This window comes from Microcebus murinus, chromosome X (assembly GCF_040939455.1).
Source record: "Microcebus murinus isolate Inina chromosome X, M.murinus_Inina_mat1.0, whole genome shotgun sequence".
In the NCBI taxonomy this organism is placed as follows: domain Eukaryota; kingdom Metazoa; phylum Chordata; class Mammalia; order Primates; family Cheirogaleidae; genus Microcebus; species Microcebus murinus.
The window spans coordinates 120,177,499-120,249,587 of NC_134136.1; the positions used below are offsets into that span (position 1 = coordinate 120,177,499).

The 72,089-nt window shown below is 38.8% G+C and overlaps 1 protein-coding gene and 1 pseudogene across 1 annotated transcript in view; both read right to left on the reverse strand.

The window, feature by feature from the left end:
• Positions 1-35,190: 35,190 nt before the first annotated feature.
• LOC105866348 (COMM domain-containing protein 8 pseudogene) lies at positions 35,191-35,887 on the reverse strand (annotated as a pseudogene).
• Positions 35,888-71,647: 35,760 nt separating this feature from the next.
• The window catches only part of LOC105866345 (protein phosphatase 1 regulatory subunit 26-like), a 3,718-nt gene continuing 3,276 nt past the window's right edge, over positions 71,648-72,089 (reverse strand). The window contains 2 exon segments of the mRNA XM_012755583.3: positions 71,648-72,079; positions 72,081-72,089. The exon segment at positions 72,081-72,089 is cut by the window's right edge and continues 2,214 nt beyond it. Coding sequence (XP_012611037.3) covers positions 71,648-72,079; positions 72,081-72,089 — 441 coding nt within the window.

The window sequence follows — 72,089 nt, forward strand, 5'->3', positions numbered from 1 at the left end:
GAACTATTTTCTAATACTTGGAAAAAGACTCACAATGTGCTAGACACTCAATAACTTCCAAAGCAGCATTTTAATGAATTACAATAAGTGCAAATTGATCAGGAACATATGGATTTAATTTATCCTTAAGGACATGCATTTAAACATTTAAGGGGGGAAAATGTGTCTTTTGAAATATATTCTGGATTTAGTCCAGTGTAGAACATTTAAAACAAATTTTCAAATTATATATGAATCCAGATCTCTGGTATGCTCACTCAGTCTTATCGAGAGATGCAGATGGAAGGTTATTTTTATCTTAAAACTGGAATTCTCAGAAGGAGCTAGGAACTGGAGGGCCAGCACCCAAGCCTCAGCCTGGCCATTTACTATATGACCTTGGCAAAGCTGCTTACCCCTGTGAGACTGTTTTCCACTTGTGAAAACAAGATAATGCCTTGCACACTTCACTTGGTTTCTGTGAGAATCAGATGAGGTGATTTACATCATAAAATTCCTTGGCTGGGAAAATGCTATACAAATTAAATAATTTTTTGGTGCCATGCACATTACAAAATAAATTACTTACTTTTTCTTTGTGTTTACCCTTTTATAACCACACATTCAGTTTAAAGTTTACTTGACTCTTGCCTGTTTGGCTGAACTGCACATGGATGCTTGTTGCTGTTTTTTGACATTAGTTTTCCACAGACTCCCCGATTGGAGTGCTAATCAATCTTTATTCAATTAATACAAAGAACTTCCACCTTCATCCTTCTAGCATAATTTATTAAAATATATTCTACTAATTATTTGCTAAACAGCTGTGGCCTGGGGCAGGATAAACTGTGCATGTACCTGTCCCAAACTGCACCAACCTGTTCAAGGGCATTTACATGGTACAATGTTGATTTATCCTTGCTGTTCTAGTAGCAAAGTCCTTTCACTTAAAGTAACCTCAGGTGTGGAAGGCAGCCATTCAAGAATTCCAGAAGCTGTTCTCTCTGGCATTCTTTATTCTTTCTCTCCCCAAACCCAAAGACAAAATTTTTGTTTTGTGGTTATTTGTTCTCACTTGTATCTCTGCCACATCTTGACTCTTATGGAGATGTATTTTTTAACTTTTTATTTTAACTTTAGTTATAGAGAAATAATTTTAGATATAGAGAAATGTTGCAAAAATAGTAAAAAGAATTCCCATATGCTCTTCGCCCACCTTCCACTAGCGTTAACATCTTACATAATAATAGTACAATTATCAAAACCAAGAAGTTGAGATTGGTATAACAATTTAACATTTAACACACTTTATTTTCATTTCACCAAGTTTTCCACTAATGTACATTTTTTATTCCAGGATCAAAATGAGTGTCCCGAATTTCACTTAGTCATCATGTCTCCTTAGTCTCCTCTAGTCTGTGACATATCCTCACTATTTCCTTGTCTTTCATAACCTAATACTTTTGAAAAGTACTGCTCAGTTATTTTGCATAATGTCCCCCAATTTGGGTTTCTCTGATGTAGTATTGTGATTATATTGAGGTTTTGCATTTTTGGCAAGAAGATCACAGAAGTGATGCCCTTCTCCATGCATTATATCAGGGGATACATGATGTTGATATGCCTTATTGCTGGTGATGTTAAGCTTGATCACTTGATTAAGATGATGTCTTCTGAGTTTCTCTATATAAAATTACTATTTTTCTCTTTGTGGTTAATAAATATCCTATGAGAAATACTTTAGGCTATGAAAATATCCTGTTTCTCCCCAAATTGTCATGGACTAATTTTAGCATCCTTTGGTGGATATCTTGTCTACAATTATTACTGTCATGTTCTAATGGTGACTTTGTGTTTCACTAACTCCTTCTACATTTATTAATGGAAATTCTTCTGTGAGGAAGAGTTTTCTCTTCTATCCTTTTATTTATCTATTTCATCATTTATTTACATCAATGTTGACTCACTGATTTTGTCGTGTGGTTTGTGATTCAACATTATTGTTATTCATTCTGTTGCTCAAATTGCTCCTGCTTTGGCCATTGGCAGCTTTTTCAGGTTAGTCCCTGTGATCTTTTGACAAGTCCCATACTTTTTAAAAGAATTTCCTTATTTTTTGGCATCACAAGATTCTCCAAGCTCTTCTTGTGTTTTCCTTTTCCCAGCCCTGGAATCAACCACCTCTCCAAGGAGTCCTGGTTCTTTGTATTGCAGAATAATGTTTTAAATACCAAGGTCTAGGTGCTAAGGTATGTCACTGTTTCTAGACACTCTCAGTGGACAGAACTACGAAATATTTGTGTGTGTGTGTGTGTGTGTGTGTGTGTGTGTATCAACCCATGCAAACATACAGATCTCTATTTCTGTTCCATTTTTCTAGATATTTAAAGTCCATGACTTCCCACTAATAGCTATGACTCCAATCCAACACCAAAAGGTTCACCCTAGCTTTCCTCCTTTCCTTATATGTATCTTATATCTTTAACAGTGAAACCTGGCTCTCATAGTCTACAGAATATTTACTTATTTGTTCAATCCTAAAATTCAGTAAAAGTAATTTCAAAATTGCTAACCCATTTCCTGTGAGAGCCAGATTTACTAACTAGTGAACAGTATTTGTATATAGTCCTTTTTGTCCCTGGCCTTACAGTGTCTTGTCAAAACACTGTTTTCCAAAGTTACTTAGGTTAATTATTTTCTTCCCCATGCTCTTTAGTACAGTAATGTTATTCACTTCCAATACAGTTAGGTTCATCTGTTTTTATTTGTATTCCATTTTAAGTTCCTACCTCAATTTGGTTGACTGATTTAAAAAAAAGAAAGTAAAGTTCACTCTGTGTACTGTTCAGTTCTATGGGTTTTGAAAAGTACATAGAGTCATACAGTCAACACCACATTCATAATACAGAACAATTTCTTGCAACAAAAATTCCTACATGCCACCCCTTTGTAATCCAACCTCCCTCACGCCTAAACCCTGGAAACCACTAACCTATTTTCCTTCCCTATATTTTTTCCTTTGCCAGATTGTCATACAATATATAATCTTTTTGTTCTGCTTCTTTCACTTAGTAAAATGTATTTAAGATGCATCTGTGTCATTGTGTGATCATTAGTTTGTTCCTTTTTATTGCTGAAGAGTAATCCACTGTATCGATATGCCATGGGTTGTTTATCCATCTGTCAGGTTGTTTGCAGTTTGGGACAATTATGAACAGAGTTGCAATAATCATTATGCACACATTTTAGTGAGAACATGAGTTTTCACTTCACTAGGGTAAATACTCAGGAATGGGATTGCTGAGTCATATGGCAAATGTGTGTTCAATGATATGAGAAACTACCAAACCATTTTTCAGAGTGATGTTCCCATTTTGCATTCCCACCAGCAACGTATGTGACTTCCAATTGCTCTGAATGCTTACCAGCACTTGGTATTAGAAGTAGTTTTATTCATCCATACTAATAGGTATGTAGAAGTGTCTCATTGTTGTCCTACTTTGCATTTTCCCAATGACTAATAATATTGAGCATATTTTCATATGTGTATTTGCTATTCATATATATTTGTTGAAGCTGTTTTGACCACATTTTTGGGAGGGTTGCTTGCTTTATTATTATTGAATTTTGAGAGATTTTTATGTATTTTGGGTGGAAGTCCTTTGTCAGAAATGTGATTTGCAAATATTTTCTCTCAGTATGTATATTGCCTTTTTATTCTCTTATAGCATTTCTCACAAAGCGAAGATTTTTTAATTTGGGTACAGACCAATTTATTAATTTTAGCTTTCATGGATCATGGTTTGGGTATAATATCTAAAATTTGTTTTTCTAACCCAAGGTCATAAAGATTTTTTCCTGTTTATTTTCTTGAAATGTCATGGTTTTGTGTTTTACACTTTTGTCTATGATCCTCTCAGTTATTGTGGACATTCCATTTTTTTACCCCATCTGTTGACTAGACTAGAATTATTCCACTGAATGGCCTTTACAACTTTGTTGAACAATCAGTTGATTAAGATATATGCATCTAACAACAAAGCCCCAAAATATGTGAAGCAAAAATTGAGAGACTTGAAGGAAGGAACGGAAAACTCAACAATAATATTAATAGTTGGAGACATCAATACTACACTTCTAATAAGTAGACAGAACAACTAGGCAGAATAACAAGTAAACACTAAAAACCAACTAGACTTAATAGATGTCTATAGAACACTTTACCCAACAACAGAATACACATTTTTCTCAAGTGTATATGAAAGATTCTCCAGAACAGACCACATACTAAGACATATAAATTTCAATAGGTTTAAAAGGATTCAATTCATGCAAAATATGTTCTCTGACCATAATGGAATGGAATTAGAATTCAATAACAAAAAAGAAATTTGAAGAATTTACAAATTTGTGTCTGTATATCACATTTTGATAATTCACACAACATTTTAAACTTTATTATTACATTTTTATAAACTATATTATTATATATGTTATTGTATTATCTGTTATCAGTGATCTTTGATGTTACTCTTACTGTTTTGAAGGACCACAAACAACACTTCATGTAAGATAGCAAACTTAATCTATAAATGTTGTGTGTGTTCTGACTACTCCACTGACTACCCTCCCCTCTGGCCTTCCTATTTCCTGAGACACAACAATATTGAAATTAGGCCAATTAATAACCGCACGATGGCCTCTCAGTTCAATTGAAAGGAAGAGTAACTTGTCTCTCACTTTAAATCAAAAGCTAAAAATGGTTAAACATAGTAATCAAGAAATGCCAGACACCAAGATAGGCTGAAAGCTAGGCCTCTTGTGCTGAACAGTTAGCCAAGTTGTGAATACAAAGGAAAAGCTCTTGAAGGGGTTTAAAAGCGCTACTCTGGTGAACACACAGATGATAAGAAAGTGAAACAGCCATATTTCTGATATGGAGAAAGTTTTAGTGGTCTCAATAGAAGATCAAACCAGCCACAACATTCCTGTGACCCAGAGCCTAATCCAGAGCAAGGCCCTAACTCTCTTCAATTCTACGAAAGCTGAGAGAAGAGCGAAAGCTAAAGAATAAAAGTTCAAAGCTAGCAGAGGTTGGTTCATGAGGTTTAAAAAAAAAAGCCATCTCCACAACATAAAAGTGCATGCAAGGTGAAGCAGCAAGTGTGGATATAGAAGCATCAGCAAGTTATCTAGAACTGCAGTCCCCAACCCCCAGGCTATGGATCAGTACTGGTCCATAGGCTACTAGGAACTGGGACTCACAGCAGGGGGTCAGCGGCTGGTGAGCTAGCTAAACTTCATCTGTATTTACAGCCACTCCCCATCATTTGCATCACTGCCTGAGCTCCATCTTCTGTCAGATCAGCAATAGCATTAGATTCTGCATTATGGTGAGTTGTATAATTATTTCATTATATATTACAATGTAATAACAATAGAAATAAAAGTGCATAATAAATGCATAATAAAAGCTAGCAGAGGTTGGTTCATGAGGTTTAAAGAAAAAAGCCATCTCCACAACATGTGGAGAATGTGCTTGAATCATCCTGAAACCATCACCCCACCGAGGCTCTATGGAAAAATTATCTTCCATGAAACTGGTCTCTAGTGCCAAAAATGTTGGAGATCACTAATCTAGAAGATACAGCTAAGATCATCGATGAAGATGGCCACACTAAACAACAGATTTTCAGTGTAGACCAAACAGCCTCTATTGGAAGATGCCATCTAGGACTTTCATAGCTAGAGAGAAATAGTCAAAGCCTGGCTTCAAAGCTTCAAAGGACAGGCTGACTCTCTTGTTATAGACTAATGTACCTGGTGACTTTAAATAGAAGCCAAAGTTCATTTACCATTCTGAAAATCCTAGAGCCTTTAAGAATTATGCAAAATCTACTCTGCCTGTGTTCTATAAATGGAACAACAAAGCCTGGATGACAGCACATCTGTTTATAGCATGGTTTACTGAATATGTTAAGCCTAGTGTTGAGACCTACTGCTCAGGAAAGATTTCTTTCAAAATATTACTACTCGTTAACAATGCATGTGGTCATCCAAGAGCTCTGATGGAGATGTACAAAGAGATTAATATTGTTTTCATGCCTGTTAACATAACATTTATTCTGTGGCCCATGGATTAAAGAGTAATTTTGACTTTCACATCTTATTATTTAAGAACTATATTTTGTAAAGCTATAGCTGCCATAGATAATGATTCCTCTGATGGATCTGGGAAAAGTACATTGAAAATCTTCTGGAAAGGGTTCACCATTCTAGATGCCATTAAGAATATTTGTGATTCATGGGAGGAGGTAAAAATATCAACATTAACAGGAGTTTGGAAGAAGTTGGCTCCAACCCCCATGAATGAATTTGAAAAGTTCAAGACTTCAGTGGAGGAAGTAATTGCAGAGGTAGTGGAAATAGCAAGAGAACTAGAATTAGAAGTAGAGCCTAAAGATGTGACTATATTGCTCTGATCTCATGATAAAACTTGAATGAATGAGGAGTTGCTTCTTATCGATGAACAAAGAAAGTGGTTGCTTGAGATAGAAACTACTCCTAGTGAAGATGGTGTGAACATTGTTGAAATGACAACAAAGGATTTAGAGTATTCCATAAATTTAGTTGATGAAATAGTGGCTGGTTTGAGAGGATTAACCCCAATTTCAAGACATTCTACTGTAGGTAAAAAATGCTATCAAACAGGATTGAATGCTACAGAGAGATCTTTCATAAAAGGAAGAGTCAACCAATGTACCAACTTTCATTGCTGTCTTATTTTGAGAAATCGCCACAGCCACCCCAACCTTCAGCAACCACCACCCTGATCAATCAGCAGCCATAAACATTGAAGGAAGACCCTCTATCAGCAAAAAGATTATAACCTGCTGAAGGCTCAGATTATCTCTGGCATTTTTAACAACAATTTTAAATTAAGTTATGTGCATTGTTTTTTCATACATAATGCTACTGCACACTTAATAGACAACAGTATAGTATAAAACAAACTTTTATATGCACAGACAAACAAAACATTTCTGTGACTCCTTCTATTTGGATAGTAGCTTTATTGCAATAGTCTGGAACCAAACCCACAATATCTCCAAGATATACTTATATACCAAAGCAAAACTTGTGAGATGCAGCTAAAGCAACACTTAGAGGGAAATTAACATCTACATTACAAAGGGAGAAATACCTTACATCAATAACCTAACCTTTACTTTCAGACTCAGAAAAATAACAGAGCAAACTAAGCCCAAAGCAAGGACAAGGAAGTAAATAATAAAGAGTTGAAATTAATGAGAGAGAGGCTAGGAAATCAATAGAGGAAATCAACAAAACTGAAAGTTGGTTGTTTGAGAAGATCAGCAAAATTAGCTAGACTGATGAAAAAAGAGAAGATTCAAATTACTGGAGTCAGGATCAAAAGAGGAGATGTTACTACCCACCTTACAGGAATATAAATATAAACATAAATATAAATAATTATGCCAACAAATTAGATAACTTAGATGAATGGACAAATTCTTTGAAGGATAAAAACTATCTACATTGACCCAAAAAGTAACAGAAAATCTAAATAGATCTATCTGTAACAAGTAAACAAATTGGATTTAAAAAAAAAAAAAACTTACCTTAAAGCGATACAAGTGAATCTACCATTTGATCCAGCAATCCCATTGCTGGGCATCTACCCAAATGATCCAATGACACTCTACAAAAAAGACACCTGCACTCGAATGTTTATAGCAGCACAATTCATAATTGCAAGGCTGTGGAAACAGCCCAAGTGCCCATCAATCCAAGAATGGATTAATAAAATGTGGTATATGTATACCATGGAGTACTATTCAGCTCTAAGAAACAATGGTGACATAGCACATCTTATATTTTCCTGGTTAGAGCTGGAACCCATACTATTAAGTGAAGTTTCCCAAGAATGGAAAAACATGCACCACATATACTCACCAGCAAATTGGTATTAACTGAACAGCACCTAAGTAGTCACATAGGTACTACAGTAATAGGGTATTGGGCAGGGGGGAGGGGGGCGGGTATATACATATATAATGAGTGAGATGTGCACCATCTGAGGGATGGTCATGATGGAGACTCAGACTTGTGGGGGGAGGGGGGAAATGGGCATTTATTGAAACCTTAAAATCTGTACCCCCACAATATGCCGGAAAAAAAAAAAAAAAAAAAAACCTACCCACAAAGAAAAGCCTAGGCCCAGATGCCTTCACTGGTGAACTCTAACAAACATTTGAAGAAGAATTAATATGAATTACTCAAAACTCTTTTAAAAGACAGAAGAGAAGGGGATACTTCTTAACTCATTCTATGAAACCAGTATTATCCTGACACTGAAACCTGATAAAGATATCACAAAAAAATAAAACCATACACCAATATCTCTTAGGGATGTAGACACACAAATTTTCAACAAATACTAACCAAATCCAGCAACATGTTAAAAAGACCAGTCTTTTTTTACATCATGACCAAGTGGGATTTATTCCAGCAATTCAAAATTGATTTAACATGAAAATGAATTAATGTAATACAACATATCAATAGAAAAAAATGACAAAAACCACATGATCATTTCATTAGATATAAAAAAAAGCATTTGAGAAAATCTAACAACCTTTGATGATTAAAAAAACACTCAACAAATGAGGAATAAGAGGAAACTTCCTCAAAGTGATAAAAGACATTTATGACAAACTCATAACTTACATCATACTTAATGGTGAAAGATTGAATGTTTTCTACCTAAGATCAGGAAAAAGACAAGGATATCTGCTCTCACTACTTCTAGACAACATTGTAATGGAGGCAAGAAAATGAAATAAAAGGCATCCAGATTGTCCAGATTGGAAAGAAAGAAAGAAAAAATAAAAGTTTCTTGATTCTCAGATAACATGATCTTGTATATAGAAAATCCTAGGGATCCACTGGGGGAAAAAGACTATTAAAACTAATAAGTTCAGCAAGGTTGCAAGATAGAAGATCAATAAAGAAAAATCAATTTTATTTTTATCCATTTGAAATTAATAATTCAAAAATGAAATTAAGGAAACAATTCCATTTTAAATAGCTTCAAAACCTTATTGAAAGAAATTAAAGAAGACATAAATAAATGAAATAACATCCCACATTTATGAATCAGAAGACTATTATTAAGATGTCAATACTCACCAAATTTATCTATAGGTTCAGCACAGTTTCCATCAAAATTCCAATTGGCTTCTATCCATGAATTGACAAGCTGATCCTAAAATTCATATGAGAATTCAAAAAACCCAGAGTAGCTAAAACAATCTTGAAAAAGAAGAACATCATTGGAGGATTCACACTTCCTGATTTCAAAACTCACTGGAAAACTGCAAAAATTAAGACAGTGTGTTACTGACATAAGTATTGACAAATAGGTCAGTGAAATAAAATTGAGAGTCTGGAAATAAATCCTCATGTTTATGGTTACTTAATTTTTAATGAAAAATCAATGGGGAAAGAATAGTCTTTTCAACAAATAGATGATTGGATATCTACATAAAAAAGAATGAAGTTAGATTGGTACATCATACTGTATATACAATTCACTCTGGATGTATCAAAGACCTGAATGTGAGAACTAAAGCTAAAAACTCTTAGAAGAAAACATAGGTGTAAATTTTCATTACCTTGGAGTAGGTAAAGGATTCTTAGCTAGGACAACAAAAACACAAACAACCAAAGAAAAAATAGGTAAATTGAACTTCATCAAAATGAAAAACTTTTATGGTACAAAGATTATCATCAAGAAAGTGAAAATATAACTGACAAAATAGGAGAAAATATTTTCAAATCATATATTTGATAAGGAATTATATCTAGAATATATAAAGAACTCTTCAGCCTGAGCAACATAGCAAGACCCATCTCTACAAAAAATAGAAAAGTTTAGCCAGGCATGGTAGCATGTGCTTGTAGTTCCAGCTACTTGGAAGGCTGAGGAAGGAGGATGGATGGCTTGAGCCCAGAAGTTTGAGGTTAAAGTGAGCTATGCTGATGTCACTGCCCTCTAGCCTGGGCAACAGAGTGAGACCATGTCTCAAAAAAAAAAAAAAAAAAAAAAAAAAAGAACTCTATAATTCAATTATAAAAATTTTCCTTAATTTGTTCCATTTCAAGTGCTCTTCATCTCTTCGTGTTGATCTAAGTTTTTATCTGGTATCACATTCCTTCTGCCTAAAGAACTCCTTTAATTTTTCTTGTAGAGTAGTTCTCATTTTTTGTTTGCTTAAGAAAGTGATTGTTTTCCCTTCATTTTTGAAAGGTATTTTGCTGGCTTTAAAAATTCTGGGTTGAAAGTTTTTCTTGCAGCATTTAAAATTGTCACTCACTGTCCTCTGCATGAATTCTGATAAGTTCACTGTAATTCTTATATTTTCTTTTGTATGTAATGTGTCTCTTTTTTTTCTGGATGTCTCAATATTTTCTCTTTGTATTTTGTTTTCAGGAGTTTGATGATTTTATTTCTAGAAGAATGGGTTTTGGGGGGCGTGGATTTTGTTTTCTTATTTTTGGTATTTATCTTTCTTGGCCATCTCAGTTTCTTGGATCTGTGGTTTAGTGTATGTCATTTTTCAACAGGAAAATTCTCAGCCATGATTTCTTCAAATATTTATTTTCTTCATTCTCAATCAGTTTTCCCTCTGATATTCTATTTATGTGTATGTTAGCCTATTTGATATTCTTCCACAGCTCTTGGATTCTGTTCTGTTTCCTTTTCTTTTTCATTCACTCATTTTGCTCTTTGTGTTTCAGTTTTGATCATTACTATTGACCTATTTTCAAGTTCATTGCTCCTTTCCTTTACCATGTGAGGTCTGCTAATGATCCAGAGATATTCTTCATTTCTGTTGCTGTGTTTTTCATTAGTTGTTTCATATTGTTTTTATCCCTCTGTGGAAATTACTCACTTGATTATGTATGTTGTTCACCTTTTCCACTGGGGCCTTTAGCATATTACTCATGGCTGTTTTCATTCCATGCCAAATAGTTCCAACATTTGTGTTATCTGTGAATCTTATTCTGTTGATTCCTTTGTCTTTTGGGAGAGTTTTTCTCTTTTTATTTGTGTGCCTCACAATGTTTAGTTCATACTCAGACATCTTGTGTAGGAGAGTAAAGACCAAAGTAACAATATAAATAGTTTTTATGCCTGGAAATGGGCATGCTTTTCCTTTTGATAAGCCTTTAGTGTGGAGTTTTGAGTTAATCTAGTCAGAAGTTGAACTGGGTTTGAGGTTTTTTTGGTTGCATTAGTTATCCTCAGTGCACCACAGGCTTCAAATTCCTCTAGCAGAATCTGTGTTTAAGGTGGGGCTGGTTTGCTAGACAGATTTTTTTCAGTCACATCAGCTTTAGGTTTTCCTTTTAATCTGTGTCTGCTTGTGGAAGAGTCTTGCAACTCTTCTGGTCGTATTCACCATTATTTGCTGTTTATTAGAGGGTTGTGGGAGATCATGGGAGTGGGATATCTATTGTTCTGATTCAACCTCCATTTTAGACAAACAATTGTGTCTCTGGATTTCTGGTGTGTGGCCTTCTCGATGCTCCAGTCTCTCCCCCATAGATATTTCAGGACCCTGTACCCATAGCTACTCTTTCCTCAGGGGTAAAGGTTTATTCTTTTTTTTTCTGTGCCCTTCCCTCAGTTGCAACAGATTTTCAACAATGTTCTAGAGACAACTGTTTTTTGCCCTTCCCAGTATAGAGATTTTGTTCCATAGAAGGTATAGGGGGAATGATTTGGGCAGACTTTTCTGCCCCTTCCACAGTGGCTTCTGTTCCTCTGGCCTAGGCCTTTATCATAAGGGATGCTTTATCAGCACTCTCATCAAGTGGGGTCCATGAAGAAAAGCTCGTCTTATATCTCCAGCCCCCAGGGACTCTGTACTCTGTCACCAGTCCACATGCAACCTCTATTAACTCTAGGTGAATTTTTTTATACCAGTGTCTGGAACCTTCTGCCCCAGGTAAACAAGTGCTTACAGTCTGTCTCTCCTGCAAAGTGCCTGTCTCCCCTTTAATTTCAGAATACTTGGTTATCCTGCTACCTCAGCTCTCTCAAGAAAATTTCTGTACAATTTGTCTGTTTTGTTTTTTTAATCATAAGGTGGAAATGACTCTTTCCAGCTTTCTATATCCCTTTATGGAAATCAGAAATCCCTTAGGGAGATGTTCATAGGCAATTTTTAACCATCTTCATAGCAAAGAGATTATTCTACCAAAGGCCACAAAGTTGCAGCTCTGAGTAAATGGTACTGTGACGTGACATACAAATGATTACTCAGATCAGCCTATTATAAAACAGAAGGCAAAGAAGAGAAAATGATATTGAACATTTACATCCTGGGAAATGCTTTATAGCATTTTCTTGTCTGCCCCTTAAGCCTGCAAAAACTTCTCTGTGTCCCTAGGCCCTTCCATGACCAACCGCTCAATAGCAAGAAGGTCAGAATTTGACTGAATTATAAATTCACACTGTGTCTGTGCATATTATTAGTCCATTGCATCCTAAGGAGTTCTTCCTGTTTCTTCTTTTAATCCCAAGGCAAGTAGAGAAGCAGCCCTTAAATAATTAATAGTAATAAGTAAGCAAGAGCTGCCTGGTTGTCTTTCACCACTGTGCCTTCAAACAGCTACAGTAATGGATGCAGCCTACACTCAATCCATTCAGCTGTCAGAGCTAGACCCTTACTTTAGTTACAGGCTAAATGTGCTACCTTCAAAACTCATGTGACCTCATGATGGCTTCCAAACCTGACTACACGTTAGAATTACTTAGCAAGCACACACCAGAGATTCCGATATAGTATCTCAAGGACAAGGCCTGGGAATCTGTGTTTTTAACAAGTTTTCTGGATGATTCTGACATAGCTGGTTTTTTTATTTCTCAGATGGTGCATAAACCACAGCCAACGTTTTCTTTCTGGAACATTAGTACCCACAGGGCTCGTTCCTGTTTCTCCAGCCACAAAGTTTAACCTCGTTAGAGCCCTTTGCATCAGTCCATCCACTGCTGAGAGGAACCCCAGGGCTTTGACTCCACTCCAGCCAACCTGCTCTATCATGAGGAGCCAGAGCTACCTAACATTTTGTGAAGATCTTGGTATGATAGGCAACCTCCAAGATAACCCCCCAAATCCATGACTCCTGATATTCATGTGTTTAGTTCCCTCCCACATTGTACCATGGTTCATCTATGTAACAAATAGCATGTGGCAGAAGTAATTGTATGTGACTTTCAAGATTAGGTTATGAAAGACTGTAGCTTCTGTCTCGGGGGCCCTCTCTCAGATCACACTCTCTCGGGGAAGCCATATTGTGAGCAATCATATGGAGAGGCCCACATGTCCTATGCCAATAGCCTTGTGAATGAGCTTGAAGGCAAATTCTGTAGCCTGCTCAAGATGACTGCAGTCCTGGCCAAAAATTTGACTGCAGCCTCCCAAGAGACCATGAGCCAGAACCACCCACCTAAGCCACTACCAAATTTCAAGCTCTCAGAAACTCTGCAAGATAATAAATGTTTATTTATTATATGTTTTGAAGTAATTTTTTATGCAGCAATATGTAACTAATACACTGGGTCAGTTCCACAGCTGATGTGTGGAGACAACAGCTGAGGACAGACCTCTTGACTGTGGGAAAGATTGGTTTTCTAGCAGGCTGCAGGTAGAGTCCGTCTGCTGTCACAAACAGGTTCATTTCCTCAGATCATTTCTCCAGTCCAGGCTATCCTGTACATCAAGGATAGGGCAGCCTAACTATGAAGTTTCTCAGCACAGTAGAATCAGAAGAAAGCCAGGCTCATCACAGCTCAGCTATCACATGATTAAAAGCATTGCTTTCTCATTTCATTCTTTCAAAAGCACCTGGCTACTGTGGTGATTGACACCATAATAATAGGCAGCCGGTGGGTAGGAGAACAATGAAAGTATGTGATACACAGAAAACAGGAGAGTTGCCCATACATAAGTCTTCCAAAAAGGAAGCTTCCAGAAAGCATGGAAGTCTGCTGTGAAGGGCAGGAATGTTGGCACTCACAGAAGGGAGGAGAGGCAAGCAGATTTTGGTCAGCATAAAGCAGCCAAGTAAGAGCTTGCTATTAAAGCAACAGGTCTTCTGTGTAAAGAAAAGGCTATCATGCCGCCTTGATTTGGGGCAACATGGAAGAATGGAATATGCCAGATCATTGTGCAGTCGCTGGAATTTAAAGCAATGAGGATGTTTCAACTCAATTCAAGTCAATAAGCACTAAACATGCACATTCAATCCAGGTACTAACTTCAGGGACTACATGAGATTAAAACATATGGTTCCTATGCTTTAAAAGCTGACGTGCACACAGCAGAGGTGTGGGGCATCTGCACTGAAAACTGCCAGGCATAATGCAACACAGTTGTCCTGGTTATTCCCTGTTTATCTACCCCTCCCATTCACATCCCTCTCCATCTTTATTTGCCCTGATGTGTGCCATGAAATAGACCATTCTCTGGGGCCCTTTGACTTCTGGCTTCCAGTTGGAATTAGCCAATGTGAATCCCTGGAGGTAAACTAAAAGGTAGCAGGATAGAGAGGTCAGGGAATGTTTTCCCTGTCCCTTCCCTGCTTTGGGCCATTTTTCTTGGCAGTAGCCACATCTCCCTGTATCTACAACTCCTGCTAGGGTATCCCTCCTCTATTCCCCCAGGGCTCCAGCTCACTGGCTCCAGTAACACTATTCTCTCATTTGTCCCTTCAGACCTTAGAGTAGTAATGGTTTCTTGCTGTTGCTGGTCTCTGGGGACCTCAACGTTCTTACTTGGTTGCCTTAACCCACCTGTTCTTCCATGAGCACTCTCAAATCAGAGGCATTCATATACGCCAATAACAGTCAAGGGGAAATTCAAATAAAAAACGTAATCCCTTTGACAATAGCCTCAAAGAAAATTAAATATCTAAGAATATATTTAACAAAAGAGGTGAGAGACATATATAGGGAGAACTATGAAACACTAAGAAAAGAAACTGTAGAAGATGTAAACAGATGGAAAAATCTACCTTGTTCATGGATTGGCAGAATCAGCATCATTAAAATGTCCATACTACCTAAAGTGATCTACAGAATTAATGCAATCCCTATCAAAGTACCATCATCATTCTTTACAGATCTAGAAAAAATAATTCCACGCTTTGTATGGAACCAGAGAAGATCCAGTATGGTCAAAGCAATCTCAAGTAAAAAGACCAAATTGGAAGGTATCAGTCTACCAGACTTCAAGCTATACTAAAAGGCTATAGTAACTAAAACAGTATGGCACTGGCACAAGAACAGAGATATAGACCTTTGTAACAAGACTGAGAATCCAGAGATGAAACCATCCATATATGGTAATCTAATCTTTGACAAAGCAGACAAAAATATACACTGGGGGAAATAACCTCTTTTCAATAAATGGTGCTGAAAAAACTGGATAGCTACATGCAGAAAATTGAAACTGGAACCCCACCTTTGACCTCTTACAAAAATCAATTCAAGATGGATAACAGACTTAAACCTAAGGTATGAAACCTCAATAATCCCAGAAGAAGATGTTGGGAAGAACCTTTGATACATCGGCCTAGGCAAAGAATTTTTGAAGAACCCTCAAAGCTATCACAGCAGCAAAAATAAATAAATAAATGGGACCTGATCAAATTTAAAAGCTTTTGCACAGCCAAGAAAACTATCATTAGAGTGAAGAGATAGCTTACAGAGTAGAAGAAAATATTTTCTCTCTACATGTCTGATAAAGGGCTGATAACAAGAATCTATCTAAAACTTAAAAAAATTAACCAAAAAAAAAAAAATCAAGCAACCCCATCAATAAATGGGCAAAGGACATGAACAGAAACTTTTCAAAAGAAGACAGAATAATGGCCAGCAAACATATAAAAAGTGCTCAATATCTCTAATTATCAGGGAAATGCAAGTCAAAACCACAATAAGATACCACCTAACACTAGTGAGATTGGCCTCTATCAAAAATTCCCAAAAAAACAAATGCTGGCGAGGATGTGGAGAGACAGGAACACTCTTACACTGCTGGTGGGACTGCAAATTAGTGCAACTTCTGTGGAAAAGAATTTAGAGATACCTCAAAGAGCTAAAAATAGAAATACCACTTGATCCAGCAATAGCACTACTAGACATCTACCCAAAAGGGTAAAAGACATTCTATAATAAAGACATCTGCACTAGAATGTTTATTGCAGCACAATTCACTATTGCAAGGAAACAACCCAAGTGCCCGTCAATTCATGAGTGGATTAATAAAATTTTGTATATGTGTACAATGGAATATTACCCAATTATAAGAAATGACAATGATCTAGCACCTCTTATATATTCCTGGATAGAGATTGAGCCCATCCTCTGAAGTGAGGTATCACCAGAACAGAAGAATAGGCTCTACATGTACTTGCCATCAAATTGTAACTAACTGATCAACACTATGGTGCTCACATGGTAGTAATGTTCTCCAAGGATTGGGGGTTAGGGGTGGGTAAACTCACAACTACTGGACACGATGAGTGTTGTAAGGGGGAAACCCACATCCCAAATTATGGTTTAGGTGTTGCAAAGTCATAACATGTAACCAAAATGTTTGTAACCCCATAATATCTTGAAATAAATAAATGGCCAGTGGGGGGAAAGCGAGCTCTCTCTGGCTTTCTTGCTCTTGCCTTCTTGCCATATGATGCCTTCCACTATGTTATGATGCAGCACAAAAGCCCTTGCCAGATGCCAGTGCCATAATCTTGGGCTTCCCAGCCTCCACAACCATGAGGTAAATAAACTTTTTTTTCTTTACAATTTACCCAGTCTGTGGTATTCTGTTTTAGCAACACAAAACAGATTAAAGACACTGCTCCTTTAGTTTTCTCTTCTCTTTCATAGCTTCAGAACAGAGCTCAACAAATTTAGGGACCTTTGTCCTAATTTGATTTGTTTACTGATGACTTCATTCATTCGCTCATTCACTAACTCATTCAGCAGGCATTTGTCAAAGGATGTCAGAGTTAGAGCTCACAGGACTTCAGTGATCACCTTGTGCAACACTGTCATTTTACAGATAAGGAAACTAAAATTCAGAGCAGGTAAATGACTTGCTTAGAGTCACACAGATGTTTTGGTGCATAACTGGGGATAGAACATGGATCTCTGCACCCTTCCATTTGTGCCCTTTCTGTTGCACTAAGGGACTCAATCAAACCCCTCCATTCCCATCTGTTACTAACATACCCTTAACCACCATAAGCCTGTGACTACTGGATAAGGTGACATTTCATTTAAGGAACAAATATGACTGGTACCACACTAGACTCTTCTGGAAATTAGCCTTCCTGCATTTCTCCCACTATTATTTCTTAGAGATCCCAAAACAGTGGCTCTCATGAACCCACAACCCAGTCTGACAGTTGCAGTCTCCATGAAACATTCACCCCATTCCTTCTCTACCATAGCAGCTCCCTCTTGTTCATGTTCACATTCCACCAGCTTATTAAGAAGCCTCTCTACTGCCACTACTCACCAGGAGAATATCTGAGTTCATTCCAAGGACGTTATCTCTGATGCTTGCAAAGTTTTCCAGCTTCCAACCATAGTTGACTTCCATATAGTAGCAGGATGAATGGCCTCCATTCCAATTCTTCATTTACTTGTCTGTCATTTAGTTCTTCATTCAAATATGTATGGGGAACTTACTATGTGTCAAGTACTATGTTAAGCATTAGGAAGGCAAAACAGTATAGTATTTAAGAACATGAATCCTGGTGCCAGATTGCCTGGATTCAAATCCTAGCTCCATTATTTAACAGCTATCTGACTTTGAAGGAATTACTTAGCTAATCTGTATCTTAGCTTTCCCATCTGTAAAAGGCAGAGACAAAAAACAATAATTAATTTATAGAACTTTGGTGATGGCTAAATGAATGAATATGTATAATTGTCTAAAAATAGTGTCTAGCATACAGTAAGTGTTCAATAAGTGGTAGTTATAAGGGATTTAGCAACAAACAAGACAAACATGATCTCTGTCTTCATGGAACTGATCAGCTGGCAAATAATGGGAAACAATTTGCCACCTGAGTCTCAAAGAAGTTCTAGTCATTCCCAGAATCTTATTCAATCTATTAAGAAATAGTTTTGCCTGTCTCTCTCTCTCTCTTTCTCTCTTTTAAACTAGAGGCTCAAATCCAGATCATGGGGCCTGTATCAGTCAGAGTTTCATCAGGAAACAAATGACACTAAAAATAGTTAATTGAGAAGAATTCAATAAAGGGCTATTTCAAAAGGTGTAGCCAGAGTTTAAGGAAATGGTCAAGGCATGGTGCAGTTCCCTGAGGCTAGTAACAGAAGGAAGCTGTTATCTTCCAGGTCTGAAGAGGCAAGGAAAAGAAATTCCAGAAACCAGGAAAAGTATGACTAACAGGAGCCTTGGATTGAGCCTTGGGTCAAGGATTCAGCCAACACATGGTGGCCAGGCAGATAAAGAACCAGAGAATACTTCACTCTGTCCACTGTCTGATCTCCTGCTACTGCTTCCCATTGGCTGAACCCAACACAAATTCAGAGGGTAGGGAGCTTGTTGATGCATCCCATAGATGTCAGTCCCCTGGAGAACAGAGCAGAACAGAAAGGGTGGAGCATGAATCTGGAGGGTTTTATTCCGATGACGCACATCAGGGAGTACCTCCAAATTAGGTAACTCTCTGAGCTGAAGCAGGATTGGAGATGAAAGGGGTATGTGAGATTGGTCTGCCCCATGTTTCAGTTTTCTTTATCCATAACTACTATAAAAACTTGTGTTTTAAAAGGTTGGGATAGGTTGTTCTTCATGCCTAATTCTTGAGATCATTGGTGTACTCTCATTTTGGCAGCTGAGAACAGTTCTTTCCAGAGCTATCTCTGTAAACCTTGACAGTTGTCTATTAACTGTCTAACATCAGTTAAGGTTCACAGGAGCAAAAGATAGACAATTTTTAAAAAATGGAAAACATAGTAGAATGGAGAATAAAGGAAAGGAGCCAAAGGTCTAAGCAAGAAAAACTGGAGTCTGCTTTAATTCTTCCATAGTCTCCTCTCCTGGCCAAGATAAATAACTTTAATTTCCACCAAATCTTTTGGGAGGAAAAAAACGTTACAAGGATGAATAAGGTTTAGGAATTAGGTAAGAAGATTCCCATACTGGATTGGAGGAGCAATTTGGTTTTGGAATTCTGTCCTTAATCATAGTTTGGACCATCTATTTGAACAGGACAGTGTGCCTGGTCTTGATTAGACACGAGTGGATGCACTCCAGGAGGGATATTCCTATCAGAAGGATAAGAAAATAATCAGTAGCCCTTGGGGAAAGTACATACTAAGAATTGTACTCCTATTGGAACACCCAGGGAAAGAGATCTCTTTCCAACCAGATCATGGTGATCCATAGGTCCAGAAGTCAGGCCCATGTCATTCACTCAATGAATGTTTCATTGGCTTCATAGATATATTAATTCAATAAAAAGACATCAGAAAGTTGGGGGGGGATATTAATGCAGCAATCATCATCATCAAGTGCATCCCCTAAATGCCAGGACAATGTCTAATGCCATATGATGATGTACAACAGGCTCTGGAATTCCAGCATTTATCAAGCAAATGTTTCAACATTTGTGGCCACATTGTTGGTGGCATGAGTGACTCCACAAAGGACAGCATGGAAAACTTGGGCATTGTGTCAAAATCTTCAGTAGCCCATGAGGTTGCCCCTTCAAGGAGAACTGTTGCATAAAATCTGACCCAGGTAGTGGTGAACGCATCTAGATTGATTCTAAGTCTTTTAGCTTCTGCACATAGTTTCTTTTCATCATTTTCTGAGAACGGATGTTTTGCATAAAGGGGTACTCACCCTGGCCCCCGAATTGTTCTGGTTTGGGAGGAGTTTGACTCTTGGCCTAAAGAGGTAATAAACTCAGATGAGTGAGATAACATGGCTGTGTCCAATTGGCTGGCAAAAACCAGTAAGCAGTGAACAATGTCCACAAAATATTAATCTCCTGGGGCTTCAGGGTGAAAAACAGCCACACTTTTATCATTATAGCTTTCCTGCATGAAGCTGTCCCAATGGCATCCACTCCTTTAAACTGGGCCTGGCAGGTTTCATTACAACAGTTCAGGCCCATGAATTAAGGTTTAGAAACAAATGTTTCCTTCAGAGAAAGATAGACTTCCCCTCTTCAGTGCGTATACTAGGTAGGGTGTGCTAATCCTGGAAATTTGTTGAAGATACAGTTTGGGTGGGACCTTGGCCCAAATGACAGCAGTAATGGTGGACAACTTTCTCTCAGGGTAGGGAACAGATATTTGTGGGGGGGGGGAAGTAATGGAACTGATGAGAAAAGGGAGAAAAAAAGGTAAGAAAAATCAATAATTGTAGATGACATTAGCTTCATAAGTATATGTCTGAGCCAGAAAATGTCAACAATTTCGGATATTGAGGAAGAAAGAGAGGAGAGGAGAAAGAAAAGGAAAAATAGGGAGAAGTAGAAATTAGAAGGTAAAGAATAAGAAACAAGGCTAGGATGAAAAGAGAGGTAATAACATTGGGATGGGGGCTGGTTCTGTCATCTTGGACAGAAGCTGTGCACTACCCAAGGTCATCTGCCCATACCAATTTCTTGGGGAAAGCAGTCTCCTTTGTGTTGTCATCTGTGTCAGAAAAGTTTCAAGAAACTCTGTTTAAGTCTCCAGTTAAGGAAAAAGATTGAACCAAGATTTATTACTGTGAACTGTGTTGAATTTGGAGGTATGGAATCCAGAGAAACATGGCTTCACTACATGATTTATAGCTCTTAAGTCTTGTATAAAGCCATTAGGCTTTTTTACCAAGAGGACAGGAGTACTGCAGGGACTGGTACAAGGAATGAGTAAATCTGCAAAAGTGAGTTGTAGTTTCTTTGGTGCTTTGGGTTTTAGGAGATACTAGAACAATTTAGGCATTTTGGGATCTTATAAGACTTCTATATTCACTCTTTTCCACACATATGTAGATGACATAATCCAGAGGACACTGGGGACTGATAAAAGTACATAAGAAAATTGACGTGATTCTAAGGGAGAAGAGAGTTGGGGATACAAGAGTGTGAGGTAGTCAAGAGAAGCCACCATAAGATGGTATACTGGTATGGGGGTGAGGGATAAATTTCCCCTTTTCCCCAAAAGTTCACTGAAATATCAATTCACAATTAAGGCAGATCAATAAGAGAAAGAGGTTTATTTACCCTGTGCATGGGGAAAATCACAGAGCAATTACCCAATATCCCGACAGGATCCAGATATTTTTATACCTGTCTTTTAGAGGGGAGGGGAAGATGAGGCATATAGATAATTCTGTTTAGGGGCAATAAATGGTTGCTAGGGAGAATTAATGGATGGGAGAAACAAATTGACTTGTAAATGATTCTCTTTGCAAATTAAATTAACTTCGAGAGACAGGTATTATATTTAAAATGATTTGGGCCAAATCTGGTTGCATTCTTGATTTTCTTTCCTTCAATATAGTGAAATAACAGGGAAGGGAAGGGATGTCCATTGTTCTTTTGATGGATCCATCTGTTTATGCAGATAGAGGGAAAGCCCCTTCCAAGGGCCTATTGATTTCTAAGGGCCTTTAATTCAAAATATCCTTTATACCAAGGAGTCATATTCTGGGGTGAAATTTCCTGAGGTCCTTCACTGGGTCATGCCAGTCAGGGAGATCAAGATAAAGTCCTTCAGATGTACATCTAATAGTGATTCCTCATTGAGCCAAAAGGTCCTATCCTAATAGGTTGTGAGGAGAGAAGGGAATGGAAGGACAGAGAAGAAAGGCATGTTGAGAAGTTAAGGGCCCCAAGGAGACATACAGGAAACTGCCTTGGATTCACTGAAGGTCCTTTGTTTTCCTCAAGCTGTTTAAGCTGCAATGCCATTAGTTTGTGGCTTGAGGTTTTCTCTTTGTTTACCATGTTATTCTCAAAATGCTGGGCTAAGTGCTGTAATTCATGGATAAGCCTGGTCTGCCAGTCTATTTTATGCTTCTGAACAGCAAGTGATATTTCATGTTTAAGGCCACTAACAAAAATATTTGGACATCACAGGTCAGAGTGGTTTTAATCAGTCACTAATGCTAGACCCCTCATGGCCTTATTGACAGGACTGAATTATTTTCCGGTTAATATGAGGGAAAGAAACTTCAGGAATAGCCTTTAAAAATCTTTCTCCTATCTCTGGGGCTTTAGCATATCTGGAGGGTATGCTATTTCTATGAGGGTTAGCTAAATCCTCATTTATGGATGCCATTTGGCCATGTCAAACCAGGTTTAAGAATCCCCTAGTCCTACTAAAAGGTGATATAGATCAAGGAGCTCAGGAGCATAAGCCCCCAAATCATCTTGCATAGCTCAATACATTCCTTTTTCTTTTTTTGGATCTTTCTTTTAATTTCAGAATATTATGGGGGTACAGATGTTTAGGTTACATATACTGCCCTTGTCCTGCCCATGTCAGAGCTACAAGCATGCCCATCGCCCAGACAGTGTGCACTGCACCCATTAGGTGTGAATATACCCATCCTCTCCTCCCCCCTCCTACCTTCTCAACACTCAATGAATGTCACTTCCATATGTGCACATTAATCTTGATCAATTAGTACCAATTTGATGGTGAGTCCATATTGTGTTTGTTTTTCTATTCTTGGATACTTCACTTAGTAGAATGGGCTCCAGTTCTATCCAGGATAATACAAGAGGTGCTATATCACCACTGTGTTTTGTGGCTGAGTAGAACTCCATGGTATTCATATACCACAATTTATTAATCCACTCATGTATTGATGGGCACTTAGGTTGTTTCCACATCTTTGCAATTGTGAATTGTGCTGCTATAAACATTCTAGTGCAGATGTATTTTTTTATAGAATGTCTTTTTTTCCTTTGTGTAGATGCCCAGTAATGGGATTACTAGATCAAATGGTAGTCCTACTTTTAGCTCTTTGAGGTATCTCCATATTACTTTCCACAGAGGTTGTACTGGTTTGCAGTCCCACCAACAGTGTTCCTATCTCTCTGCATCCACACCAAGGTTTGTTGTTTGGGGACATTTTGATAAAAGTCATTCTTCCTGGAGTTAAGTGATGTTTTGTTGTGGTTTTGATTTGCATTTCCCTGATGATTAGAGATGTTGAGCATTTTTTCATATGTTTGCTAGCCATTAGTCTGTCTTTGTTTGAAAGTTTCTGTTCATGTCTTTTGCCCACTTTTTGATGGGGTTGTTTGATTTTTTTCTTGTTGATTTTCCTGAGTTCTATATAGATTCTAGTTATCAGCCCTTTATCAGATGTGTAGCATGTGAATATTTTCTCCCATTCTGTAGGTTGTCCATTTGCTCTCATGATAGTTTCTTTGGCTATGCAAAATCTTTTTAATTTGATCAGGTCCCATTTATTTAATTTTGTAGTTGCTGTGATTGCCTTTGGGGTCTTCTTCATAAATTCTTTTCCTAGGCCAATGTCTATAAGAGTTTTTCCAACATTTTCTTCTAGAATTCTTATAGTTTCATACCTTAGGTTTAAGTCTGTTATCCACTGTGAGTTGGTTTTTGTGAGAGATGCAGATCCTGTTTCAGTCTTCTACATGTGGCTATCCTTCTTTCTTTTGAGGATTTGGAAAATCTTTGATTATGGCGTGGAGGTCACCCACAACTAGGGTTTGAAGGTTACTTGTGGTTGAGGTGTTGGATTTGGGTCAGGAACTGCTTGGGAAGGAGCTAGTGAAAGTCTGTATCTCAAGGTGATGGTTCCCTCACCTTGAAAGGGAGCTGAGTAAGGACAGGAAGAGGGGGGAACAGAAGGAGAGCAAGTTCCAGGAAAGCAGGGCAGCCAGTGGGAACTGGGGTTATAAGAGGCAGAAGCAGAGTTAGACAAAAGGAAGGATGCTGTTGTAGGGAGAAGGTCTTTTCAGAGAGACCTCCCCAGATTGAAGTCTGCCTGAATTGTTTCTTTTCTCAGAGGCTTCTCCGTACCAATTAAAGAAAGCCACCCATTGTTAAGTTCGCTATTTTCTCTTCTTTTGTTCTAAGGCATCATGCAACTATACAAGTTTTGACTTCTTCCAAAATCCTTCAAAAATCCATTAGAGTTCAATATTACCTTTCCTGATGTCCTACTACTTAGGAATTTAACAGTTAGGACCACAGTGACAGAACACCTGCTTGGCAGGGGTCCATTGGAGGAAGAGGTTGTGTAGACTGTATTTCTAATAGTAAAGGAGATCCTAGATAGAAGAAGGGAAAAGGACCTTGTCCTACCTTAGGACAATCATCTAATCCTTCACTGGCCCAGAGAATCCCAAAAGACAAAAGGAAAATAGATGCAGCGACCTTTCAGGCAATAGGTTAATCCTCTCAGGGAATTAAAGCCTGAAACCTCCCATGTTATAAGGAAAAACCTGAGCATAGGATCGGGATCAAGACCTCTCAACCCAAAAGCAGTCCCCATGAAGGGAGGAAACAAGGGTTCCTCAGCACATTCTGTCCTTCTCTGAAACCTCAGCAGGATCCCAGGCTCATCCAGACCCTATCCAAGTCACAGTATCAAACTGTCAAGAAAAAAATAAAGTGACTCAAATAGAGGTCAAACGCTCTAGTCTGTGGATGTGCATCAGGGAGCACCTCAAAATTAAGTAACTTCCTGAACCAAAGTAGGACTGAAGTTGCTATAGAGCAAGGAGAAGAGAGGATTATGTGACTTTGGTCTTGTCTCAGGTTGCAGTTTTCTTTTTCTGTAACTGCTGCAAAATTTGTGATTGGAAAGATTGAGATAGGTTGGTTTTCAGAAAGAAAAGAAACTTTTTATCCGAGGAATGCAAGCCCCTTTAAATTATCAGGCACAGAGAGGCACTGAAATGTGACAGCAGTCAGTCTCACTCCTCCCTTAAACTAAGTAATCACCTCTTGAAGCCACTTGCTATGTGGGCTCTAGACTGATGACAAGTAGCCATAAATTAACCTAACAATGCTATAAACTGGACACCATAACTCATATCCTATAGTTCAACAATGTATAGGTAGCTACTCAGTAATTAGTGTGATTTCTGTAAACCAATAAGAATTCCTGAAAAACAACTTTTGTAACTACCCCCTCTCTTGAATAGTCCTTTTGTCTTTAAAACTTGAGCCCCCCTTTGTTCTTCAGTGCACTTCCCAGGGTTTCCTGAGCTGTAGTCCTCAACCTTGGTCTAAATAAACTCTCTATATTAATTTTGCCTCAGTTTCCTTTTTTAGATTGACAGTTTTCTTGCCACTTTTGGAGGATCATTAGTGCAATCCCATTTTGGCAGCTGAGAGAACAGTTCTTTTGAGAGCTATCTTTGTAAGCCTTGACAGTTGTCTGTTAGCTGTCTAATGCCAGCTAAGGTTCAAGGAGAGCTCCCAGGATATAGAAAAGAAGAAAAGGGCAAGAGAGAGGAGGCAGGGTGCAGAGTGGGGTAAGGATAAAAAAGCCTGAGCAAGAAAAACTGGAATCTATTTTAATTTTTCACAGTCAGAAGTGATAACCTAGGTTCATTTTAGGGACATGACCCACTCAGGACATTACTACTTTAACTACTTGGTGAGAATTGAGTTAGGATCTGCTTTGCATGTATTAGCCCCCTGCCAATGACAAAAATAAAATGCCCTGGTCTTTTTCCCCAAGAGTCATTTGGCCACTATAATAGTAGCTGAAACAAACCTCCAATAGGCAGATTTTCTATCACTGAAACTACAACCAGTCACGGAAAGGGAGGCAGAGAAACTGTTCCGCACAAATTTCCTGGAACAATGCATTCCTGAGCTCTGCCCAGCCACACCCTTGCCCCACCCTGAGCCACTGGCTGCTCCTGAACAAGGAATTCACACGCACTCCAGTAGCCAAATAGAGTTGAAGAACACCTGTGTCTATGAGGAAATGAGCCAGTCTGATCTCTTCTCCCTTCCCAAAGGCTATAAACATGAGAGGCTCACAGAGTCTTGCATTTCACTGCCCAGCAGCAGGGGATAGGCTTACTCATTAGCAAGTGAGCATTAAGCAGCTACTCTGGTCCGGGCCCCAGTGAACACAAAAATGAATAACACCAAGGTATGAATAAAGAACTGATAAACTTAGCTTTACTCATACATTTCTTTGCTCAGCAATGTGTTCTCCCCAAAATTGCTAAATCCAGCGTTCACAGGATCTGAATATCAAATCATTTAAAAGCTCAAAGTTTTGAAGTTCTGTGTAGAGATGGGAGAAGTGAAAGATAAGGAGGAAAGGCAGAACCTGAGGGTATAACTTCTTGACTGATCAGTGACTTCAGTCAAAATGTCAGGTCTTCCCATAGAAGCCACTACTGCAGCCCTAATCTCATACCTTGTTCTTTTTATACTTGTTTTGGTTCCGATGCTAGAAAAGTGATTCTATTTTCTTCTTTATATAGTCAGCCCTTCATGTATGTGGGTTCCATATGCCTGGATTCAACCAACTGGGATCAAAAATATTTGGGGAAAAATGCATCTGTAGTGAACACATACAGGCTTTTTTTCTTGTCATTATTCCCTAAACAATACAGTATAACAACTATTTATGTAGCATTGACATTGTATTTGGTATTATAAATCTTCTAGAGACGATTTAAAGTATACAGGAAGATATGCATAGGTTATATGCAAATACTATGCCGTTTTCTATCAGGGACTTGGATTTTGGTATCCTCAGGAGGTTCTGGAACCAAACACCCACAGATACTGAGCAACAGCTATATTTAATTTTGAAGTACCTTGGGTCAAGAAGGAGCTTTGATATGCAGGGGAATACAAGGGCTAAAGAAATGGCGTATAAGGGGCGGGGCACAGTGGCTCACACCTGTACTCCTAGCACTCTGGGAGGCCGAGGTGGGAGGATCATTTGAGCTCAGGAGTTCGAGACCAGCCTGAGCAAGAGTGAGATACCGTCTCTACTAAAAAAATAGAAAGAAATTAGCTGGACAACTAAAAGTATATAGAAAAAATTAGCCAGGCATGGTGATGCATGCCTGTAGTCCCAGCTTCTTGGGAGGCTGAGGCAAAAGGATTGCTTGATCCCAGGAATTTGAGGTTGCTGTGAGCTAGGCTAACTCCATGGCAATCTAACCCAGGCAACAGAGCAAGACTCTGTCTCAAAAGAAAAAAAAAAGTGGTGTATAAGAACAAATATGTGGGATAATTTTCCTGTTCCAGCTCACCTAGCCAGGAGCATTAGAGCAGTCCTATAACCATCCTCTATGAAGTGTGCCTCCAAGACTAGGCCATACCTGCACAGGATCCTTTTCCCCTGCCTGTAGTGGGGTTCCTTAGAATCAGTACTAGCACAGGAATTTCTGTTGAACTGATTAATTTTTTTTTTTTTTTGAGACAGAGTCTCACTTTTGTTGCCCTGGCTAGAGCATCAGCCTAGCTCACAGCAACCTCAAACTCCTGGGCTCAAGTGATCCTCCTGCCTCAGCCTCCCAAGTAGCTGGGACTATAGGCATGCACCACCATGCCCGGCTAATTTTTTGTATATATATTTTTAGTTGGTCAATTAATTTCTTTCTATTTTTAGTAGAGACGGGGTCTCGCTCAGGATGGTTTCGAACTCCCAACCTCGAGCAATCCGCCTGCCTCGGCCTCCCAGAGTGCTAGGATTACAGGCGTGAGCCACCGCACCCGGCCTGAACTGATTTATTGAAGAAGAACTCTAGGAGGGGTTGGGGGGAACTAGCAGGAAAGCAATCTGTGATCTAAGCAGGATACTAGCTTCAGACTGATCCCACAGGGAAGCTCTGGAGCACAAACTGTGCCCCTGTATCAGTCAGTCATTGGCGAAGTTCTGGGGTGGGCTGTGGGGGTGGGGACATGAAGATCTCTGGGCAATTTTCTCTGGAGAAAGGGGCAGCTAGAGAAGAAGGCATCTGTAAGTTATCAACCAATGGTTACAGCAGCTGGAATATGAGTGCAAGGACAGGAAGAGGGAAGCCGGGTGAGGCATCAACAGTATCTGTTACTCAGCTCCTCCTCCATTATCTCTTTCTGTAAATCAGGGGTCAGCAAACTTTTTCTGTAAAGGGCCAGACAGTAAATACTTTAAGCTTTTGCAGGCCATATGGTCTTTGTCACAACCACTCAACTCTTGTAACACAAAAGCAGCCATAGATAATATGTAAATGAATGGACAAGGCTGTGTTCCAATAAAATTTTATTTACAAGAACAGGCAACTGTGGTTTCTGCCTGTATTCTTGTGGAGACAAGGAGTGATCTTGGCCTGTCACTAGCACCATGTACAAGAGGCAGATGTGAACTGTGGGGGAAAAGATTGGACTTCTAATTGCAGCCCTGTATCTCCCCAGTTCTTTCAGACACAAGTGCCAGAAACCCAACTCAAATGAACTCAAGGAAAATGTAGTAGGGGAGAAGGAGTACTTATTGAGTCAGGTAACCTAACCATGGATGGGCTGGCTTCAGGGACAACAGTTCAAGGAACTCAAATTCTTTAGGACCTGTCCTCCACTTATCTCAGTATTTTGGCCTTGGTCTCTCCTACTAAAGATAGACTTTATTTCTGCACCAGAGAACATGGTCTCTGGAAGTTCTGGACTCAAACACTGATGGCTCTAGCCAAAGGGAAGAGGATCTTCTCTATCCAGGGCCAGGTAAGGTCAAGGGGGAAAAAAACCTGGATCTCATGCCCATCTATGGATCACAGAACTGCTACACTACCCACCCACCCCCACCCCCCATGGTCAGGGTCTGACACAGGAGACATGGCAAGGAGATTTCAGACCTGCCTACCAGGAAATCATTTTGAACCAGAGAGTCTCCCCAAATTATGTCAATTACAGTACCCTTGAGCTATTAACCTATGGTATTTCAGGTTTTTTCCCCTCATCTGTTTGTCTATGGGGGGATTTCAGTACTGGACAGATATTTTTTGAGCACATACCTTGTGCCAGGTATTGTGCTGTGGATTTAGTATGAATAAGACAAAAATGTCTCTGCCTCCACTTAACTTCCTAGAAGTGAACCCTGCAAAACCCAGAACAGCCAGCCCTGATCTTTGGTCCTGATGGTGTGAGAGTCACAGAACAGATTAGATTGCCCTAAAGAATAGTCTCCATTCACTGTCTCTATGTCTTGTTCTCTCATCATCTCTGCCCTACTGCATTGCCCTTTATCATTCCACTGAAAATGCCCTGGAAAAAGTCACCAAGAACCTTGTTATTGCCAAAATCGAGGCACCATTTTTGTCCTCATTCATATTGAACTTGGAGTGTTTGATGTTGCTATCTTCTGCCTACGTTCTAAAACTCTGCCCTTTTTTATTTTTGGTGACATGCATTTTTCTGACTCTCCTAGATATCTGGATGAGAGGTCAGTTAATTATACTTTTTAATTTTTACTTTCTATGCTTATTTATAAGTAGAAAATTTTATACTATTAATTGAATTTTTAAGTAATTTAAGTTGAATAAGGTTAATAAAAAAGTAAAAAATGTCTAGAATTCAAGTGAAAAAGGATATTAATTTAGCTCTAATTCTATCTACCTCTTTAAATAAACTCTACATTTCCATGCCCTAATCTCTAAGAAGATGGGATATTGCTAGATTTGAATTAACAATCATTGCACATTCTCTGTAAGAGGCATATATATATATATATATATATATATATATATATATATATATATATTTATTTCGAGGGTACAAAGATGATGATGACTTTGCCAAGGATTCAAAGAGCAGGGGTGGAGGGACAGGACAGATTTGGTAGATGAGATGATAATTGTCTTGTGAGCTGATCAAATGTTCATCAGCCTAACAAAGTGGCATGTTAGACAGGATAGAGGCAGATACATCAGCAACAACCAAGTTTTCTGGGAGTCCTGAGTTGGTCATCATGGCTAAACTGTGGAGTTTGGAGTGGGGAGGGAGAGCCCAAGATGAGACCAGAAAGGAAGATGGGAGTCAGATCAAGGAAAATCTTATAGGAAATGCAAAATTTGAACTTTTCCGCAGGCAATGGGGAGGCAGTAGAGCAGGAATTTCTTAGCCTGCACTATTAATGGAGTTGACCATCTTTTTATATGTGTTAGCCATTTCAGTATCTACTGGATTGCTTATCTTTTTCTTATCAATTGGTAGGGCACTTTAAATAATCTGGATCTTAAAAATTTGCCTGCTTCTAGTGTTGCAAATATTTTTTCCCAAGCTGTCACTTATTTTCTATGCTTGCCTATATGTCTTTGCAATACAGAAAGTCTATAATTTCATATAGATACATGTATTGGTCATTCACTTTTGTGACTTTAAAGAATTAATTTTATATATTAAAAAAATCCCCCTCCATTCCAAATGTTAAAACTATTCTCTTGTCTAATTCTTTTATAGTTTTATTTTTATAGCTAGCTCTTTAATCTATCTTAGATTTATTTTTGTGTATAGTATAAGGTATAGATGTAACTTTTTTCCCCAATGTAAGAACCATCTTTCACAACACTATTTATTGTACAATCTATTCTTTCCCACAGTATGAAATGTCATCTTAATCACATTCTAACTATTCCAGATTTCCATGTGTATATTAATTTACATCTGTAAATATATATAAAATTCAAAAACACCAAAACCTAAATAGGAAAATGGTCCAAGGACATGAACAAGCAATTCATAGAAGATATATTTAGCTTATTTCTAACCTCAGTAGGAACTTAAAGTGCTGATTAAAATAATACAGTAGGCCGGGCGTGGTGGCTCACGCCTGTAATCCTAGCACTCTGGGAGGCTGAGGCGGGAGGATTGCTCAAGGTCAGGAATTCGAAACCAGCCTGAGCAAGAGTGAGACGTTGTCTCTACTAAAAATAGAAGGAAATTAATTGGCCAACTAATATATATATAGAAAAAATGAGCCGGGCATGGTGGCGCATGCCTGTAGTCCCAGCTACTCAGGAGGCTGAGACAGAAGGATCGTTTGAGCCCAGGAGTTCGAGGTTGCTGTGAGCTAGGCTGACGCCATGGCACTCACTCTAGCCTGGGCAACAAAGTGAGACTCTGTCTCAAAAAAAAAAAAAAAACAAAAAACAGAAAACAAAAAAAACCAAAACAAAACAAAACAAAAAAGTAATACAGTAAAATGGTTTATTTTTAAAATCAACAAAATTTACACTAGGGATTGAAAAAATAAACCAAAGCCCATAAAAGTATGTTTTAATGAACATTTTCATTCTCTGCTGATGAGAATGTAAATTGGTTACAATCTTTCCATCTTTAAAATTTTAATGCTTATCAACATAATAAATCATCCTTTAGCAGTGTACGCTAAAGAAACAATCAAAGATTCAGTCAAGAATTTATATAAATGTTGTTCATGACAGTGATATTTAAAACCAAGACAAATTTAAAGCAATGTAAATGTTCAACTATAGAGACTGGTTAAATTAATTATGGTGCATGCTTATGAGAGAATATTATGCACTTATTTAAAAGGATGCCTTCATAGTGTAATTTTTTAAACAGTTTATCAATAAAGAAAATGTTTTGGCATAAGACTCAATACACATTCATTAAACAATAAGTCTTGCCAAGGTAGTTTCATTTCTTTTTTCAAGAGGTAACTAAACTAATCTATATGTGAAATTCAACACATCTTAAAGGGTATATAGAGCTCCTAATATACAGGTATAGAGCTGCTGGTACATTTGGTGGGTTGTAGTTGCCCAGTGCTGAAATATAGAGGTAAATAAACTATAACCCCTGCCCTCAGAAAGCTCATAATCCAAAGATAGAGAGGAACCATCAAATGGGAAATTATAATACAATGTTATAAATGCAAGGAGTATTCAAACTCACCCTATAAAGGAGCATGGAGAATGAGTATGAAACTCAACCCAGGGGCATCAAGGAAGAATGACATAAAACTAGTATATCTGGATTTCTGAAAGATGCTTGAGAAGGACTCCCTCATTCTCTATATGGATCTGAATGGAAAATGCTGGAACGATAGCAAATCAATTTGGTAGGTCCATTGCATGACAGTACCTGATAATCAGTCTCTATTAGCATACCACATCATGCTGTACTTGAAGTTCCTGCTTTTAAAAAAAATGTTTTAAACGATTTGGATGAGGACATATAAAACATACTGTAAGCAATTACAAATGATTCAAAGATGGGAGGAATAGTTAACATAAAAGATGAGGGAATCAAGAGTCAAGAGATAGCTGGCAAGGCTGAAAATATGGACCTCACTGACAGGATGAACATTAACAAAAATGTAAAGTACCACATTTAATTCAAAGACTGGATTATCTTAGAATAAGTAGAAGTTCATATTTTTTTCTTCTTTTCTTTTTTTAAATTTCAGCATATTATGGGGGTACAAACGTTAAGGTTACATACATTGCCCTTGTCTCCCCTCTCTCCTCGAGTCCGAGCTTCAAGCGTGTCCATCCCCCAGACAGTGGGCATCACATTCACTATGTATGCATATACCCATCCCCTCCTCCCCCCTCCCACCTGCCCCACACCCAACAAATGTTTTTTTTCTTTTTCTTAACATTTTGGTTACATTTTATATCTTTGCCTCTCCCTAGCAAGGGTTAGAGGTATGCCCTTCCCCTCCACAATGCTCACCACATCCCTAAGATGTGGGACTACACCTCCAACCCTCGAATCCCTGATGAACACCACCACCCTTTGAGCATCATAGTGTTAATCAGTCAGTACCAATTTGATGGCGAGTATATGTGGAGACCATTATTCTGATCTCGTGTCACCGCACTTTGGATAATGGGCTTTAAACTCAATCCAGGATAATAGAAGCAGTGCTAGCTCACTGTCATTTCTTAGAATTGAGTAATATTCCATTGTAAACATATACCACATTTTAATTATCCACTCATGAATTGATGGACACTTGGGTTGTTTCCACATCCTTGCAATAGTGAATTGTGCTGCCATAAATATTTGAGAGCAGATGTCTTTATAATAGAATGTCTTATGCTCTTTTGGGTGGATGTCTAGTAGTGCTATTGCGGGATCAAATGGTATTTCTGTTTTTAGCTCTTTGAGGTATCTCCAAATTCTTTTCCACAGAGGTTGCACTAATCCACCAGCAGTGTAAGAGTGTTCCTATCTCTCCACATCCTTGCCAGCATTTGTTGCTTTGGAATTTCTTGATACAGGCCAATCTCACTGGGGTTAGATGATATCTCATTGTGGTTTTGATTTGCATTTCTCTAATGATTAGAGATGTTGAGCACTTTTTAATATGGTTGCTGGCCATTATTCTGTCTTCTTTAGAAGAGTTTCTGTTAATTTCCATTGCCCATTTCTTGATGGGGTTGTTTGATTTTTTCTTGTTAATTCTTTTGAGCTCTAGATACAGTCTTGTTATCAGACCTTTATCGGAAGTGTAGAGAGCAAATATTTTCTCCCATTCTGTAGGTTGTCTATTTGCTCTAATGATAGTTTCCTTGGCTGTGCAGAAGCTTTTTGATTTGATCAGGTCCCATTTGTCTATTTTTGTTGCTGCGGTGATTGCTTTGGGGGTCTTCTTCAAGAATTCTTTGCCTAGGCCAATGTCTGAGAGGGTTTTCCCAACCTCTTCTTCTAGGATTCTTAAGGTTTCATGCCTTAGGTTCAAATCTGTTATCCATTTTGAGTAGATTTTTGTGAGAGGTGAGAGGTAGGGATCCTGATTCATTCTTCTGCATGTAGCTATCCAGTTTTCCCAACACCGTTTATTGAAGAGAGATTCTTTTCCCCATTGTATATTTTTGTCTGCTTTATCAAAGATTAGGTTACCGTATGCAGATGGTTTCATTTCTGGAATCTCAGTCCTATTCCAAATATCGATGCTTCTGTTATTGTGCCATTCCCAGGCTGATTTAATTATTATTGCTTTAGTACAGCTTGAAGTCAGGAAGATTAATGCCTCCCAGTTTGTTCTTTTTATTTAAGATTGCTTTGGCTATACGAGGCTTTTTCTGGTTCCCAAAGTGCAGAATTATTTTTTCTAGATCTGTAAAGAATGCTGGTGGTACTTTGATGGGGATTGCATTAATTCTGTAGATGACTTTAGGTAATATTGACATTTTAACGATATTGATTCTACCAATTCATGAACAAAGTAGATTTTTCCATCTGTTTACATCTTCTACAATTTCTTTTTTTAGTGTTTCGTAGTTCTCCTTGTATAAGTCTTTTGCATAGAAATTCATATTTTTTCAAGAGCAAGGGGTTTTATTTGATTGCAAATTCAACATGATGTTAGGGGACACCAATGCATTTCTTTTTTTTTTTTTTTAAATAAAACTTTTTATTTGTTCAGAATGCTTGTTTTTAAAGTTAACTGAGGTTAAAAATGGTTTTCCAATGAATGTGTTAATATCCAAAAGTGTTAAATTCAATATTAAGAGCTTATAACAAAAATGAACCTGTAAACAGTCTTATTTGCTATCTGAATATATACACTATACAATGACATATTTTCTTTTTATCAGAGCATAGTCTCCCAATCAGACACAGAAATGCAAAAGTAACGTGTTATTTTCATCTTTCCACAGTCTAGATTTCCATTTCTAGAATTCATAAACTCAAGATTATTCATACAAATTTGGGGTATTTTTTCTTGTTCATGTCTGATGAAGAGCTGTTCTCTAAGACATTTTAATTTTATAATCATTCCTTTGAAATATGAGAAAGATATGTAATCTCCTGAGTTATATATGCAGCTGATACATTCTTTTACAGTTATTTTTTAAAATATCACAAATTATATATCCATATGTCCTTGCTATTCACATAATTCAATCAATATTCAAGTATATCTGTGCTTTGTGTGCTTACATTACTTTAGAACCTATTTTTTGCTTTTCAATAAAAGTATCTACAAAGATGTTGCAAATATTTAACAGATGAGGCAAAACAATCATTATGAAAATATAAACAGCTACTATAGATTTTTCGTCTTTCATTTTATGCATTTCCTGTCAACCATGTAATTTCCTGTTCTTCAGAGATACTGATGAATTTTTATCTCTGTAGTCACAACGCTGCTGCTTCCCCAAGCCGGTGTAGCAGTCAAGACATCGCGGGGTTTCTGAACACACGGCATTCTCTGCCGTATCAACTGCAGCGGTGAAAAATCTGATAGCGCTGGTGTTCGTCATTTCCAGTTATTTCAACTGCAGGACCACCTTATTAGCTGCTTCCAAGGAATTCATTAGCTTCTGCAGCTCTTTTTTACTCATTTCAACAGAATACGGTTTTACTTCACCATTTTCTTTTACATCTAGATGAAGATGTAAAAGTGGCATTTGTAATGCAGCAATCTTGTCACTAGAAAGTGCAAGCTTTAATTGCCAATCAAAATTCTGTAGTTGTGCAGAGGAAATATCAACTATTTCTCCTAACAGAGCCTGCTTGATCTCATCTTTCCTACTTTTCAAGCATTTCATGATCGCTTCTTGATGACATGAGTTCAACTGATTCAACTGCTGAAATATCTCTTCATCAGATAAATTTTTACCAACTACCGCTTTGAAAAATTTCGTAACATCTTCTAGAACACTCTTCCATTCTTTTGATTCCCAAATACTGTTATAATCCTGGTAGAGAGGATAAGCTCGGCCACAAATGCCATCAATTATTTTGTGAAGAAGCTGCAGGCCCAGCTCCGCCGGCAGCTTCTACAGCCGCCACAGCGGCGTCCCCTCTTCCGGCTCCATCCCTGCGCGCGCCAAGCCCGCGGCTGGGTCACGTGACGAGCCCGTGTCACGTGACGAGGCGCCGGTGTCTCCTGCGTAGCGGCGACTCGTCCACGTGACGCGCCTCGACACCAATGCATTTCTGTGCCTACATCACAGTGTTCTGCGCTAGCTGAACCACACCTGAAATAAGACTGATACTTCCCTTAAGGAAAGACTCTACCTTGTCAGGTCATAGTGAAAACAGAGGAGGGAATAGGGACTCTCCTGCATGAGAAAGAGAACATGAGCGTTATCCCCAAGTATTTGATGGATCACACTTATTCTGTATGGCAACATAGGGAAGACTTGGGAACATTAGAGGGGGATACATTTCTCCACATTGGAGGAAGCACTTATGAACACTTTAGGACAGGTAGTGCATCTAAATAATAACATTGCTAAATACTTACTCTGTGCTTTGGAATTTCTCATTTAACCTTCACTCAGTTTTATGAGGTCAATACTATTGTTACCCCCATATTATACACATAAAATAGATTTACTGAATTGAATTAAAATTCACTCAAGCTGCCCATAAATAAAATGGACTGCCCTCAAGGCAATAAGTATCAAGGTTGATGCAGAGGGCATGTAGCACTGCATCCCTCCCAATCTAACATTCTATAATTCCATGATCAGATGAACTCAAGATTATATGAGTTACAGTTCAGAAAGTATGTGAAAATTTGCTATATCACCATTTAAAAAGAAACAAGCAAGAAGAGTCTTTCTGTGCAGCCCCTGTCTTCCCAGCAGGGGCAATTAGTTATACCTTTCATAAGCAGGCCCTGCTCCATCAACTTCCTGAGACATCTTGCCCACTGTACTGAGTTAACTAGATGCCCAGCTCCAGGGCTGCTTGGTGGAGCCCAGATGCCCATGTATCTCCACACCTAAGTCTTCCTACTCTCTGCTATGGTAACCTCAGTTCAAATGCCATGGCTTCTGCCTCTGTTTCCCTGACTAGCCATCTTATTCTTTAGCTGAGACAGAAGCTCTACCTACCATATAATTGACATTCTTAGGCATTTACTATGCACTAGGTCTCATGTAGCCTTTCCAAATAAACCTATAATAGTATAATAGTAAATACTATTGTTATTCCCATTTTATAGATGTGGAAACTGAGGTTTAGCATGTCCCTGAAATACCAAGACTACTACAGGCTGGACCCAGGATTCAGACCTAGATCTGTTGACTTACAGATCCATGTTCTTACCCATCATCCCCTGAACTAGTTCTCTCGTCTAATACCATCATATCTTGCTTAAGTCTTGTCATGCCTAGGGACATAAATATATTGATTACCTATGACTGTGGAGCCTCTACTCACAGGGATTCGGAATTCCCCACCACACAAATTGTCTCAGTGTTGTGCCCCACCAACTTAACTAGATGCCACTCTTGAGCTAGATGTGGGCCACCTTAATGTCCTGTCAAAGCCAAATTGGTTTCTTTTAAGCCCCTTTCCAAGGGTCCATACTGCTAGATTCCCACCATAAATTAATAAAGGTGATAAGGATCAAGGAAGGAAATAAAAAGTGTGAATCAAAAGTGAAACAGTCACCTTGAAATTTTTTATACCCTTCAAGCTCTTGAGAGATAATGTGTTGTCACAAGTAACTGGGAGAAATTAGGAGTAAAAGTTCATGCGAAGTTTGAAGGAAAGGAGGAAGATCCTCCAAGGGCATTGGTAGAAACAACAAAGATATAATAATATATTTTATGTAAGAGTCTATTGGAAAGAGGAAGCATATGGAAAAAGGCAATAGCAGATTTTTAAAAGCAGGTGGGAAAGTTTTTACTTTGTGAGGAAAGTATATGGAGATCCTAAGTTAGCTAGAGAAGAATTCCCATTCTGAGTATAACAAACATCTCAGTCCCATGAACCCTGGGCTTAGACCAAGGACTAACAACATTTAGTGGTCAGAGTTGTCTGGTAAAAGAGTTGGAGAAATAGGGAGAGAGGTTTAGTGGGCTTGCATCAGCATCAGACATGGTCACACATAAAGGAGCTGAATGTTTGAGCCCCAGAAAGACTCTATAGAGTGCGAGGAAGACCCCCAGCTCTCCTGCCTGTCCCCAAAATACTGTTATTCTGAGAATTTGCCAGTCCTGTACTGTAGGTATTCCCACACCTACACAAGAGCTTTAGGAGCTGAGGACAACTACCTGTACTGGGATGCTGGAAATGTGATAAAGGCAATGGCTAAAGGAAGTTCTCAGGAAACAGTTGGATCGGCCATGTTCTATGTGAGCAGCAAGAAAGAGTTCCCACTGTGTGTTTCCATCCAGAAGGCTGTAAAATCTCTAGAGAAGGTCTGTGAAGATATTGAAACCAGTCAGTGGAAAGACATTTACAAATTAATATAATCATTCAATTAAAATAACAAATGAGTCCCTTGTAAACTCATTATGATGGTATAAGCTTGTCGACCAGCTACATCCTTATTATAATTGTTATAATTACTGGCTCAGTGTAACTGTCATCAAACCCAGTAATATAAAGTGTTTGGCCTATTTCTTTAAAAATATATATTTGTTATAAATCCTTAAGCCTTACCCTCCTGTGACCAACAAGTTATCCATTACTAATAAAAGTTAAATACTAAGAAATATTAATTATTTACTTCTTATTATACATAATCCAAAGTTATTCCAATACTAATACTATTAGCACTGTAGCAGACACTTGTTAGTGCCCTACCCAAATCCCCTTGGATCTCTCCTCTATACACTAAAGGCTGCTTACTGTGAATATCTGTGACTCTCTACTTGAGAGTGTTTTGCTGGTGACCAGAGCATGCAGGGCCCTAGGCAAGGTAAAATGAAAGTTCAGAAGAATTTATGCCCCTGGGCAGTCCTCAATCAATGATGAATGGGAGGTAGAAGATAAATATCTCAGCTTCCTATCCCCTTGGTTGGGATAACTCTGAGGTGTGTCTTCTACACTAGCTTCTAGAGTTTCCCAACGGTTTCCCACAGTGGTAACTTGCTAGAATATACATACTTTGTTGGCTTCCCTCTTTTCTCTGTCTTATATCCCCAATCCTCAACCAGTGCTTTCTGGGATTCCCCCCAAAATTAATGATTAACACTCTAATCCTTGTCTCAGGGTTTACTTCTGGGGTAACCCAGGCTAAGATAATTACTAACTTTTTTTCTGACGTACCTTCTTGAGTGGGAGAGCCAATGGACTGTAAAGTAGACATTCATTACCTTGAATATATCCATGGGAGTATGATATATGTCAATTGTACAACAACAGAATAAAAGTTGAGAATTGTCATAAAACATGCACCTGACTGATTAACCATGACAAAAGTGGCTTCAAGAAGAGATTACAGGCAGGGTGCAGTGGGTCACACCTGTAATCCTAGCATTTTGGGAGTCCAAGGTGGGAGGATCGCTTGAGCCCAGGAGTTCAAGACCAGCCTGGGCAATAGGAGGATCCTGTCTCTACAAAAAATAATTTAAAATAAAACCTTAGCTGGGCATGGTGGTGCATGCTATTATCCAAGCTACTCAGGAGGCTGAGAGGCAGGAGGATTATTTGATCCCTGGAGTTTGAGGTTACAGTGAGCATGATTGCACCACTGCACTCCAGCCTGGGCAACAGAGCAAAACACTGTCTCAAAAAAACAGAAGAAGGAAAAAAGCAAAAAAAAAAAAGAAAAGAGAAAGAAGGAAAATAAGAAAGGAAAGGAGGAAGGAATGGAGGGAGGAAAGGAAAGAAAGAAAGAAAAGAAAAGAAAGAGGGGATTACAGCTCAGTAAAGGAAGGACTCCTGGAGAACACTGCCATATCTTATGATGTTTTCATTCCTAATCCTGGATTTAATGAATGTTCATTTGTGGAAAGAAGGTGATAATACCTCTTATTTTTGAGAGGCACCAGGTGTGAGCAGAGGGAGGCAAAGAAAAATTAAGTTTCCTTTTTTGTGTAAATACAGGAAAACTTTTTCTTTTCTTTTTCTGAGGCAGCCTAATCTGAACTTCTGGAGTGATGGAATAAGATCCTCCAAAAAATCTGCTTCTCATCAAAGCAAGGAGAACACTGGCAAATAACTGTCAAAATCATCTTTTTCAAGACTCTGGAAATTAAGGCTTACAACAATCTTAGGAATGTATATTCCAAAAAAATGGCTAAATCTTAATAAGAACAGGAAGTATTATGGCATTTTAATTTACCCTAATTCCATCATTCTCTCTCCAGCTTCACAGGAGCCTTTTAGCCAAACAGAACCACAACTATAGTGGCTGGAAAACTCAGCAACCTATCATTCACTGGAAGGGGCAAAACAGATTTGGAGTTCCTCAAAAGACCCAAGCCCAGAGAACTGTCACTGTTTAACCTGTCTGGCAGTTCACTAAAAAAGCTCCATTCTCAAGCTTCATCTTTGTTTAACCTGACTCAGAGCCTTCTCTGTACAAAACCCTGCTCTATGCAAATACCCTAAAGGGTATTTGTAAAAACAATAATTGACAATTGCTTAACATCACAGCTACCTGAGGTGGCATTACAGTTGAGGCTAACAAAAGGCTGACCAAAAAATGTAAAAGGAAAAAGAGAGAAATGAGATGTCCATAAGGGGATTTGAGGAGCTCCAACATATTCCAGGAAATCTAGAAGGCCATGTGAATGTGCTGGTCTGTGCATACGTCCAGGAAAGACCTCAAAGGCCCTAAATTCTTTCTCACCTGTAGTGGATCTTGAGACTCTACACAAGCACGAAGTGAAGGCTAAGGCAGAGGTGCAAAACTGCCTGCTGAAGCATTCAAAGTATATCATAACACATGTACAGAGCCCCTTAGTAAAGGCTGGAGACTTATTGGTTCAAGACACTTAACAAAATCTTCATTTCATACATAGCTGACCACTATGCTAATTAAGCAGAGATTTAAGTGGCCCCATACAACAAAGAATACAGATTTTATAGAATTAGTACAGGAAAGTTACTAAACACACTACAAATCAATATCTCTTATGAATATAGAAGCAGAAATCCTCAAAAACTACTAGCATATTGAATCCAGTAACATGTTAAAAAATTAAATACTATGGCCAAGTGGAATTTATCAAAAGAAGGCAAGGTTATTTAACATACAAAAATCAACCAATGTAATATATACCATATTAATAAAATATAGCCCAAAACCTACATGATTATTTCAATAAATGCAGAAATAGCCTTTGACCAAACTCAACACCTTCATATGATAAAACACTAAAGTACCAGGGAATAGAAGGGATCTTAACCTGAGAAAGGACATCTACAAAAACTCACAGCTAACATCATATGTAATGGTAGGTGAAAGACTGAATTCTTTTCCCATAAGATCAGGAATAAGACAAGAATGTCCATTCTTACAAATTTTATTTAATATTGTAATGAAGGTTATAGCCAGGGCATTTAGGGAAGAAAAAGAAATAAAAGACATATAGATTGGGAAGGAAGAAGTAAAACTATATTCAAAAATGAAAAGGTCTTACATACAGAAAATAATAACGAATTGACACCAAAATTATTAGAACTAATAAATGAGTTCAGTAAGATTGCAAGATACATGATCAATATATAAAATCATTTGGGTCGTGGAGTCAAGATGGCGGAGGAGAAACACTGCCAGACAGAGTGTCTCTGCAGAAAAGACAGATTCTAGCAGAAATTAGAAAAAAGAAGCAAGAAGAGCATACAGCAGACAAGGGCCGGAAGGAGGGGTACCTGAGACCCCGGGAGACTCCATGGGAGGAGGCTGCGGAGGATAACTGGAAGCTGAGACGACCGGAGCAGCCCAGAGACCAGCGGCAAGGGTAGGTGGATTTGCTGTTTCCCCTCCCCTGCATTTGAGACTGCTGGTGGGCTCCCCAGCAGGTGGAGAGACCTGCAGACACCAGCCCAGAGACGGCCGCCTCCAGCCAGTGGTGAGCCTGTAGCAGACATGGCACCAGGTTCCCAACTTCCTCCGGGCACCTCCGTGTGCACAGACCCGAGCCGCGCGGCAGGCGCAATATTGCCTCCTCCTCCCCTCCGCCGACCCTACCCGCGGCTGCCCAGAGAGACAATAGAGCCACCAGCCAGAGGAACCTCCAGGGAATGGGACCTTCCCTTTTGGGACCCTACAGCTGACTAAGGGGAACCCACACTGTGAGCTCCCTACCCGCCAGCTCTCCCAGGTGCTGCTGGCACGGTGTTCCCAGGAGAATGGTGCCGACTCAAAGGCTGAGAGACATAGACCCAGCTTAGGCTCCCTGTGGGTGAATTGAAACCGGAACTCCTCTCCCTGGTGGGGATACAGTTTGAACTCTGGGACTCAGAGGTCAGACCTACAGAACAGATCCCCTACACCGAAGGCTAGCATTGCCTGGGGCACAGAAGGGTTATACGTGAACAGCCTTCTGAGGTGTGTGTGCCTCCAGGGGTGGATCAGCATCCTAGAGGGCAACCCTTGTCCCAGGAGGAGGCTGTGCGCCCAGCCCAGGAGGCGTTCCTGTGCAGGGAAACTCCCCGCCAGAATCACAGTGGGGGAAGCCTGGTGGCTTGTGGTCTGGCCTGCTGGCAGAGGCCCAGGAGTAGCTGCGGAGTTGGGGAGGGTGGAAAGAAGCGAGGCCCGCTCCAGACTGCGGGTCTCAGACAGCCCCACCCCCACAAGCAGACTTTCTGGCTGAGCAGAACCATTCCAGCCCCACCCTGACAGCTTTTCCTAGAAGCAGAAACAGAACTTTGACCCCTGCTAACGGCCTGAGGGCAGGCTTACTCAACCCAGCTCCACCCAGAACAAGAGCTGATAACAGGACACAAAATCAACAGCATAGCCTGTTCCTCCAAGCGAACGCCACCTACTGACAGGGACGGCATCCTGCTCGGCCTTTCCATGGCACCCACTGACTCAATATACAGGGAGTGGTCCAATCTTGCCCACAGCACCACCTAACTCCTCAGAAACAAAAGAAGGTGTGTGAATACCCAAATAATAACCTAAAGGAAAGAAACAACAACTGATCGACATGGGAAGAAATCAGCAAAAGAACTCAGGAAATATGAAGAACCAAATGGAAAACACACCCCCAAAGAGGAGCACCAGCCCCCTAGAAACAGACACCAACCAAAATCAGGCATCCAATATGACAGAAAACAAATTTCGTATATGGATCATAAGAACACTCACTGAGCTGCAACAACAACTCAATAACCAACACAAACAAACCACAAAAAGCCTCCAGGATCTGGAAAAAGAAATGGACACAATGAAGAAAAGTTTAACCGAACTCCTGGAAATGAAGAATCAAATCAGGGAACTACAAAATACAGTGGAAAGTCTCAAGAACAGGGTAGATCAAACAGAAGAAAGAATATCACAGATTGAAGATAACACCCTCCAACTAAATAAAACCATCACAGAGATAGAGCAGAGAAACAAGAGAAAAGAGCAAAGCCTACAAGAGCTGTGGGATTATGTGAAGAAACCTAATGTGAGGGTCATAGGGTTACCAGAAGGGGAAGAGGACAACACCCAAGGGTTGGACAAGCTATTTGAAGATATAATAGAGGAAAATTTCCCAGGCCTTGCTCAAAATCTCGATATACAAGTTCAAGAAGCTCAGAGGACCCCTGGGAGATTCAACGCAAACAGGAAGACGTCACGACATGCAGTCATCAGACTGACCAAAATATCAACTAAAGAGGCCCATCTAAGAGCTGTAAGACGAAAGAAGCAAGTGACATACAAGGGAAAGCCAAGTCAAATAACACCAGATTTCTCTAATGAGACTTTACAAGCAAGGAGAGACTGGGGCCCCATTCTCACTCTTCTGAAACAAAACAATCCCCACCCTAGAATCTTTTTCCCTGCAAAATTAAGCTTCATATATGAAGGAGAAATAAAGACATTCTCAGACGAGGAAAGTCTCAGAGAATTCATCAAGACAAGACCAGCCCTACAAGAAGTACTCAAAACAGTGTTACGCATGGAGCACCAAAAAAAAAAAACTCACGAATATAAAAACAACCAAAACCCAAAGATTAAAGGCCAGATAGTACAATGGCTCAAGAGAGAAATCAAAGCAACAACATCCAACCCAACAGAATGAACAGGATTCTACCTTACCTATCAGTTCTCTCAATAAATGTGAATGGCTTAAACTCTCCACTCAAGAGACATAGGCTGGCTGAATGGATAAGAAAATACAGGCCAAGTGTATGCTGTCTTCAGGAAACACATCTAACCTGCAAGGATGCATATAGAATAAAAGTAAAAGGGTGGAGATCAGTATTCCAAGCAAGTGGAAGCCAAAAGAAGGCTGGCATGGCCGTTCTAATTTCAGATGATTTAGTTTTTAAACCAAAAAAAGCAGTTAAAGACAAAGAGGGTCATTATATAATGGTGAAGGGCACACTTCAACAAGAAGAGATAACAATTTTAAATATATATGCACCCAACTTAGGTGCACCCAGATTCATAAAGCAAACCTTACTGGACCTAAGCAAATGGATTAATAGCAACTCCATAATCGCCGGAGACTTCAACAACCCACTGACGGCACGAGACAGATCCTCCAAACAGAAAATTAATAAAGAAATAATGGACTTAAACAAAACTCCAGAACAATTGGGTATGACTGACATTTACAAAACATTCTACCCAAAATCCACTGAACATACGTTCTTCTCATCAGCTCACGGGACATTCTCTAAGATTGACCATATCCTAGGACACAAAGAAAATCTCAAGAAATTTAAAAAAAAAGAAATCATACCATGTACCTTCTCAGATCACAGTGGAATAAAATTAGAAATCAACCCTAACAGAAACTCACCTTTCTACACAAAAACGTGGAAATTAAACAACCTCCTACTAAATGATTACTTCATAAATGTAGAATCAAGACGGAAATAAAAAAATTCTATGAAGAAAATGACAATGGAGAGACAAGTTATCAACTCCTCTGGGACACAGATAAAGCAGTTCTGAGAGGAAAGTTTATCTCCATAAATGCCTATAACCAAAAGACAAGAAGATCACAAATAGACAATCTAATGAAACGACTCAAAGAACTGGAAAAAGAAGAACAGACCAACCCCAAACCCAGCAGAAGAAGTGAAATCAACAAGATCAAATCAGAACTAAACGAAATTGAAAACAGGGAAGCTATTCAGGAGATTAATAATATAAAAAGTTGGTTCTTTGAAAAAATAAACAAAATTGACACACCATTGGCTAAGCTAACGAAAAGCAGAAAAGAGAAATCTCTAATAAGCTCCATCAGGAATAAAAAAGGAGATATCACAACTGATCCCAAAGAGACACAAGATACAATTTATGAATACTACAAAAATCTTTATGCACACAAACTAGAAAATGTGGAGGAAATGGACAAATTTCTAGAAACACACAGCCTCCCTAGGCTCAACCAGGAAGAAATAGATTCCCTGAACAGACCAATCTCAACAGCTGAAATAGAAACAGCAATTAAAAATCTCCCTTAAAAGAAAAGTCCCGGTCCAGATGTCTTCACACCCGAATTTTACCACACTTACAAAGAAGAACTAGTACCTATCTTGCAGAAACTATTCCACAACATCCCGAAGAACGGAAACCTCCCCGACACCTTTTATGAAGCGAATATTACTCTGATACCAAAACCAGGAAAGGATGCAACAAAAAAGGAAAACTACAGACCAATATCCCTAATGAATATAGATGCAAAAATTTTCAACAAAATCTTAGCTAACCGAATCCAGACACTTATCAAAAAAATAATCCACCACGACCAAGTGGGCTTCATCCCAGGGATGCAGGGATGGTTCAACATACGTAAATCTATAAATGCAATTCACCACATAAACAGAAGCAAAAACAAAGACCACATGATTCTTTCAATAGATGCAGAAAAAGCTATTGACAAAATTCAACACCCTTTCATGATACCAACACTTAAGAAAATAGGCATAGAAGGGACATACCTAAAAATGAAACAAGCCATATATGACAGACCCATAGCCAACATCATACTGAATGGGGAAAAATTGAAATCATTCCCACTTAAAACTGGAACCAGACAAGGCTGCCCACTATCTCCATTTCTGTTCAACATAGTGCTGGAAGTCTTGGCTACAGCAATCAGACAGGAAAATGGAATCAAAGGTATCCAAATAGGGGCAGAAGAGATCAAACTTTCACTGTTTGCTGATGATATGATATTGTATCTAGAAAACCCCAAAGATTCAACCAAGAAACTCCTGGAACTGATCAATGAATTTAGTAAAGTCTCAGGATACAAAATCAATACACAGAAATCAGAGGCATTCATATACGCCAACAACAATCTAATTGAGAACCAAATCAAAGACTCAATTCCCTTCACAATAGCAACAAAGAAATTAAAGTACCTAGGAATATACTTAACCAAGGATGTAAAAGACCTCTACAGGGAGAACTATGAAACACTGAGGAAGGAAATAGCAGAGGATGTAAACAGATGGAAATCCATACCATGCTGGTGGATCGGTAGACTCAATATCATCAAAATGTCTATACTACCCAAACTGATCTACAGATTTAATGCAATACCTATTAAAATCCCATCAGCATTCTTCACAGATATAGAAAAAATAATTTTACACTTCGTATGGAACCAAAGAAGACCCCGAATATCAAGAGAAATTCTAGGCAACAAAAACAAAATGGGAGGCATTAATATGCCAGATATCAAACTATACTACAAAGCTGTAGTAATTAAAACAATATGGTATTGGCACAAAAACAGGAATATTGACCAGTGGAACAGATGTGAGAATCCTGATATAAAATCATCCTCATATAGCCATCTCATCTTTGACAAAGCAGACAAAAACATACGCTGGGGAAAAGAATCCCTCTTCAATAAATGGTGCTGGGAAAACTGGATATCCACCTGTAGAAGGCTAAAACAGGACCCACACCTTTCACCTCTCACAAAAACCAACTCACGCTGGATAACAGACTTAAACCTAAGATATGAAACTATTAGAACTCTAGAGGAAAAAGTTGGAAACACTCTCCTAGACATCGGCCTGGGCAAAGAGTTTATGAAGAAGTCCCCAAAGGCAATCACAGCAGCAACAAAAATAAATAAATGGGACATGATCAAACTACAAAGCTTCTGCACAGCCAAAGAAATAGTCATGAAAGTAAACAGACAACCTACAGAATGGGAGAAAATTTTTGCATCCTATGCATCCGATAAGGGACTGATAACTAGAATATACTTAGAACTCACGAAAATCAGGAAGAAAAAATCAAATAACCCCATTAAAAAGTGGGCAAAGGACTTGAACAGAAATTTTTCTAAAGAAGACAGAAGAATGGCCAACAAACATATGAAGAAATGCTCAACATCTCTAATCATCAGGGAAATGCAAATCAAAACCACAATGAGATATCACTTAACCCCAGAGAGAATGGCCTTTATCAAAAAATCTCCAAACAATAAATGCTGGCGTGGTTGCCGAGAGAAAGGAACACTCCTACACTGCTGGTGGGACTGCAAACTAGTTCAACCTCTGTGGAAAGCAATATGGAGATACCTTAAAGCGATACAAGTGAATCTACCATTTGATCCCGCAATCCCATTGCTGGGCATCTACCCAAATGATCCAGTGACACTCTACAAAAAAGACACCTGCACTCGAATGTTTATAGCAGCACAATTCATAATTGCAAGGCTGTGGAAACAGCCCAAGTGCCCATCAATCAAAGAATGGATTAATAAAATGTGGTATATGTACACCATGGAGTACTATTCAGCTCTAAGAAACAATGGTGATATAGCACACCTTATATTTTCCTGGCTAGAGCTGGAACCCATACTACTAAGTGAAGTATCCCAAGAATGGAAAAATAGCACCAGATATATTCTCCAGCAAACTGGTATTAACTGAGTAGCACCTAAGTGGACACATAGGTGCTACAGTAATAGGGTATTGGGCAGGTGGGAGGGGGGAGGGGGGCGGGTATATACATACATAGTGAGTGAGATGTGCACCATCTGGGGGATGGTCATGATGGAGACTCAGACTTTTGGGGGGAGGGGGGAAATGGGCATTTATTGAAATCTTAAAATCTGTACCCCCATAATATACCAAAATAAAAAAAATAATTAAAAAAAAAATGTAAAAAAAAAAAAAAAAAAAAACTACAAAGCTTCTGCACAGCCAAAGAAATAGTCATGAAAGTAAACAGACAACCTACAGAATGGGAGAAAATTTTTGCATCCTATGCATCCGATAAGGGACTGATAACTAGAATATACTTAGAACTCACGAAAATCAGGAAGAAAAAATCAAATAACCCCATTAAAAAGTGGGCAAAGGACTTGAACAGAAATTTTTCTAAAGAAGACAGAAGAATGGCCAACAAACATATGAAGAAATGCTCAACATCTCTAATCATCAGGGAAATGCAAATCAAAACCACAATGAGATATCACTTAACCCCAGTGAGAATGGCCTTTATCAAAAAATCTCCAAGCAATAAATGCTGGCGTGGTTGCGGAGAGAGAGGAACACTCCTACACTGCTGGTGGGACTGCAAACTAGTTCAACCTCTGTGGAAAGCAATATGGAGATACCTTAAAGGGATACAAGTGAATCTACCATTTGATCCAGCAATCCCATTGCTGGGCATCTACCCAAATGATCCAGTGACACTCTACAAAAAAGACACCTGCACTCGAATGTTTATAGCAGCACAATTCATAATTGCAAGGCTGTGGAAACAGCCCAAGTGCCCATCAATCCAAGAATGGATTAATAAAATGTGGTATATGTATACCATGGAGTACTATTCAGCTCTAAGAAACAATGGTGATATAGCACATCTTATATTTTCTTGGTTAGAGCTGGAACCCATACTACTAAGTGAAGTATCCCAAGAATGGAAAAACAAGCACCAGATATATTCTCCAGCAAACTGGTATTAACTGAGTAGCACCTAAGTGGACACATAGGTGCTACAGTAATAGGGTATTGGGGAGGTGGGAGGGGGGAGGGGGGCGGGTATATACAAACATAACGAGTGAGATGTGCACCATCTGGGGGATGGTCATGATTGAGACTCAGACTTTTGGGGGGAGGGGGGGAAATGGGCATTTATTGAAACCTTAAAATCTGTACCCCCATAATATGCCAAAATAAAAAAAAAAACAAAAAAACACACGTAATAGAAAAAAAAAATGTGGTATCTGTACACCATGGAGTACTATTCAGCTCTAAGAAACAATGGTGATATAGCACACCTTATATTTTCCTGGTTAGAGCTGGAACCCATACTACTAAGTGAAGTATCCCAAGAATGGAAAAACAAGCACCAGATATATTCTCCAGCAAACTGGTATTAACTGAGTATCACCTAAGTGGACACATAGGTGCTACAGTAATAGGGTATTGGGCAGGTGGGAGGGGGGAGGGGGGCGGGTATATACATACATAGTGAGTGAGATGTGCACCATCTGGGGGATGGTCATGATGGAGACTCAGACTTTTGGGGGGAGGGGGGGAAATGGGCATTTATTGAAACCTTAAAATCTGTACCCCCATAATATACCAAAATAAAAAAAATAATTAAAAAAAAAAAACTACAAAGCTTCTGAACAGCCAAAGAAATAGTCATGAAAGTAAACAGACAACCTACAGAATGGGAGAAAATTTTTGCACCCTATGCATCTGATAAGGGACTGATAACTAGAATATACTTAGAACTCACGAAAATCAGGAAGAAAAAATCAAATAACCCCATTAAAAAGTGGGCAAAGGACTTGAACAGAAACTTTTCTAAAGAAGACAGAAGAATGGCCAACAAACATATGAGAAAATGCTCAACATCTCTAATCATCAGGGAAATGCAAATCAAAACCACAATGAGATATCAGTTAACCCCAGTGAGAATGGCCTTTATCAAAAAATCTCCAAACAATAAATGCTGGCGTGGTTGCGGAGAGAGAGAAACACTCCTACACTGCTGGTGGGACTGCAAACTAGTTCAACCTCTGTGGAAAGCAATATGGAGATACCTTAAAGCGATACAAGTGAATCTACCATTTGATCCAGCAATCCCATTGCTGGGCATCTACCCAAAAGATCCAATGACACGCTACAAAAAGGACACCTGCACTCGAATGTTTATAGCAGCACAATTCATTATTGCAAGGCTGTGGAAACAGCCCAAGTGCCCATCAATCCAAGAATGGATTAATAAAATGTGGTATGTGTATACCATGGAGTACTATTCAGCTCTAAGAAACAATGGTGATATAGCACATCTTATATTTTCCTGGTTAGAGCTGGAACCCATACTATTAAGTGAAGTATCCCAAGAATGGAAAAACAAGCACCACATATATTCTCCAGCAAACTGGTATTAACTGAGTAGCACCTAAGTGGACACATAGGTACTACAGTAATAGGGTATTGGGCAGGTGGGAGGGGGGAGGGGAGGCGGGTATATACATACATAATGAGTGAGATGTGCAGCATCTGGGGGATGGTCATGATGGAGACTCAGACTTGTGGGGGGAGGGGGGAAATGGGCATTTATTGAAACCTTAAAATCTGTACCCCCATAATATGCCAAAAGAAAAAAAAAAGGAAAGAAAAAGAAAACAATTTTATTTTTAATGACATTGAAAAGAATAAAAAAGAATAAATTTAACAAAAGAGATTACAACACAAAATGCAAGATAAAAATAAAATAACAAATGACCCAATTAAAATTGGACAACGGCTTGAGTATGCATTTCTCCAAAGAAGATATATACATCATCAATAAACATACTGTTAGTCATTAGATAAATAAAAATAAAAACCACAATAGATACCACTTTACATTGACTAGGATGGCTATAATCAAAAAGACAGATAATAACAAATGGGGACAAGGATGGGAAGAAATTGGAACCCTCACACCTTGCTGGTGAAAGTGTAAAATGATGCAGCCACTGTGGAAAACAGTCTAGAAATTCCTTACAAAGTTAATCACAGAGTTACCACATGACCTAGCAGTTCTACTCCTGATTATATCCCCAAGAGAACAGAAAACATATGTCTATACAAAAACTTGCACATGAATGTTTATCATAGCATTTTACATAATAGCCAAAACATGGAAGCACCCAAAATGATGACTGGGTAAACAAAATGTGGTATATCCACACAATGGAATATTATGCAGTCATATAAAGGAATAAAGTTCTGATATATACTATAACATGAATGAACCTTGAAAACATGTTAACTAAGAATCCAGGCATAAAGGCCACATATCGTATGGTTCTATTTATATCGAATTCCAGAATAGGCAAATCCATGGAGACAGATAGTAAATTGCTAGTTGCCAGATGCTATAGGAGGAAGGAATGGGGAATGGCTCCTAATGGGTATAAGGTTTCTTTTGAGGGGAATAAAATGTTCTGGAATTAGATAGTGGTGATGGTTGTACAACTTTGTGAATATACTGAATACTGCTGAATTATATAATACACCCCCAAAAAGAATTAATTTTATGGTATGTGAATCACATCTCAAAAACGCTGTTGCTAAAAATCTAATAAATAATAAGAAAATATAAGAAAAATAGAGATGAGTCAGGAATGTTCGCCATCAACAACCTCTGTTGTAAGGAAAGAACATGGCCTCATGGGTGATATGAAGGCCAAAGATCTCAGGCTATTTTTGGCATCCTTTGGATCCAACAATGTCACTTCGTGGTACAATAGGAGATGGCAAAGGGCTGGGGTATTCTTTTCCAGGAAGCCTCCTAAATCATCCAGCTTTAGTACAATTTGTGGGGGCCAATGAGGAAAAAGAGCAATCCTGCTTGAGCATGTGTCCCTTGGCATGTCAACTGACAGTGATGGATATAGACACATGTTTATAAACTGCTTAGGAAATGATTCTGAGAGGAATTAACTAGCAAAGGTGACATGCTTGCTAAACGGGAGGAAGTTGAAGGAAATTATTATCTCAGGGCCAATTTCATGGGTGTGTGACCTATATAGTCAGTCACACAAGGCTCCACACTCAGAAGAGTCTTGTGCTTGGTATAATGTCCTGCTGCTGCTGCCTCAAAATTCTTAATAATTTTATCTTCATACTTGTGTCTTGTGAATAAAGTCTGATGGAGCAATGGAGCATGAATGTGAGCAGAGAAGATATGGGCAACATGTGTGTCCTCTGGTCCTTGTCACCCCATTCACATGGAACATTCATGATACCTCAGAATTTCAGTAGATCCATGATGCATCAACAGTTCATTGACACTAAAAGTGAGTCAAGGTAAGGGTGCTACATCTCCAACTAAGTAGGGGCACTGACAGTCCATGAGAAGTCAGGTTTGCCATGTAAACCAGAACTTGCTAAGACAGCAATGGTGTTCTAAGAAATGCAAACAATCAAGGGACCCTATTATGTCCTATCTTACCCTTTACTAGCTAACCACTTACTCTGAAAACAATGACATAGAAGGAAAGGGAAAACTAGGACAATGCATAATTCCTTTTCCTTTCAGTTTTTCCTTATTCATCAGTAAGCTAAAGGTAGAAACTTGGTAGAATGTGTGCATATCAGAAGTAAAATAAAAATATCTGGCTTTGTTTTGTGTGGTGTTTCCACGGTTCTGGTAAAAATGAAATATGTATGCATGTGTGAGCTACAAAATACTAATTGCTATTTTTGGTGATTCTGCATATAGGTTAAATGCTCTATATTTTAACTTAAAAGTAGCATTGGGTAATATAAAAATTAATGATCAAATTAAATTTTTCTTTACTTAGAACTACATTAAATAGCAAATAAGAAACATGATGACAAGTTGAGAAAGAAAGACCACAGAAGAAAGGATAAAGCTTTATATTTTAGTACCTTTAATGCACTTTTTTTCCTGATTTTTGAACAAAAGGCCCTGCATTTTTATTTTTTACTGGGCCCTGCAATTTATGTAACTGGAGATTGCCTTGATAGCTGCCTTTGTGGTTTTCAAAAAGTCTGCACTTCACAAGCCCACGCTTTATGTTGGAGTCATTGTGCGGGTGTGAATTGTGTGAGTAGGTGTGTGTTAGCATGGGTGGAGTGAGGAGAGGAAGGCTCTGGAGAGCAGGCGACAGTGGCAAGGCCAAATTAAGAACACACAGAGATTTCAGAAAAGAAAATGGTCATTGAAATCTCTGAAGGGCTCAGTCTCAATACTAAAGTCACAGAAACAATGCTAAGATATTATCATCTTTAATTTTCTAAGTCAAGTAATGATAAAGAGATAGAGATGAGGGAAGGAGTTTCTGCTTCACCATGGCAGCAAAAATGTTTTCAGAAGCCTTAGTAAAGCAGTTCTCCCTCAGAGTTAAATGTACAGAATGTGAAAGACAACTAGAATTGGTTGCAAATGTCATTTGTTATGAAATATAAAACAATCTCAAGCTTTCCCCCATGTTTTAACCTTTGGTATTTTTGTAAAAAAGAGTTACTGCCTCCCAGTGACTGAGCAGTGAATGTTTTCAAACACACCACCTCTCCTATTGAGTAAAATGAGTTTGAGATTATTTTATCTCTATTTCTTACCATCTATTTGAGGAGCTCAATTATTGAAATTGAGTAGTATGCTCAATGTCACACAAAAGGCTAAAGAGGAGCCCAAATCTTTTGCTCCCTGACATAATGAATGGGATACTGGATCTTGTTCCCTCACTCTATAAAGACAGCACATGGTTTTCTAATTTGGTGTTGGTTGTGTGGTTTTTCTGGGCAGGAAGGGATGATGATTCATTTTAGACTAAGAGCTAGTTCAGATATTGTTAAGGTCAGCTCATTAACCATCTTAATTCCATCTCCCATCTAAATTCTCTTTTGCCATATAACGTAACATATTCACAGGTTCTAGGGATTATGACTCAGACATCTTTAGGGAGCCATTATTATGCCTACAACATACATGAAATAAAAACAGAGAAATATACAGTTCAACAATAAATTTTGATACTTTAATATTTGACTTTCAATAACGGATTGAATGACTAGACAGAAAATCAGCAAGGATATGTGTCTTGCTGTGCCTTATATATATAATATTATCAAACAACTTGACCTAACTGACATTTATAAAACACTCCACCAAACAACATAATACACAAACACACATTCTTGCTTTGTGCAAGACCAAGTGGGATTTATTCCAGGAATGCAAGGTTGTTTTAAAATCAAAATTCAATTAATATAACAAATATAGAGCAGGCATTTCACAAAATTCAACAACCTTTTAAGTTTAAAACTCTCGACAAACTTGAAATAAAGGAAACGTCCTCAACTGGAGAAAGGACATCCATAAAAAGCCTGTACCTACCATCTTGTTTCATGGTAAAAGACTGAATGTTTTCCCCCTAAGAGCCGAATCTAGGAAATAATGTCCATCTCATCAATACTACTGAACATTGTACTGGAGGTCTGGCCAGTGCAGTCATGTAAGAAAAAAGAAGTAGAAGACATTCAGACTAGAAAGGAAGAAGTAAAATTGTGCAAATGATATAATCTTATGAATAGAAAATCCTAAGGAATTCCCAAAGCACTATTAGAACTGATACAAGTTCACCAAAGTTGCAGGATATAATACCAATATATGAAAATCAATTGTATTTTTATATATGTACAGGATAAATAGTCCAAAAGTAAAATTAAGAAAACAATTTCATCCATAATACCACCAAAAAGAATAAGAATTTAGGAATAAATTTAACAAAAGAATTATAAGACATGTACAATGAAAATTATAAAACATTGCTGAAGGAAATTAAAGAAAATTTATATAAATGGAAAGACATTCCATGTGCATGGATTGGAAGACTTCATATTGTTAAAATGACAATTCTTCAAAAATTAATCAATAGATTCAGTGCAGTCCCCATCAAAAGTCCAGCAGGCTTGTTCTTGCTCTCGCTCTCTCTCTCTCTCTCTGGCAGAAATTGATAAGATGACCCTAAAATTTTTAAGAAAAACCACAAGATCCAGAGTGTCTAAACAATTTTTAAAAAGAAATTTGGTGGACTTTCACTTCACAATTTTAAAAACTTACTACAGAGCCACAGCAATCAAGACAAATCAAAAAGACAGGCAATAAGAAATGTTGGCAAGGATGTGGATAAACAAGAACTCTCATACACTGATGGGAGAAACGTAAAATGGTGTAGCCACTTGGGAAAACTGGCAATTTCTTTAAAAGTTAAACATACCTTTACCATATTATATGTCAATTCTACTCCTTGGTATCTATCCAAACTAAATGAAAACATTTGTCGACACAAAAACTTGTATACCAATGTTCATAGCAGCATTATCCATAAAAGCTAAAAAGTGGAAGCAACCCAGATAGCCATCAATAGATGAATAGACAAACAAATGTGTTTGTTATATCCAAACAATGGAATATTTTTGTCAATAAAAAGAAATAAAATAATGATACATGCTATAACACGGAAGAACCTCAGAAACATGTTATGTGTAGGAAACCAGACACATACACAAAAAAACACATATTATATCATTCTATTTATATGGAATGTCCAGAAAAGGCAAATCTATAGGGATAGAAAATAGATTAATAGTTGCCCGGGGCTAGAGGTGAGAATGGGAAGTGCTTATAAATGGGCACAGTATTTCCTTTCAGGGTAATGAAAATATTCTAAAACTAGGTGATGATGATAGCTGCACAGTTCAGTAAATTTACTAAAAATCATTGAATTGTATACTTACAGTGGGTGAATTCTATGGTACATATATTATCCCTTGATAAATTTAGTTAATAATTCTAACACAAACCAATTCCCCATTTAGGCATAGAACACACTTCAGCCTACTTTAGAGTATTGACTAATGGTTGCTGCCCATAAGGCAAGGCCCTAGAGTCATCTCTTTATATAAAGTTAATATCTACAGTAGTTAGAGCATTTATTGAGTTCTTACTATAAGCCATGCACTATCCTTAAGCACTTGAAATGCATTTGCTCCTTTAATGCTCATGATAAATTTATGGGAAGGTTAAGCAACTTGATCAAAGTCACACAGTGGTCAAACCAGGATTCAAATTCATGTCTTCCTGATTCTAGTCCTTGATCTACATCCCCACATTTTTATGCCCTTAAATGAAGTTAGATAAAAGAACAAATTACCAGCTTTAGAAAGATCTAGAAGACTTGATATCTACTTGACAAAGGCATAATAGCAATTATGATCACAGACTTTAAGACAAAGAAAATGTGTTAGTCTCTAAGGCTGTGTAAAATATCACTCCAGACTTAGTGGCTTAAAATAATAATAAGCATTTAATATTGTCCACAGTTTCTGGGAGTCAAGAATCTGGGGGCAGCTTGGCTCAATGGTTCTAGCTCAGGTTTCTCATGACATTGTATTCATGATGTCAGCCAGGGCTGCAGTCAAATAAAAGCTTGACTAGGGCTAGAGCATCCACCTCCAAGGTGACTCACACACCTGGTAAATTGGTGCTGGCTGTTTGTGGGAGGCCTTAGTTTTTCTCCACGTGGTCATCTGTATAGGCTATGTGTGCGTGTCCTCATGCCATAGTTGTTGTAGCTTCCTCCAGAGCAAGCTTTCTAAGAGATCAAGGTGGCACCTCGGTTTTCTTTTATGATCTGACCTCTGAGGTCACGCACCATCACTTTGCAATGTCATTTTCAGTGTAGGAGGGGTCAACACAAGGACATAAATACCAAGACACAAGGATCATCACAGTGCTCCTTAGAGGCTGGCTGCACAGCAAATATTTAGCTCACTCTAAGAGAGCTGGAATTGTCAAACATTTAATCCGATATTTATAAGAGATAAACACAGGACACTCTCCTCAAATCAAAAATACTTGCTCCAAAGTCACGGACAGCAGTCTGTTCCTCTGGGATGCAGTCCTGCTCTGTTCACTGTCCATAGCAATCTGAGTGGACCCAGATGGTGAATGGGAAGCCAGAATGTGCCTTGTGGTGCCTCCACAGGCCCCTTATCCTGCCCATCTGAAATAAAATTATGGTACCCTCTCTCTCATTGATTTCCTATCCTGGACAGATCTTTTTCATCTTCCCATATCCTAGAGGAGTAGACTCGTCATCAAAATGGGTCTATTCTGTGTTTCATTTTCTTGAATCTTCCTTTTCGTCTAGAGATTGAAAGCTCTAAGTCTGGAATACTAATTCAAGGTAGTGGGTTAGAAACTCATTAGGTATATTTTCATTCTAACTACCTTCCAAACCTTCAGCCCCAGGGAAAAAAACAGTGAATGCATATGGGAGTTTTCATCATTTGCAGGCAGAGTGGGGAGCATTTCTATTTCTTCAAATCATACCAAGTTGATTCTAATTATACCTTCATGCATTTATTCATTCAATTAGTCAGCACTTATTGAGTGCCTACTATGTACCAGACACTTTCCTAGGTACTATATAAAACTCATCTTGGATACTATGAATAAATGTCAGCTAAACATTTTATAGGTCCTACAACTGCAGAGTATAGAAAGACCAAACATAGGGTGCCTTTCCTAAGGTTCCAAGGAAAGGAAAGAGACATACAGAGCTATCTTCAAATACAGCACCCTATGATACATATATATTACTACTGAAAGGGGAGATTTGTTACAGTCTCAACCACACCTAGAAGGCTTGTCAGCCAAATGAAAGATCCAAATTAGTTCCTTTGAGTGCAGCTTTTTAAAAAGTACATTTAAAATACCACCCCCATGAACACTTCAAAAGGTACATTTCTGAACCCTATGAATATGAAAACATAATTCGCATCTAAGAGTTGATAATCTGTCTAAAATAAGGCAGCTAACAAATGTTACCTCCTCGATAATGAGGTATTATAAGTGTTAAGAGCTATCAGGACAGGGCACCATGGTTTGAGAAACAAATCAATTACAATTGTGTTACATTATTCAGTAACTTGATTTGTTTTCCTCACTAACAAAGAGAAATACAGGAATGATCATTTATTCAATCAACAAAAATTTCTGAATGCCCACACTGTACTGTAATTAACTGTGCTGGTACTGGGAATACAGAGGTGGACAAAAAGACAGAGCCCAGCATCATTGACCTTAAAACCCAGCAGGAAGGCATGAATCAAATGAATATCTCAGAAATTTATTCACAAAGGCAATGAGTGCTTAGAAAGAATAGATAGTCCAAAAATAATTTATGCAACCCTACATTTAAGAAAAAAGCATTTTATGCCCAGGACTGTGCTCACATTTTAGCAAACAGAGAGGCAGATAACATATTCATCTAGGAAAGCAAGTTCTAAAGTCTGATTACTTGAGTTCAAATTTCAACTCCACCATTTAGAAACTGTAAGACATTGGGTAGTATAAATTCTCTCTCCAAGTCCCAGTTTCCTCATCTGAAAATAAAGCCTACTTTGTCATGCCCTTGAGATAACTGAAATGATACATGACAAATTATACTGCTTGGCATATAATGAGTACAATTTTATTAATGATGCTCATTTAAGGTAATATTAAAATTACTTTCCATAAAATCTGTACCCCCATCATATGCTGCAATAAAAATAAATACATAAATAAATAAAATTACTTTCCATTTCTTGAGGATACACCAGCATTATGGAAGGAGGTTAGGGTTTATATTTTCTCCATGTATTTATTTAGTCATTTATTTACAACTTTGACATCTTTCTTGCCAAAACTAAAAAGAATATAGAATCCCAACACTTAATTTTTTTGTGTCTTTTTTTAAAATCTATTTATTTTAAAATTGATATGTAAAATTGTATGTATTTATCATGTACAACATGTTTTGAAGTATATATACAGTGTGGAATGATTAAATCTAGCTAATTAATAAAAACATTACCTCATATAGTTGTCATTTTTGTAGTGAGAACACTTAATATCCACTCTTAGCATTTTTCAAGAATACAATATATTGTTAACTGTAGTTACCATATTGTACAATAGATCTCTTGAACTTATACCTCCTGTCTAATGTAATTATGTATCCATTAACCAGTATTTCCCTACCCCTGCCCCTGCCCCTGCCCCCAGACCCAACCACCCAGCCTCTGGTAACCATGATTCTACTCTTTAATTCTATGAGATGAACTTTTTTGTATTCCACATATGAGTGAGAAAGTGCAGTATTTGTCTTTCTGTGCCTGGTTTATTTCACTTAACAGAACTTCTTCCAGGTTTGTCCATGTTGTTGCAAGTGACAGAATTTCCTTCCTTTTTGTGGCTAAATATTATTCCATTGTGTGTATATACCACATTTTCTTTACCCATTTATACATTGATGGACTCTTGTGTTGATTCCATGTCTTGGCTATTGTGAACAATGCTGCAATAAACATGGGACTATAGATATCTCTTTATACTGATTTCACTTTCTTTGGACATATACCCAGTAGTAGGATTGCCAGATCCTATGGTAGTTCTATTTTTAACTTTTTAAAGATGTCTCCATACTGTTTTCCATAATGGCTGTACTAGTTTACATTCCCACCAACAGTGTGCAAGGGCTTCCTTTTCTCCATATCCTCCCTGACAGTTGTTATCTTTTGTCTTTTTAATAATAGCCATTCTAACAGGTGTGAGGTGATACCTCATTGTGGTTTTGATTTGCATTTCCCTGTTGATTAGAGATGTTCAGAATTTTTTCATATACTTGTTGGTCATTTATTTGTATTTCTTCTTTTGAGAAATGTCTATCTAGGTCTTTTGCTCATTTTTTATTGAGTCATTTGTTTTCAGCCTGTTGAGTTTTTAGGGTTTCTTATATAATATTGGTTATTAACCCCTTATCAGATGTATAGTTTGCAAATATTTTCTCTGTTCTTTAGGTTGTCTCTTCACTCTGTTGATTATTTCCTTTGCTGTACAGAAGCTTTTTAGCTCAATGTAATCCCATTTGTCTATTTTTGCTATTGTTTGCCTGTGCTTTTGAAGTCATATCCAAAAAATTATTGCCTGAACTAATGTCTTAGAGCTTTCCCCCTATGTTTTCTCCCAGTAGTTGCATAGGTATGGGTCTTACATTTAAGTCTTTAATCTAGTTTGAGTGAATTTTTGTAGATGATGAGCGATATATATCTAATTTAATTCTTCTGCACGTGGATATCCAGTATTTCCAACACCATTTGTTGAAGAGACTGTCCTTTCCCCATTGTGTGTTCTTGGCACCTTTGTCAAAAATCAGTTTGCTGTAAATACATGATTTATTTCTGGGTTCCCTTTTCTGTTTCATTGGTCTATGTTTTTGTTTTTATCCAGTACAATGCTGTCCTGGTCACTGTATGCATTGTAGTATATTTGGAAGTCATGCAGTATGATGCCTCCAGCTTTGTTCTTTTTGCTCAAGGTTGGCTATTTGGGGTCTTTTGTGGTGACATACAAATTTTAGGATTGTTTTTTCTATTTCTGTGAAGAATGCCATTGGAATTTTTATGGGGATTTCACTGAATCTATAGATTGCTTTGGGAAGTATGGCCATTTTAACAATTTTAATTCTTCTAATCCATGAACACAGGATATCTTTCCATTTGTGTGTGTCATCTTCAATTTCTTTCATCAATGTTTTATAGTTTTCAGTGTAGAGATCTTTCACCTCCTTGATTAAATTTATTCCTAAGTATTTTATTTTTGTAGATTTTGTAAAGAGAATTGTTTTCTTAATTTCTTTTTCAGGTAGTTTGCTGTTAGTTTATACAAATTCTATGATTTTTGCATGTTGATTTTGTGTCCTGCAACTTTACTATGTTTGTTTATTAGTTCTAACAGATTTTTGGTGGAGTCTTCTGGGTTTTCTATATATAAGATCATGTCACATACAAATAGGGACAATTTAAATTCTTCCTTTCCAATTTGGATGGCTTTTATTTCTTTCTCTTGCCTAATTGGTCTTGCCAGGACTTCCAACATAGTTGTTGAATATAAGTGATGAGAGTGGGCATCCTTGTCTTGTTCCAGATTTTAGAGGAAAAGTTTCAACTTTTCCCCATTCAATATGATGTTAGCTATGGGTTTGTCATACATGCCCTGGTATTGAGGTACATTCCTTCTATACCTAATTTGTTGAGGGTTTTTATCATGAAGAGGTATTAAATTTTGTTTAATGCTTTTTTTCTGCATCTATTAAAATAATCATATGGTTTGTGTCCTTCATTCAGTTAATGTGATGTATCATATTTATTGATTTACATATATTGAATCATCCTTGCATGCCTGGGATAAATCTCATTTGATCATGGTGGATGGTGTTTTCAATGTGCTATTGAATTCAGTTGACTAGTATTTGTTAAGGATTTTTAAATCTCTGTTCATCAGGGATATAGGCCTATAATTTTCTTTTTTGTTGTATCCTTGTCTGGTTTTAGTATCAAGCCAATGCTGCTCTCATAAAAATTAATTTGGAAATATTCCCTCCTCTTCCATTTTTCATAAGAGCTTGAGAAGTATTTTAAGACTTATTTCACCATTATTTCACCATCTTTACAGGGCTGCAGTACTTTTACCAGCATTTTTAGCACATGGGTTTCATGAGCTCTGAGCCCAAGATGATTCTGGCAGACCAATCTTTGTTGAGACCCAGCTAAGTGGATATTTAGATTAGTTCTTGAAGCTAAATATTTAGCTTAGTTCTTCATTAGTTCTTTAAATGCTTGGTAGAATTAGCTGTGAAGCCATCAGGTCCTGGGCTTATTTAGTGGGAGATTTGTTATTAAAATTTAATCTCCTTATTCATATTAGTCTGTTCAGATTTTATATTTCTTCATAATTCAATCTTGATAGAGTGTGTGTGTCCAGGAATTTATCCATTTCTTCTAGGTTATCTAATTTGTCGGCATATCAGTATTCATAATAGTCTTTCATTATCCTTTGTATTTCTGTGGTATCAGTTATAAAATCTACTTTTTCATCTCTGATTTTATTTATTTGAGTCCTCTATATTTTTTCCTTAGTTAATCTAGCTAAAGGCTTGTTGATTTTGTTTATTTTTTTAAAAGACCAACACTTCATTTTGTTGATGCTGTCTATTATTTTTCTAGTTTCTATTTCATTTATTTCTGCTCTGATATTTGCTATTTCCTTTATTCTACTAATTTTTGTCTTAGTTTGTTCTTGTTTTTCTAGTTTCTTAGGGTGAAAGTTTAGGTTATTTATTTGAGATCTTTCTTCTTTTTTGATGTAGGTGTTTATTGCTATAAACTTCTCTCTCAGAACTGCTTTTGCTGTATTTCATAGGTTTTAGTATGTTATGTTTCCATTTTCACTTGTCAAAAGAAACTTTTTAACTTCCCTTTTAATTTCTTCATTGACTCATTGGTTGTTCAGGAGTATGTTGTTTAATTTCCAAGTATTTGTGAATTTTCTGAAGTTCCTCTTGCTATTGATTTCTAGTTTATACGCTTGTGGTCAAAAAAAAATACTTGATTTGATTTTAATGTTCTTAAATTTATTAAGACTTGTTTTGCAGCCTAATATATGGTTTATTCTGGAGAATGTTCCATGTGCAGTTGAGAAGAATGTGTATTCTGCAACTGTTGGATGGAATGTTCTGTACATGTCTGATAGGTTCATTTGGTCTAGAGTATAGTTTAACTTTGATGTTTCCTTATTGATTTACTATTTGAACGATCTGCCTGTTGTTGAAAGTGGGGTGTTAAAGTCCCCTACTATTATTGTATTGCACTCTATTTCTTTCATCAGATTAATATTTGCTTTATATAATTTAGTATATATTTAGGTGCTCTGATGTTGGGTGCATATATATTTATAATTGCTATGTCCTCTTGCTGAACTGAATTCTTTATCATTATATAATGCCCTTTTTTGTCTAATTTTACAGTTTTTGATTTAAAGCCTATTTTATCTGATATAAGTATAGTTATATCTGCTCTCTTTCAGTTTCCAGTTACATGAAATAGCTTTTTCCATCCCTTCACTTTCAGCCTATGTGTCCTTATAGGTGAAGTGAGTCAGTTGTTATTAGCTTAAAATAACCTGTTATAGCTATAAGATGTTTCTTGTAAGCCTCATGGCAACCACAAAGCAAAACCTAGAATAGATACACAAAAAATAAAAAGCAGGGAATCAAAATATACTACTAGAGGAGAGAGACAGAAAAATCTACAAAAGAACTATAAAACAATGAACAAAATGGCAGTAATATGTCTTTACCTGTCAATAATTACCTTGAATGTAAATGGATTAAATTTTCCAATCAAAATACAGAATGTCTGAATGGATAAAAAAAATAAGACCCAATATTTTCTTTAAATGTCTTACTGGCTACACTTGCATTTTGCTTATTCCAGATATTTGAGAGTATAAGTTTCTTTATTCCCACATCCCTATCTCCATTTCTCTCTTACTTCCCCCTTTTTCTCAAAGGAACCCTGGGCTGATATTTGGGCTCAACCCCCAAAATAAAGTCAACTTTCTCACTGATATAATAGTAGTCAGAGAGACACTGCTAGAGCCTGTAACACAATCATGCAATCCCACTAATAGCACTTGGTCTCTGTTAGCTTTCTTTTTTTTTTTATTTTGGCATATTATGGGGGTACAAATTTTAAGGTTTCAATAAATGCCCATTTCCCCCCCTCCCCCCACCAAGACTGAGTCTCCAGCATGACCATCCCCCAGATGGTGCACATCTCACTCATTATGTATGTATATACCCGCCCCCCTCCCCCCTCCCACCTCCCCAATACCCTATTACTGTAGTACCAATGTGTCCACTTAGGTGCTACTCAGTTAATACCAGTTTGCTGGTGAGTATATGGGGTGCTTGTTTTTCTATTCTTGGGATACTTCACTTAGTAGTATGGGTTCCAGCTCTAACCAGGAAAATATAAGATGTGCTATATCACCGTTGTTTCTTAGAGTTGAATAGTACTCCATGGTATACATATAGCACATTTTATTAATCCATTCTTGGATTGATGGACACTTGGGCTGTTTCCACAGCCTTGCAATTATGAATTGTGCTGCTATAAACATTCGAGTGCAGGTGTCTTCTTTGTAGAGTGTCATTGGATCGTTTGGATAGATGCCCAGCAATGGGATTGCTGGACCAAATGGTAGATTCACTTGTATCACTTTAAGGTATCTCCATATTGCTTTCCACAGAGGTTGAACTAATTTGCAGTCCCACAAGCACTGTAGGAGTATAGAATTTTTTTATTTCCATCTTGATTTCTTCATTTATGAAGTAATCATTTAGTAGGAGGTTGTTTAATTTCCACGTTTTTGTGTAGAAATGTGAGTTTCTGTTACGGTTGATTTTTACTTTTATTCCACTGTGATCTGAGAAGGTACATTGTATGATTTCTATTTTTTTAATTTCTTGAGGTTTACTTTGTGTCCTAGGATATGGTCAATCTTAGAGATGTCCCGTGAGCTGATGAGAAGAACATATAGTCAGTGGATTTTGGGTAGAATGTTCTGTAAACATCAGTCAGACCCAATTGTTCTAGAGTTTTCTTTAAGTCCATTATTTCTTTATTAATTTTCTGTTTGGAGGATCTGTCTTGTGCCGTCAGTGGGGTGTTGAAATCTCCGGTGATTATGGAGTTGCTATTAATCCATTTGCTTAGCTCCAGTAAGGTTTGCTTTATGAATCTGGGTGCACCTAAGTTGGGTGCATATATATTTAAAATTGTTATCTCTTCTTGTTGAAGTGTGCCCTTCACCATTATATAATGACCCTCTTTGTTTTTCACTACTTTTGTTGCTTTAAAAACTAAATCGTCTGAAATTAGAACTGCCACGCCAGCCTTCTTTTGGCTTCCAATTGCATGGAATACTGATCTCCACCCTTTTACTTTTAGTCTATATGCATCCTTGCAGGTTAGATGTGTTTCCTGAAGACAGCATATACTTGGCCTGTATTTTCTTATCCATTCAGCCAGCCTATGTCTCTTGAGTGGAGAGTTTAAGCCATTCACATTTATTGAGAGAACTGATAGGTAAGGTAGATTACTGTTCATTCTGTTGGGTTGGATGTTGTTGCTTTGATTTCTCTCTTGAGCCATTGTACTATCTGGTCTTTAATCTTTGGGTTTTGGTTGTTTTTATATTCGTGAGTTTTTATTATGGTGTTCTGTGCGTAACACTGTTTTGAGTACTTCTTGTAGGGCTGGTCTTGTCTTGGTGAATTCCCTGAGACTTTGCTTGTCTGAGAATGTCTTTATTTCTCCTTCATATATGAAGCTTAGTTTTGCAGGGAAAAAGATTCTAGGCTGGGCATTGTTTTGTTTCAGAAGAGTGAGAAAGGGGCCCCAGTCTCTCCTTGCTTGTAAAGTCTCATTAGAGAAATCTGGTGTTATTCGAATTGGCTTTCCCTTGTATGTCACTTGCTTCTTTCGTCTTACAGCTCTTAGATGGGTCTCTTTAGTTGATATTTTGGTCAGTCTGATGACTGCATGTCGTGACGTCTTCCTGTTTGCATTGAATCTCCCAGGGGTCCTCTGAGCTTCTTGAACTTGTATATCGAGATTTTGAGCAAGGCCTGGGAAATTTTCCTCTATTATATCTTCAAATAGCTTGTCCAACCCTTGGGTGTTGTCCTCTTCCCCTTCTGGTAACCCTATGACCCTCATATTAGGTTTCTTCACATAATCCCACAGCTCTTGGAGGCTTTGCTCTTTTCTCTTGTTTCTCTGCTCTATCTCTGTGATGGTTTTATTTAGTTGGAGGGTGTTATCTTCAATCTCTGAGATTCTTTCTTCTGTTTGATCTACCCTGTTCTTGAGACTTTCCACTGTATTTTGTAGTTCCCTGATTTGATTCTTCATTTCCGGGAGTTCGGTTAAACTTTTCTTCATTGTGTCCATTTCTTTTTCCAGATCCTGGAGGCTTTTTGTGGTTTCTTTGTGTTGGTTATTGAGGTGTTGTTACAGCTCGGTGAGTGTTCTTATGATCCACATATGAAATTCCTCTTCTGTCATTTTGGTTGCCTGATTTTGGTTGGTGTCCGTTTCTAGGGGGCTGGTGCTCCTCTTTGGGGGTGTGTTTTCCATTTGGTTCTTCATATTTCCTGAGTTCCTTCGCTGATTTCTTCCCATGTCGATCAGTTGTTGTTTCTTTCCTTTAGGTTTTTGTTTGGGTATTTGCATGCCTTGTTTAGTTTCTGAGCTGCTAGGTGGTGTCTGTGGGTGAGATTCAACCACTCCCTGTATAATGAGTCAGTGGGTGCCGTAAAAAGGCTGTGCAGGATGCTGTCCCTGTCAGTAGGTGGCATTTGCTTGGAGGAACAGGCTATGCTGTTGATTTTGTGTCCTGTTATCAGCTCTTGTTCTGGGTGGAGCTGGGTTGGGTAAGCCTGCCCTCAGGCACCACCAATGCTGTTAGCAGGGGTCAAAGTTCTGTTCTCTGCTTCCAGGAAAAGCAGTCAGGGCAGGGCTGGAATGGTCCCACTCAGCCAGAAAGTCTGCTTGTGGGGGTGGGGCTGTCTGAGACCCGCAGTTTGGAGCGGGCCTCACTTCTTTCCACCCTCCCCAACTCCACAGCTACTCCTGAGCCTCTGCCAGCAGGCCAGACCACACGCCACCAGGCCTCCCCAGTTTGTGATGCCAGCGGGGAGGTTCCCTGCACAGAAACACTGCCTGGGCTGGGCGCACAGCCTCCCTTTGGTGGGAGGGTTGCCCTCTAGGACGCTGATCTGCCCCTGGAGGCACACACACCTCAGTGGGCTGTTCACAAATATCCCTTCTGTGCCCCGGGGAATGTTAGACCTCGGTGCTCAGGATCTGGTCTGCAGGTCCGACCTCTGGGTCCCAGATTTCAAACTGTATCCCCACCAGGGAGAGGAGTTCCGGTCCCAATTCACCCACAGGGAGCCCAAGCTGTGTCTATGTCTCTCAGCCTCTGAGTCGGCACCATTCTCCTGGGAACACGGTGCCAGCAGCACCTGGGAGGGCTGGCGGGTAGGGAGCTCACAGTCTGAGTTCCCCTTAGTCAGCTGTAGGGTCCCAAAAGGGAAGGTCCCGTTCCCTGGAGGTGCCTCCGGCTGGTGGCTGTATTGTCTCTCTGGGCAGCCGCAGGTAGGGTCAGCAGAGGGGAGAAGGAGGCAATATGGCGCCTGCCACACAGCTCGGGTCTGTGCACACGGCAGTGCCCCGAGGGATTTGGGAGTCTGGTGCCCTGTCCACTACAGGTTCACCGCTAGCTGGCGGCGGCCGTCTCTGGGCTGGTGTCCGCAGGTCTCTCCACCCGCTGGGAAGCCCACCAGCAGTCCCAAATGCAGGGGAGGGGAAAGGTGATTTATCCACCTACCCTTCCAGCTGGTCTCCGGGCTGCTCCGCCGGTCTCAGCTTCCAGTTCTCCTCCGCAGCCTCCTCCTGTGGAGTCTCCTGGGGTCTCAGATACCCCTCCTTCCAGCCCTCATCTGCTGTATGCTCGCCTTCTTGCTTCTTTTTTCTAATTTCTGCTAGAATCTGTCTTTTCTGCAGAGACACTCTTTTGGCGGTGTTTCTCGTCCGCCATCTTGATCCTCTCTCCTCTGTTAGCTTTCTGAATGGCCTGGGTATCCATTTTAGAAAGAGAATTTTTAGCCCTGAAAAAATTCACAGATTCAGTATATCCCAAGCATAAAAATTATCCTTTGATTAATGGAGTCAGATTTCATCCACCACTCTGTAAAAAAAAAAAAAAAAAAAAAAAAAAAGTCAATGTAAAGCAAATAGCTACTATTCACCTTAGAAGAAAAGGTAAAGATGTGCCATTTTTTCATTTATCTTATTTTTTCATGTCAAAATGAACAATAATATTTACTCTCTTCATCTTCAGTTCTTTATCCTTCTGTTTTAAATTCTGCTCAGATTGCTCCTAAGAACATCTCTAGCATAACTTAAGCATCTCATATAACTCTAAATAAATGGCTATGGTTTCAGCTTCTCAAGATTATTATTAATTTGAAATCTATTTTCAATTTCAAAGTCTTTGTATGTGGATATGTGTTTGTTTGTGTCACCTGCTATTGTACAGTGATAGTGTGAAAAAGCATGGGTTCTGAAGTCAGACAAGTTAGGGCTCAATGAATGCCAGGTCTGCCACTTAATAGCTATGTATAGTAGGTACATATTTCCCTTCACTGAACCTCAGTTTCCTCACCTATACATTGGGTTTATCACAATGAACAAATGAGATAAAGTATATAAAATGCTTGGCACAATAATAGGTGGTTTATAAATATCAGCACCCTATTATGGAGGGGAGTCATATGTAACCTGAATTTCCATCAGCTGTGCAATTCTTTGTGTATAAACATTAGAAACTCAAATCTCACTGTTTTTTTCCTCTCACCTGCACCAGGACACCTTTCTCCCCAGAGTCTCCTCAGTTATTTCTGAGAATTCCTATAATAATTTTATGTATTCATAAAATCTTCTTCTACCATGGTCTTGGTTTTAGAGTCCCCAGTCCTGTGAAGCCAAAAACAGGCCTTTCCTGACCACTGTGCAACCTATTGTACCTTCCAGAAAAGCATAATTTTCCATGCCACGGGAGCAGCTTTCACTTCACCTCCAAGCTATGAACCATGAGGTGTTTGAACAATAGTAGTTCATTATGAGTCCTTACTCTGATATGCCACATTGTGTTTCAGTGGGGAGAAAAGCCCTCTTCTCAGCTCTGTGCTGTATTTTGTCACCTGGCTCCTAAGAAGCACTGTTTGTTTCCCAAGTAATACATTGACCATCATAAGAAGACCTCTTTTAGTTTCTGCTGGGAAGCCCCCTCTGTTTATGGGCCTCAGATTTTGTCCCTGGCAATAAGCTGGGGAACACACCATGTTTTCCTCCTGCATCACATGTTTCTCATGTCCTTCCCATATCACCTCAGCCCTTACCAACTGCCAATATCTGCATCTCTTGGCCTGAGGCTTCTTCAGTAGCCTGCTCTGCTCATGGGCAAGTTTCTTGGACACAGTATTCAGCCAGTGAAACATGGGAGTAGATGTAGATAACTCTGCTGCTTGTATTCTACATTGACTTCTAGAGTTCCCCAATGTAATGAAGCTCTAGTTAACCACGGCAGTAACTGGCTCTCTTCTCACCTATCTCACTTCCCCATTCCTTTATTAGTGTTTCTTAGGATTATCTTCCAAATAAACTACTTGCACTAAAATCTTGGTCTTAGGATCTGCTCCTAAGGAGATATCCTTGGGGTACTTAAACTAAGATGCCTCCTAATCTCCCAGTCTTTCTCTCTAGGCACAAAGAGCATACATTGGCTCACATCCTCCAGATAAAATCAACACATACCAATAGATGCTTGAGGAAGTACTAGTCCACAAGTTCCTCAGATATAGCAAGGCTTTGAGTCCAACTCAGCCCCCTGGTCCCTCTGCTACAAATATAAGTATCCTACCATATACAGAGATTCCCTTCCTCTATCCAGAATTGTGTCTGGGTTGGGTGCCCTTTCTATATCCTTCTCAGGTTTCTTTAATTCCCCAATTTTCATAATGGCAATATTTTATTATAATTCTGTTTTATTAACCACTGATGCCATCATACTCTAAAGTCTATGAGGGCAGAGACCATACTTGTCTTGTTAATCATTTACAAGGGTTGTCCAGAAAGTATCCAGCCATTGTTAACATAACAAGAATGGTTTGCATGACATCGATGTAACCTGTCAGCCAAGGAGAGTGGACTGTCATGTGCATGCATGAACTATGATGACTTCACTGTACTAGTAAATAGGGTGCTACACACTATTGAGTAAGTATGTGTACTGTGTGGCTGTCACATTCAAAATGACTGAGGAGAGCAACGAATATACATCAAATTTTGCATTAAACTTGAGCATTCCCCCATGGAAACTATTCAGATGATTCATAAGCCTTTTGGAGACGATGCGATGAGTGCAGCACAAATAAAAGTGTGTGGCACAAATACTTCAAAAATGGTTGATAATCTGTTGAAAGTGATCCATATTCTGGAAGGCCTGCTATAAGCAGATCACCTGAGAATGTTGAACATGTACAGGCTAGGTTAAGAAATGCTGGGAGAACTGTGTGAGGTCTTAAGGTGCCTAATTTGAAGGGGTCTGAGGCATCATTGTGTTATATATGATGTATCTTGTATCTTATATCATCTTCTTTAATAAATGTCTCTATTTTTCATATTACATGGCTGAATACTTTCTGGACAGATCGTGTATGCCTACTTATATATGATAGTGTATGGTGCAAGGTAAATGTTCAATAAACATATGTTGATTTCAACTAAATTTCCAGGGAACGATACAAGCCTGACATCTCAGGCAGACTGAAACCAGGAGAAAAAATAGCCTCATAATAATTAGAATACTTACCATTTGTAGAATGTCAGCAACATGCCTGGCCCTAGGCTAAGTAATTTACAAGAATTCTGTTGGACACTTACCTTAACCCTATGAAATAGGAACTACTATTCCCACTTTAGAGCTGAGGAATCGAAAATATATAGAGAAGTTCACTTTTACCAAAGATACACTTCTACTAAGTAGCAAAACTGGAATCAAACTCAGATCTGTTTGACTTGAAGAGTTAGCTTATTAAGCACTAAACTGTCTCTGTTGAGAATCTCTCAATACTGCTCAGCTGTGCATGTAGAAAGCACCATTGATTGGATAATGGGGATAATAAGAATAATGTAATGACCATTAAAAGTGAGTATATGATTTTCTCAATAGCTGCAGAAAAAGCATTTGACAAAATTCAGCACCCTTTTATGATCAAAATTCTTAACAATATAGGCATAGATGGAACATACCTCAAAATCAGAAAAGCCATATATGACAAACCCACAGCCAACATCATACTGAATGGGGAAAAATTGAAAGCATTCCCACTCAGAACTGGAAACAGACAAGGGTGCTCACTGTCACCACTTCTATTCAACATAGTGCTGGAAGTCCTAGCCAGAGCAATCAGATAAGAGAAGGAAAGCAAGAGTATACAAATGGGGAAAGGGGAGGTCAAACTATTGTTTTTTGCTGATGATATGATCTTTTTTTTTTCCCATATAAAAAGTGGTTTATTTAGATGTTAGAATCATCTAGTGACTGAACAGACTTAACCGACCGGAGCTCAGGGCCAGGTGGCAGAGTGACCCCTCTCCCTGGCCCATCCAGCCTGGGGCTGGCCGTTGTGCTTCCAGACATTTTCCCAACCGAAGGCTGTGGCTGCAGAGTTCAGAAGACAGGCTCTGGCCTCAAGGGACAGGGGGCGGGGGTCCTTTGTACAAAAAATGCTGTCCCAGGAGCTTCCCAGCGGGCACCTTTGGGCATTTCAGCGATTCTCGGGGAGGTGAGCACCGCCCACCTCAGCTCGAACTGCGGGGATGGACAGCTCGACGTCTCCCCCGCCAGCCAGCGACCGTGGCTCTCAGAGTCTCTCTGAACCCGGCTGTGACGGGAGGAACCAAACCTTTGCTAATCTAAGACTTGTAAGCAGACCACAGAAAACTGCAGTTAGGAACGCCCTACAAAAGTCAACGGCAACAGGTTCCAAAAATATTTTTTACAGCACTTTAAATAATTTACAAAAAGCTACAAAAATCAAATTTACCAGGACACATCTGTTAAATAAAAACGTCGTTCCGTGTCAGTGTACATATATACACGCAGGGCCCCGTGTGCGGGCTCTGTCTCCCCCGCCCTGACTCCCGAGTACCCCCCCAGCCTGCGCCCAGGCACGCGCACGCACGCACCGCTTCCCATAGCGCCACGAAACCCAGGGAGCTTACTCACAACTTGAGAGCTTTGCCCTTCACTACTGAGCGGCCACCACCATCCTCCACAGAGGTGTCACTGAAGTTACTGGCGTCACTGCCCAGGGCCTCCTGGTCCTGGCCGTGCGTGCCCGTTCGGCGGTACCTCAGATCTAAGACGCTTTCCTCCGGGCCCGAGCTCCTCTTGTCTTGCAGAGCGAGCCCGGCCTGCGCCTTCCTGCACGGCCAGGGCCTGCTGTCCTTCCCCAGCAGGCGTGGGCTCCCGAACACGGGGCTGGGCCCGGCCTGGGCCTCCCTGAAGGCCGAGAAGGACGGGCCCTGCAGAGGCAGCCCCGGGTGGGGGCTGAAGAGGCCGGCGGGCTTGGCCCCCCAGGGCACGCTCTTTCCGAAGTGGAAAAGCTGGGTGGACAGCAGCGGGGAGAAGCCTGCAAAGGGCAGGCTGGGGGGGGCCTCTGGG